The 60,948-nt window shown below is 37.4% G+C and overlaps 4 protein-coding genes and 2 long non-coding RNA genes across 7 annotated transcripts; 3 read left to right on the forward strand and 3 right to left on the reverse strand.

The window, feature by feature from the left end:
* Positions 1-583: 583 nt before the first annotated feature.
* On the reverse strand, positions 584-3,881 carry LOC133735173 (uncharacterized). The gene is made up of 2 exons (XR_009858800.1): positions 3,682-3,881; positions 584-883 (listed from the first exon to the last, which is right to left on the reverse strand). It is a non-coding gene; the product is annotated as an uncharacterized LOC133735173 (long non-coding RNA).
* An 86-nt stretch (positions 3,882-3,967) lies between these two features.
* LOC133740493 (uncharacterized) lies at positions 3,968-7,364 on the reverse strand. Of its 2 annotated transcripts, XR_009861264.1 has the most exons (5): positions 6,665-7,364; positions 5,327-5,497; positions 4,976-5,084; positions 4,407-4,479; positions 3,975-4,251 (listed from the first exon to the last, which is right to left on the reverse strand). XR_009861264.1 is itself a non-coding variant. In XM_062168443.1 (4 exons), the coding sequence occupies exons 1-3, from the start codon at positions 5,554-5,556 to the stop codon at positions 4,453-4,455; spliced, it is 366 nt and encodes a 121-aa protein (XP_062024427.1). In that variant the 5' UTR covers positions 5,557-6,658; the 3' UTR covers positions 3,968-4,251; positions 4,407-4,452. The 2 variants fall into 2 exon arrangements, 1 of the variants encoding a protein (XP_062024427.1); XM_062168443.1 differs by lacking the exon at positions 6,665-7,364 and having other exon boundaries at positions 3,968-4,251; positions 5,327-6,658.
* Positions 7,365-16,264: 8,900 nt separating this feature from the next.
* Positions 16,265-17,051, forward strand: LOC133737454 (uncharacterized). The gene is made up of 4 exons (XM_062164998.1): positions 16,265-16,359; positions 16,457-16,576; positions 16,816-16,918; positions 16,998-17,051. The coding sequence occupies exons 1-4, from the start codon at positions 16,265-16,267 to the stop codon at positions 17,049-17,051; spliced, it is 372 nt and encodes a 123-aa protein (XP_062020982.1).
* A 6,525-nt stretch (positions 17,052-23,576) lies between these two features.
* On the forward strand, positions 23,577-26,149 carry LOC133736311 (uncharacterized). The gene is made up of 3 exons (XR_009859502.1): positions 23,577-23,862; positions 23,987-24,052; positions 25,808-26,149. It is a non-coding gene; the product is annotated as an uncharacterized LOC133736311 (long non-coding RNA).
* A 17,862-nt stretch (positions 26,150-44,011) lies between these two features.
* On the reverse strand, positions 44,012-48,512 carry LOC133740038 (guanosine nucleotide diphosphate dissociation inhibitor At5g09550). Its single transcript, XM_062167868.1, has 13 exons — positions 48,342-48,512; positions 47,991-48,053; positions 47,773-47,856; positions 47,429-47,536; positions 47,140-47,312; positions 46,820-46,931; positions 46,638-46,718; positions 46,494-46,556; positions 45,849-45,950; positions 45,598-45,722; positions 44,838-45,048; positions 44,526-44,600; positions 44,012-44,251 (listed from the first exon to the last, which is right to left on the reverse strand). Exons 1-13 carry the CDS (start codon positions 48,426-48,428, stop codon positions 44,198-44,200), a joined length of 1,338 nt encoding a protein of 445 aa, XP_062023852.1. The 5' UTR covers positions 48,429-48,512; the 3' UTR covers positions 44,012-44,197.
* Positions 48,513-53,584: 5,072 nt separating this feature from the next.
* Positions 53,585-55,561, forward strand: LOC133739201 (uncharacterized). The gene has a single exon (XM_062166937.1). The coding sequence runs from the start codon at positions 53,679-53,681 to the stop codon at positions 55,365-55,367; it is 1,689 nt and encodes a 562-aa protein (XP_062022921.1). The 5' UTR covers positions 53,585-53,678; the 3' UTR covers positions 55,368-55,561.
* Positions 55,562-60,948: the final 5,387 nt, after the last annotated feature.

The raw sequence follows: 60,948 nt of genomic DNA on the forward strand, positions 1-60,948 counted from the left end.
GGTCCGGAAAATCCAGACGTCAGTTTTTAGCCGATGTCTAGTATCATTATACACATCGGTTCCTCATTATAAATCGATGTAATTACGTTTAAATGATAACAAATTTGTATGTTTATATATTGTTAAACCTCATTTTATTGTCTTTAATGCTTAAAGAAATATAGATCCTATAGCACAACTATGCATTTTAACATCGTTATTCATTTAAAAATGATGACTGATACTGTTTCACACATCGGTTTTCTAGTCTTCATCGATGACAATACTTATACTGGACATCGATTTCTATCTAAAACACGATGTGCACTAGTTTGTGGCACATCGGTTCCACCATAATAATTCGATCTCCTGTGGTTAATGAGACATCGATTTTCATTTTGAGACTGATGTATTTCTCTCGATGGACATCAGTCTTTATGGTAATAACTGATTTAAACTTTATGTACAAACATCATGTTCTTTAGATGAGGATGATGTCAACAAAATATGTATCTGCTGCTGCTATAAAATGCAATCCACATTTGACAAGAGTAATTTGAATATTGAGGAATTCTGTCCAAAATCATTATCCTTGACAGTTCACAAAATAGGCAAAATAAAACCCCAATTAACCTACTACAAGCTAGGCTAGCCTAGCAATTACTATTGCGGTTTTGTTCACAATTGCTGCAGTCACTTCATCTACTACAAAAAGGTAAACAATCACAAGCCTTACTCAAAATCAAGAAACTAGTCGGAATCTACTGCAAAGTCTGTAAGTAGTCGACCACTTCAATAATAGTTTGTTCATTGTCTTCCCATCAGAGTTGATAAAGTCAACATCGTCTACTGGTAATCCACAGTAATGAAGCAGCCTCATCATTTGGTCCATATCAAGGCTTACCTACAAACGAATATGAGCGGTTAAATTTCACAGAGAGATTGCAAAGAATATATTTACCTCTAGACCACTATTTACCTACAAACTTGAAGCCAGCTTCAATTCAAACCGACTGACATCTTGGTAAGATTGAATGACTAGACATTTCAATATTCACTAAAATAATCATGCCCACCAAAACTTGGGTACTAGACTACTCCTTTACCATCTTTCACTACATTATCCACTGAACAGAAACTCTAACAGTATGGCTAATTTGAAAAATAACTGCAAATGTTTACCACAGAAACAACTGCATAAAGAAATGAGCATTTAATTACCAAATTAATTAACTAAATGATACGCTAAAAGCAAGCGCATAATTTAACCCTGAAAAGATCGTTAGTAGTATAAGCAAATAGGGATCGTTCTATTCCGGGGATTGAGGGTACACCTGTCATTGTCAAACAATTAAACAATTAAAATTAAAACAAAGTATAATATTCACAAAGATATTCACAAGTATAAACAATTATTTACGAAAAAGGGGGAATTTAGGTTTTGGTTTTTTCGAAAATAAAACTAAGTTAATAAAACAATTAAAATGCAAAAACATAAAAATACAAATGGAATGAGAGAACAAAGATCAAAAACCGAAACATATGATTAAAATTGATTCAAACCCTAATATTGTTCATCTAAGTCATGAGAAAGGAGTTGATCATGTGAAACGTTAGAAAGCAAACAATTTCCCATATTTTACTTTTCAATGCTAATTAATCTAAGTGAAAGCACAAAGACTAATCCTATCAAACATGCATTCAAGCCCTAGAAAGCTAGTCAATCATGACATGTTCAACGCATAAAGCACATAGAAAGGCTATCAACTCAAGTGTACAACTTAGTATGGAAAAGTCCACCTAATTGCAATTCTCTTTAATTAAATTCGATCTTTGTACAAAACCTTTACTACTTTGATTCAAGTTTACACAAAACAAAAAGTTGATTTTATGTTCTTGAACCTAGCATCAATTATATCGAAACCCTAAGTGTTTGCAACCACATAAGATTAAAATACAAAAGTTATCTATAACGCAAATTTAATTAAACAAACTCACATAAGCAACTTTCGAAGAACAATAATATGAATCTGAAAATTTCATTCAATCATATAAAAATTCCAGAAATTAATATTCATTCAAACATATATGTCAACTAGAACAAACCCAACGAAATTCAAAGCAAAGGTTACAAAGTAGAGGTCGAATTACACCGTGGATGGAAGATGATGATGGGTGAATAAAGATGAATTCTTTGAACTCGAAAGCAAGCTTCAAAGGTGGATGGTGGAGGAATAGGTCACGGCTTCTTCTTCTCTTCCTTGGCCTTGCTTGAACTCGTGGCTTGCTCTAGAGGATGGAAGAACTCACGGCTATGCTAAAGGGATTTTCTGATTTTTCTAAATTGTAAATTGTATGGAGAGCAACCCAAAACGTCACAATGGAGAGGGAATATATAGGGGACGGCAAACTTGGTCTCCAAGCCGTGTATTTCTCCTTTTATTTCCCAAGAAATTAATTTAATCATGCCACACGGCTCCAACCAATCATGTAGCGCCAAATAAGCCCTAGTGTGTCATCCAACCAATCATAAAGCTCCAAAATAATTCCCTAATATATAGTTGCCGAATTCCCATAGATATATTCTGATTTTATACTTTAAATTCGGCCAAAACTCCTCTAGGGAATTTAGGGATGAACCTAGACGCATTTTGAGCTTTTTCTTGTTGTCCACACTTCTTCTTTCCTTAAAACTCTCCCTATTTCTTCTCCCAACGTTTTCTTCTTGATTTTTCTTGATTCTCACGTTGTTCTCTCTCTCTTTGCACGGCAAAGACTCTTAAGTCTCCCAAAAATATTTTCTTTCCATAAAAATTTGCCCTAGAAAATCTCAACCGAAATCTTCTTTTATTTTTCTGATTTTTCACGCCATTCCTTGTTTCTCTCTTGATACTTCACGGAAAAAGACTTCTAGGGTTTAATCCATTGCGTCACAACCCTAATTCCATGGGCTTTGTGGGCTTTTATCCAATTTGCCGAAAATCCAATAAGTCTTGAGAGTTCTTGGGCCTTGTTGCTTCTCATTCAAGCCTTGTCACCTTCCAACGCCATAACACTTTATTTTTCCATTTCTTTTTCATAGTAACGTTGGAAACTTCATTGGTAAGCTTTCCTCCTTTTCGCAGGGTTTCCTGGTTGAAGCAGGAAAACTTCTTTTCTTCATTTCTGCTCATTTTTGTGGCTCATTGTTCCTCATTTTTGCTCCCCTTGGTGTTCGCAAGCTCCTCTTTCCATTTGTGAGTTCATTTCCACTTTTTAGCTCGGAGGTCCTGAAAATAGAAACTAGTAAGAAAAATAGAAACTTTCCTAAAATGAAAAATGGCAACTTTCCTAAACTGAAAATGGGAAACTTTCTAAAAATGAAAAATAGAAACTACCGAAAATGGAAACTTACTAAAAATGAAAAATAGAAACTACAAAAATAGAAACTTTCTACAAATAGGAACTTTCCCATTCAAAGAATGGAAACTTTCCTAAACAGAGTTTTAATAAGGAAATAACGCAAGAAATGTAGGGAAAAGCAAGTAAAACGTCGCATTAAAATGCTCCTATCACTAAACAAAGTATATGTCTTTTGTTTTCCTTTTTCAAGTAGATAAAGCCAAAAAAGTAAAATAGGAGTCCACATAAGAAACAGCAGTAGGAAAATACTGCAAACGACAGGACCGCAATTGTTGCTTTAAAGGATTTGGCAAATCTTACTATTTGTCGAGCAAGCGGATACAAGCAGAAACACAGAGACTTAAAGGGATCAAGACATGCTTGTGAAAAACCAGATCACCATGCCATGCCTTCCCAATCATATGTTGGCACCTCCAACTACAATGAGGCCAAAGAAAACCAGAAAGTGAAGACATGATGACCAATACAACTGTGAATACAACTGCATCTGCAAATAATGCTGTGAATTAAAGCCCCTGCAAATAAAATTTAATAAAGAAAATCAAGCATTAGCAAGCAACAAATAGCTCCATATTTCTGCTTTAAATGACCAAAATGTTCAAGCTCATAACATTTTAGAAAGACAGCTATACAGGTTCAAGCTCATAACATTTTCAAAACATTTACATGTATTACTTACTTTACAGTCTTGTCCAAGCTTCCAGTGACTAAGAGGTTCAACTTGGGGATCCCAGCCATGTCTTTAATGGGGGCATCATGCAGAGCAACAGTCATTATTTGGTTAGTAGCCAAGGACCACATCTTAGCTTGCTTGTCACAGCCTCAAGAGAAGACAGTCGCCCCATCATCCTTCCAAGTTGAGCACAAAGCCTACATATTAGTACAGAATGACAACAGTTGATAAGTAACCTTAAACATATTAAAGACCAATATTCTGAATACCACTAATGTTTATACATGATTTCAAATTCTTGTTTCTACTCCAAGTTTAATTGCAATATGTATGCCAATATATATGTATAAACCTCATCATTAGACACTTCCTCATTCAGCACTGCATCAAAAACAAATTCATGTTTCTCCACATATGTTGTCAACCTGCAGAACATAGAGAATGAACTCAGAAACACAAAAATCTTCTTAACCAAATATGAATTATGAGTACAATCATGAGCTAAGCATCAGACTAAACAGGAGAAAAGAGGGGAAAGGGAAACAAAAATGATCTAGGGTTGCAAAAAATAAAAAATAAAAATAAAAAGAGAAATGAATTAAGGATACCAAATAGAGCTAGCTCCATCATTATCAGACTATCAGCAAGTACGGGTATGTAATGACATTTATTTTATCAGTCTTATGTCTAGTGTACCTAGGTTGTATGAAAGTTTTTTAATATACCTCTGATTTTGCATATACAAACTGTTATTTACTTTTTACATCCCAATGGCAGGAAGAAGTAAAAGAAGGAGGCATCATCTGTATACAGCCGGCTCTAGTTGCAACAAATATACTTGTCTATTTATTTCATCAAGTCGTTGGCAAAGATAAGACATCTTTTTCTCTAGTAAGTTGTTTACCATCAAGTGGCAGTTACCTTGAGCTTAGTCTCATGAACTGTTACAGAGTTGGAAAGTGTGTCTATTATGTCTTCCTCATTCATTGGCCATTGCCAATTCCTTTTTGTTAAGTGGTCTCTTGCGCACCTGCATTCACACCATTACAAGACTGATTAAAAAATGAAAACAGATTCTGAAAGGCCTGGCAGATATGGAAGTGCAACCATTTTCTCTTTAACCAAATCAAGCCCCTTCATAACTTGAACCAGCAAATGTCTGGTAGTCTCACTGGCATTGCAAATTGTTTCAAGTAAATACCAAAATCATAAGTATCATTGGGATGGCAGGATAGGAACCTAAGAGTTTATTAAGGAATAGATAGAACATACCACAAACTGGCTTTCTCTTTGTCTGCTGCAAAAATTTTCAGGAGGTTGTTTTCTGGTAACCGAGCCCTTTCTTCTTTGCTTGTTGTTAATATAAGGTTCAGAATCATTAAAGCTTCTGCCCCGAGAAGGATAATATTAAGGAGAAACATCATGCATTCCAGAGACTGGCATCTACAGATGTGATACAGAATAATTTTAGCAATACAAATAGACAATGCATGCGGATTCATCTCTGTCTATTTCTACTGTAAAAGCAACTCTTGATAGTACATGATGAACTCCCAGACTAACATATTTAAAACATAAAGAGAAAATAATAACTATATACATGATATAAAGAAACGCAGTACTGTATTTACACTTCCTGCAAAATCCCATGACTCAGGTAGTGAAGAAGTTTGAATTATTGAGACACAACATTCATAGAAGAATACCGATGCAATTGCACAGTAAGTACTGAATTACACAGATAATCACATAGTTGATAAAGAAAAGATTTCGCCACCAGAATTACAACATCGAACTATAATGATATAACCATAGGCACACAGACACATTTACATGTATCTCTCTTAAAAGTTTCTCAAAGTTTGATCTATGTACTGCATATATACATATAACAATTTAACTGAGATAGTTGAGCATAGATTCTTAAGAAGGGTCTGTGCATATTTGATTTGGTGCTAAACTTATATCCTTGAATCTCTTCCTTTTACAAGTACAAACTTTCAAATCAAAAGCCAAATTTAACAGGGATGGTTTGTTCTTCATCCCTTGCCATGTGTGCATGATTACCCATAAATCAATGACGGTGTCAATTCATGATAGAGTCAATGATTGAAAAAACACTGTAAAAAACAAGTGTCTTGCATGACAAATTCTAAAGGTTTGGTACTTGCATTGGGAAAAACATGGTATTACATAACCAATAACACCATAGGCCAAAACCAGTCATGTATCCTGCACCAATCCATCTCCAACCTTAGACTCGTGCAATTTCTAACCTTTGATACTGTTTTAAGTTCTAACAACTTAATCCCAATTACTGATTCATCCGTTCGCGACACAAATCACACCCTCATGCATCAAATTAAGTACCTTAACTCAATTCCACCATACAAACCATAACATCAAACTTTCAAACACTAGCATACTTAAAAATAAGCAGTATTGAACAAAAAGAACAATCCTTTTATTCTTTGGAAAGAGCAAAATCCCAAATGAAAACTGCATATAATAACTTGTCAAAAATTCAAAATCAACATCCAAAATAACTCAAATTCCCATAGGCCACACAATAGGCAGATAAACAGAAAGAGAAAGAGGAAGAGGCGAAACCATAGCCAAAGATAGAGTCCATGAATGCACCGCCGGAGTCCCCAGCGAACCTGAGAAGGCAGACAGCAAAGCCATTTGGGGAAACAGGGAACAATGCGTTTGAAGGATTAGGGTTAGGGTTTGGCTCCGTGTCGACGGCTTCGGAGTCGGTCTTCGAAGAATCCAAGGGCGACGCGGTGGCCATGGTTGCTGCAATTATGCGATTTTATCTTTAAGCAGAAAAGAGATGGGTAGAGACAGAGAGGAAGCATGAAGAACCCATAATTTGCAAACCCGGAAACATAGAACAGAGTACCTGATGCCGGTTGCGCCGTCGTCATCGCAATTGTGTACGGTTCCTCCGTCCCGGGCATTTGGTGCTCGAAGTCGCACCAATCGAGGACGATAGACTCCTTGGAGGCCGGTTGGACCAGTTGGGGTTCAGATCTCGGAGCAAGGACGTGGTGGCGTTGGACGAGAAGCGCCGTCAGAGGCGATGGCGCCGGTGAGCAGACAGAGGCGGTTAACGAGGGAGAGGCAGTAGCCGTGGAAAGAGAGCAGGAGAGGAAGGAGGAGAGCGCTCGGGTTTCAGGGAAGAGTGAGAAACAAAGAGCTGAACCCGGAGAACAAGCTCAGGCCAGAGAACGAGCTCGAGGCGTCTGTGCTGGTGTCAATCGTAGTCAAGTGAGAGTTGGGGTTCGAAAGTTTCAGACAAGTGAAAAAAAATAAAGTGTTGGGGGGAATTAAAATTTTGAACCCCGCGTTTCTCAAACTTTTTAACTTAGTCCCTCCGCGTTTTTTCAAAATTTTTGAACGAGACTTTACACATCAGTTAATTTAACGACCGATGTTTATAATCACAATAGAAATCGATATTTCATAACCCGATGTTAGGATGTATTTTTTACATCACATGCAATTCCGACCGATTTAATAGTGGTGATGTCTGATGGCATAATTCTAGTAGTGGAGATTATATAATGTAATTTTCTATTAGAAGGTGATATAATATTGTTGTTCAGGAAAACAATTTTTTGTTTTGCCTGCACAAGTTGTTGGATGGTATTAGTTTGTATAAGAATATAAACCAAAAACTAACGGCAGTCCTTCGAGGAATTTAATTTACTGAAGATGAATTTCTTGCTGATTGACTATCTCGATGCTTTGTTCTCACAATGTCAAATAAAATATATAATGTTAGTTGTGCAATGTTGCACCCTCTTCCTTTTCTTGCATACCTGTTATCTGCTAGTTTGTTCAATTTGAAAGAATTAAGGTTTGGGTGTGTGTAGTCACCATTTAATTTGTTAGTCCTTACAAGTTTTTTTTTTTTTTTCCCTTTTCTTTTTCATTATTGTATTGTTATTGAGATGCAATATTTACATTGAAATGTCAATCGAAAATCCAAATGCTCTACTCAACCTAATAAAGGTTGTACTGAGTTCGTCTGCTACTTTCTAGTTTCTAGGTGAAAGGAAGTCATTGCTTGGAGTATCTCAGGGGAAGCATGATGAGGACATCATAGCCAAACCTTTTAAGGTTTATGAGCGAAAGAAATGGAAAAAGAGAGCAGCTAGTCATTCCCTTTCCATATGGTTTGAATAATTGCTTTCAGTCTAGAAGTCTCTAGGCAGGTGTCTTTCAGTTTCAGTTTGGGTCAGTTTCAGTTTGGGATTTTTAAGGTTTCTTTATTATTTCAGTTTCAGTTAGGAGTTTAAATTCCTTTGTTAGGTCTTTTATGCTTCAGTTTTGTGAAGTGTAACAGCCCTAGCTATGAAAGAGTCTTTAATGCTAGTTAATATGAGCTATCTGCTCAAATATAAATAAGTGTAAGTGCCAAGTGGCCAGATATGTCGTGATGAATAAAAATTTCAGAGTGTTTCTGAGTTTTCCAGAGATTGGAGTGTTGGTGTGAAGCCTTGTGTGTGAGTGAGAAACCTGGGAGGGAATCCTAGTTCTTAGTTTTCACTTTCTACCCTACAAAACCTGTGTGTTAAAGCCCTATACCTTAGAGTTTGTTGATCCTGGTGTCTAAGCAGTGATTATACTGCATCAGTTTTGGTATCAGAGCTGGACAAGCTCTGGTGTCTCCTAGCTCCAGCCAATAGAAACTTCATTTAGCCATGGACCTTGAAACTTTGGCTAAAGCGATAGAAGGTTTAGCCACCCAAATTGGTCATCTTGAGACCAGAATACAAGATCAGGCCGTTGATAGGAGCATTTTAATGCGACGTTTTAACTGCATTTCCTTACATTTCTTGCGCCATTTCTTAGTAAAATCCCTGTTTGGGAAAGTTTCCATTCTTTGATTGGGAAAGTTCCTATTTGTGTAAAGTTTCTATTTTCGTAGTTTTCATTTCTCATTTCTGGCAAGTTTCCATTTTCAGTTTAGGAAAGTTTCTATTTTTCATTTTTAGTAACTTTCTATTTTTCATTTTTAGTAACTTTCTATTTTTCATTTTTAGTAAGTTTCTATTTTTCAAATTAGGAAAGTTTCTATTTTTCTTACTAGTTTCTATTTTCAGGACCTCCGAGCTAAAAAGTGGAAATGAACACACGAATGGAAAGAGGAGCTTGCGAACGTCAAGCGGAACAAAAATGAAGAACATTGGACCACACAATTGAGCAGAAATGAAGAAACAAGCTTTCCTAGTGCAACCAGGAAACCCTGCGAACTGGAGGAGAGCTTACCAATGAAGTTTCCAACGCAACCATGAAAAAGAAATGGAAAAATAATATGTTTTGCGTTGGAAAATGAGAAGACTTGAAGATGAAGCAACGTGGCCCAAGAACTCTCAAGAATGAAGTGGATTTTCGGCAAAATGGACCAAGGCCCATCAAAGCCCATGACATTAGGGTTTGTGACGCATGGAATAAACCTTAGAGATGTTTGCCGTCCAAAGCAAGAGAGAAATAAGGAAGTTGGCGTGAAAAATCAGAAAATATATGAAGATTTCGATGGAGATTTTCTAGGGCTATTTTTATGGAAAGAAATATACTTGGAGACTTACCCTAGAAGAGTTTGCCGTGAAGAATGAAGAGGAAAAGAAGGGATTGCCGTCCAAGTCAAGTGAAACCCTAGAGGATGACGCCAAGAGAGATTCTAGGGGAGAGTTTTAAGGAAAGCCAAAGTGTGGAGACCAAGAAACGGCCAAAAAGGAGTCTAGGTTCGTTCCCTATATTCTCTAAGGAAGTTTGGCCGAAATTGAACTACAAAATCAGAATATATCTCTATATATTTCGGCCAACATATTAGGGAATTAAAATGGAGTTTTGTGATTGGTTGAACCATGTCATAGGGCTTATTTGGCAAGATATTATTGGAGGAAATTATGTGGCATTTTCAGATTAATTCCATGGGATATTAAGAAGAATATTACGGCTTGGAGACCAAGTTTGCCGTGCTCCTATATATACTCCTTTATTCACAACGTCAAGCGGTTCTCTCTTCCATACAATTTACACTTTAGAAAAAAATCAGAAAAGTTCTCTAGAATAGCCGTGAGTAACCATCCTCTAGTCATCTCCACGGAATTCAAGCAAGGCCAAGGGAGAAGAAGAATTGCCGTGAGCATCATCATCCACCACCATCCTTGAAGCTTGCTTTCGAGATTCAAGAGACCACCACATCATTCGTTCATCACCATCTTCATCTCACGTTGTAATTCGACCTCTTCTTTGTAACCTTTGCTTTGAATTTCGTTGGTTATGAACTAGTTGACATATGTGTTTGAACAATTATTAATTTCTGGAATTTTATGATTAATTGAGAATTTTCAGATTCATAATATTGTTCTTCGAAAGTTGCTTATGTGAGTTTGGTTAATTAAATTTGCGTTATAGATATCTTTTGTATTTTAATCTTATGTGGTTGCAAACACTTAGGGTTTTGATATGAATGTTGCTAGGTTTAAGAACATAAAATCGACTTTTCATTTTGTGTAAACTTGAATCAAAGTAGTAAAGGTTTTGTACAAAGATCGAATTTAATTAACGAGGATTGCAATTAGGTGGACTTTTCCATACTAAGTTGTACACTTGAGTTGATAGCCTTTCCATGTGTTTCTTGCGTTGAATATGGATGATTGACTAGCTTTCTAGGGCTTGAATGCATGTTTGATAGGATTAGTCTATGTGCTTTCACTTAGATTAATTAGCACTGAAAGTAAAATATGGGGAATTGTTTGCTTTTAACGTTTCACATGATCAACTCCTCTTGCATGACTATGATGAACAATGATGAACTTGAATCAATTTTAATCATGAGTTTCGACTTTGATCTTTGTTCTTGCATTCCATTTGTATTTTTATGTTTTTGCATTTTAATTATTTTGTTAACTTAGTTTTATTTTCGGAAAAACCAAAACAAAAATTCCCCCTTTTTCGTGTAAAATGTTTATATTTGTAAATATCTTTGTGAATATTATACTTTGTTTTAATTTTAATTGTTTAATTGTTTGACAATGACAGGTGTACCCTCAATCCCCGGAATAGAACGATCCATATTTGCTTATACTACTAACGATATTTCAGGGTTAAATTATGCGCTTGCTCAGAGCGTATCAGCCGTTGCTTCTGACCGTCATTTGGCAGAGATTGAAGCTTCCATCTACAATGAAGAAGAGAGTGTACGTGGGGGACCAAGGATGCAACCTAGAAGGAATGTTCGCAGACAAAATGTTCCACATAACAATGGGCAAAATGGACATGATCCTGAAGAAAAGGCAATGAAGTCTATGAGGATTGAAGCTCCTAGTTTTGATGGCCAGCTGAATGCAAAGGTTTTCTTGGATTGGTTATCAGACATGGATCATTATTTTGAATGGTATGAGTTGTCTGAAGATCGCAGGATAAGGTTTGCAAAGATGAAGTTGGTGGGCAAGGCTCGAGATTGGTGGTCTAATGTGGAAAGACGAATTGCGAGAGATGGTGAAGATCCTATTGCTTATTGGGATGCGATGAAAGAAAGGCTGAAGGAGAAGTATGTTCCTTTGTCTTACAAGGAACGCTTGCTTGACCAATGGCAATCTCTTCGTTAAGGAAGCATGACAGCTGCTGATTTTATTGATAAGTTTGAAGAATTTATGGTGAGATGTAACATCACCGAAGACCCATCAGTAACTCTTGCTCGTTTCAGAACAGGTCTTCGTCCAGAACTTCAAAGAGAGCTGATTCCTCATGATGTACATTCATTAGAGCGAGCTTATCAATTAGTGCTGGAATTGGAGCGCTACTTGAAGACCCCCACAACCCCTCTGTACAAGCGGGTTGATCAGCGGAACTCTGACTTTCGTCCTAGCACCTCTGGAACAAAACCGTCTCCATTCTCTAATGGCTCTAGTACTGCCAATTCCATGGTGAAAGCTGATAGAGGAAAGGGACTGCAATCTGGTATGCGAGGAGGGGGATCTATAAGGTGCTATAGATGTCAAGGTTATGGTCACTATGCTGGTCAATGCCCAACAAAAGAGCAAACTCGAAGTTTGTTTGCAGCAAGCACAGAAGAAGAGGCTGATGCTCAAGGAGAATTGGAGGAAGAAGTTTATGAGCCTGAAATTCCAGCTACTGATGATGATTTGGAGGGTGAACCTATAGACATTGTTCAACCAAGAATGGCTGTGGTTAGATGCACTTTGACTCAACCTAAGAGTACTGAAGATTGGCGGAGAACAAACATTTTTCACACTTATGTCAAGTGTGGGGACAAAAGTTATAAGGTCATCATTGACAACGGAAGCTGCATTAATGTTGTCTCCCCTCAAACCATATCTAAACTGGGTTTGACCGCTGCTGATCATCCTCAACCTTATCGTGTGGCATGGATTGACAAGTCTTCCATTCCCGTGACACAGCGATGTCAAGTTCCTATTCAGTTTTCATCTTACAAGGATACTGTTTGGTGTGATGTGGTGCCGATGGACGTGGGACACATTCTTTTGGGCAGACCATGGTTGTATGATCTGGATGTAACCATTTCGGGCCGTGCCAACTCATGCTCTTTTATTCATGAAGGAAAGCACATCAAGTTGAACCCGATCCAGCCCAGACCAGTACCTCAACCAACACTTAGCAAAGGAGGACAGCAACCAAAATCCCTTAATATCATCAGTCCAAGACACTTTGCAAGGGAGACAACAGGTGATTCTGTTATTTTTATATTGATTGCAAAGGAATCTCACCCTTTGACTAGTTTGGAGTTGCCCCCGGATGTGAAATCAATCCTTGAACAGTTTACTGATGTATTTGCCGAGGACCTTCCAAATGAACTTCCTCCTCTCCGGGATATTCAACATGCGATTGATCTGGTCCCTGGAGCAACATTACCGAATTTACCACATTATCGGATGAATCCAACCATGCATGCAGAATTGAAAAGGCAGGTTGATGAGCTTCTTGCAAAAGGGTTCATTCGGGAGAGCCTTAGCCCATGTGCTGTTCCTGCCCTTCTCACACCAAAAAAGGATGGGTCTTGGAGAATGTGTGTGGATAGCAGAGCCATCAACAAAATCACAGTCAAATATCGGTTTCCAATACCGAGACTTGAAGACATGCTGGACATGATGGCCGGAGCTACTATCTTTTCTAAGATTGATTTGAAGAGTGGCTATCACCATATCCGCATCAGACCTGAAGATGAATGGAAAATAGCCTTCAAGACAAGGGATGGTTTGTATGAATGGTTAGTCATGCCATTTGGACTAACTAACGCATCCAGTACTTTCATGAGAGTTATGACACAAGTTTTGAGGCCGTTCATGGGTAAGTTCTTGGTTATCTATTTTGACGATATTTTAATTTATAGCACATCCAAAGAGCAGCACCTTAATCACTTGAAGCAAGTCTGCATAGCTCTTAGAAGAGAGAAGTTGATTGCAAACCTTAAAAAGTGCTCATTCATGTCCAATGAAGTTATCTTTTTGGGATTTGTTGTGTCGTCAAAGGGAATGCAAGCAGATCCAGAGAAAGTCAAGGCTATTGCTGAATGGACAGAACCAAAAAACATACATGAGGTGCGTAGTTTTCATGGATTGGCTACCTTTTATCATCGATTCATTGCTGGGTTCAGTTCTATCATGGTTCCAATTACTAATTGCATAAAGAAAGGGGAGTTTCGGTGGACAAATGCAGCTGCAAAGGCATTTCAGGAGATCAAAACCAGAATGATTAATGCTCCTGTTATGCGCCTTCCTGATTTTACAAAACCTTTTGAAGTTACATGTGATGCTTCAGGTGTTGGAATTGGTGGAGTTCTAAGTCAAGAGGGGCATCCTATTGCATATTTCAGCGAGAAGTTGAATGAAGCCAAGCAAAAGTACTCTACCTATGACAAAGAATTTTATGCAGTGGTTCAATCCTTGCGGTATTGGAGACATTACTTGCTGCCACAAGAATTTGTCTTGTATTCTTATCATGAGGCTCTGCGATATCTCAATTCGCAGAAGAGATTAAACCCATGACATGCAAAATGGGTTGAATTTATTCAAGAGTATACTTTTGTGCTGAAGCATAAATCTGGAGTGGAGAATAAAGTAGCAGATGCTCTTAGACGCAGGAACTCACTTTTACACACTATGAGTGTGGAAGTGGCTGGATTCGATAATATGAAAGAAGAGTATTTGAGTTGTCCAGACTTTGGAAGAATATATTCAGCTCTCTTGGAAAAGCAATCCAAAAGCACTGAGTTTGTTCTACAAGATGGGTTTCTTTTCAAAGGAACCAAACTTTGTATTCCTTGCACATCGGTGAGAGACTTCCTAATTTTAGAGCTACATGCTGGTGGGATCGCTGGACATTTTGGGAGAGACAAAACCATTGCTCTTGTGGAGGATCGCTTCTATTGGCCTAGTCTCAAACGTGATGTTGCTAAAGTTGTTGAACGATGCCGTACTTGTCAGTTGGCAAAGCACAAAAGGCAAAACACAAGGTTATACACCCCGCTGCCTGTCCCACATACTCCTTGGCAAGATATTAGCATGGATTTTGTGCTTGGGTTGCCTAAGACTACACAGCGACATTTTTGTGGTTGTGGATCGTTTTTCCAAAATGGCTCATTTCCTTCCTTGTTCTACGACATTTGATGCTTCTGAAGTGGCCAAGCTTTTCATGGATGAGGTTGTTCGGTTGCATGGTTTGCCTATAGTGTGTGATCGTGATGTTCGATTCATGAGTTATTTTTGGAAGACTTTGTGGCACATGTTGGGCACCAAACTCAAGTTTTCATCTGCTTACCATCCGCAAACAGATGGGCAAACTGAAGTGGTGAATAGAAGTTTGGGAAATCTGCTGCGAAGTTTGGTTGGTGAACATGTCTTGGGATTCAATTTTACCTATTGCTGAGTTTGCATATAATAATTCAGTTAACCGGACTATAGACATGAGTCCCTTTGAAGCTGTTTATGGTCACAAGCCCAAAGCTCCAAGAGATCTCATTCCCATGATGGTTTCACATAGGCCGTCACAGTCAGCTAATGAATTTGCAAGTCATATTCATGAGCTGCATGCTGAGATTAATCGTCGGAGTAACAAGAGCAATGAGCAATATAAAAAGGCTGCTGATGTACATCGAGCATTCAAGGAATTTTCAGTGGGAGACTTTGTCATGGTTCGAGTTAGACCTGAACGTTTCTCTAAAGGGAAGGCAAAGAAGTTACAAGCTCGCAGCATTGGACCTTTTAAAGTATTGCAGAAGGTTGGAACCAATGCATATGTGTTAGAACTCCCTCCAGAAATGGGAATCAGTTCTACTTTTAATGTGGAGGACTTACTGCCCTATAGAGAACCTATGGTGCCTGTGTTGCCATTTTCTTCTGAATTTTCACCAATCACCCCACCTTTGCCTCGTTCTAAAGTTCCTAAGAGAAATGTAGTGGAAAACATTGTGGATGAGCAGGTTGTTTCGACAAGACAAGGTGGCTACCAGAAGTACCTAATTAAATGGAAGGACAGACCAGATTCTGACAACACTTGGGTAACTAAGGAGGAGCTGCAGCGCATCGATCCAGATATTCTGGAAAGATACTACAGCTTTATCTCACCGGAGGCGAGTTCTTCCCAGCCAGGGAGAATTGATGAGGACATCATAGCCAAACCTTTTAAGGTTTATGAGCGAAAGAAATGGAAAAAGAGAGCAGCTAGTCATTCCCTTTCCATATGGTTTGATTAATTGCTTTCAGTCTAGAAGTCTCTAGGCAGGTGTCTTTCAGTTTCAGTTTGGGTCAGTTTCAGTTTGGGATTTTTAAGGCTTCTTTATTATTTCAGTTTCAGTTAGGAGTTTAAATTCCTTTGTTAGGTGTTTTATGCTTCAATTTTGTGAAGTGTAACAGCCCTAGCTATGAAAGAGTCTTTAATGCTAGTTAATATGAGCTATCTGCTCAAATATAAATAAGTGTAAGTGCCAAGTGGCCAGATATGTCGTGATGAATAAAAATTTCAGAGTGTTTCTGAGTTTTCCAGAGATTGGAGTGTTGGTGTGAAGCCTTGTGTGTGAGTGAGAAACCTGGGAGGGAATCCTAGTTCTTAGTTTTCACTTTCTACCCTACAAAACCTGTGTGTTAAAGCCCTATACCTTAGAGTTTGTTGATCCTGGTGTCTAAGCAGTGATTATACTGCATCAAAGCAATTATGTCGTTCATGAAAGGAGATTTACTTACTAAAACCAGAAAGCTGGTCAAAGGCTTGGCCAAGGCTGAGCCTGTTTGGTACAAAGCCATGGAACAGTTTGTCCCTCTCTCTTTCTTTCTTTCTTTCACTATTTTGTGATTCTTGAAACTCTTGCGCTTTGTGTATTTAATTTTGATGTTTTGGAATTTTCAGAGCACCACCTCCAACATTTCCTCGTGATGATGCAATTCAGAGGATCACTCTCCTAGAGGATGTTTACATAAAAAAGTTTTTTAAGAAGCATCCAGATTCCAAACATGAAGACGCAATCAAGTATAGCATATCCTTAATTTTTTTGTTAACAAATTTTCCTTGTGTCTTCCTCTCTTCTTTTCATGTACTATCACCCTATCAGTGTGCAGTATGTGTGCTCATATGAGTTGTGTCCTCATAAATTACAATTAGGTGCTGTCGTACTAACGCTGTCGTACTAACATCTGTGAATGATTGGTGTGTGGTAATTCAGAAATCGATGCTCACATTAACCTAACTCTGGAATTATATTTGAATAGTTTTTTTGCTTTTGATCCTGCTCCAGTCTGTATATTTGGTCATCGGGTGCTTGAGTTGAAGGAGCAGGGGGTTTCTGAACAGGAAGCAATGGCGGTAGCTGATGTATGTATATGGATTTCCTTTGTTTGAATATATGCTCCTCTTTAGTTGCTTCTGACTGTTATTTCCTGGTCTCTTCTAGATGGAATACCGGGCAGAGATAAAGGCAAAGAAGAAGGTGATAGAAGCATTTTAATGCGACGTTTTACTTGCTTTTCCCTAAATTTCTTGCGTTATTTCCTTATTAAAACCCTGTTTAGGAAAGTTTTCATTCTTTGATTGGGAAAGTTCCTATTTGTAGAAAGTTTCTATTTTTGTAGTTTCTATTTACCATTTTTAGTAAGTTTCCATTTTCGGTAGTTTCTATTTTTCATTTTTAGAAAGTTTCCCATTTTCAGTTTAGGAAAGTTGCTATTTTTCATTTTAGGAAAGTTTCTATTTTTCTTACTAGTTTCTATTTTCAGGACCTCGGAGCTAAAAAGTGGAAATGAACTCACAAATGGAAAGAGGAGCTTGCGAAAGTCAAGGGGAGCAAAAATGAGGAACAATGAGCCACAGAAATGAGCAGAAATGAAGAAAAGAAGTTTTCCTGCCTCAACCAGGAAACCCTGCGAAAAGGAGGAAAGCTTACCAATGAAGTTTCCAACGTTACTATGAAAAAGAAATGGAAAAATAAAGTGTTATGACGTTGGAAGGTGACAAGGCTTGAATAAGAAGCAACAAGGCCCAAGAACTCTCAAGACTTGGTGGATTTTCGGCAAATTGGATAAAAGCCCACAAGAGCCCATGGAACTAGGGTTGTGACGCAAGAGTAAACCCTAGAGATGTTGTTGCCGTCCAAAGCTAAGAGAGAAACAAGGAGTTTGCCGTGGAAAATCAGAAATATAAAAGAAGATTTCGGTGGAGATTTTCTAGGGAGATTTTCTTGGAATGAAATATTCTTGGAGAATTATTTTGTGTTGTTGCCGTGAAGAATTAAGAGAGAAAAGAGGAGGATTAAGGTGAAACCCTAGAGGATGACGCCAAGAGAGATTCTAGGGGAGAGTTTTAAGGAAAGCCAAAGTGTGGAGACCAAGAAACGGCCAAAAAGGAGTCTAGGTTCGTTCCCTATATTCTCTAAGGAAGTTTGGCCGAAATTGAACTACAAAATCAGAATATATCTCTATATATTTCGGCCAACATATTAGGGAATTAAAATGGAGTTTTGTGATTGGTTGAACCATGTCATAGGGCTTATTTGGCAAGATATTATTGGAGGAAATTATGTGGCATTTTCAGATTAATTCCATGGGATATTAAGAAGAATATTACGGCTTGGAGACCAAGTTTGCCGTCCCCTATATATTCCCTCTCCATTGTGACGTTTTGTGCTCTCCTCTCCATATAATTTACAACTTAGAAAAAATCAGAAAATCCCTTTAGCATAGCCGTGAGTTTCTCCATCCTCTAGAGCAAGCCACGAGTTCAAGCAAGGCCAAGGAAGAGAAGAAGAAGCCGTGACCTATTCCTCCACCATCCACCTTTGAAGCTTGCTTTCGAGTTCAAAGAATTCATCTTTATTCACCCATCATCATCTTCCATCCACGGTGTAATTCGACCTCTACTTTGTAACCTTTGCTTTGATTTCGTTGGTTTTGTTCTAGTTGACATATGTGTTTGAATGATTATTAATTTCTGGAATTTTTATATGATTGAATGAAATTTTCAGATTCATATTATTGTTCTTCGAAAGTTGCTTATGTGGGTTTGTTTAATTAAATTTGCGTTATAGATGACTTTTGTATTTTAATCTTATGTGGTTGCAAACACTTAGGGTTTCGATATAATTGATGCTAGGTTCAAGAACATAAAATCAACTTTTTGTTTTGTGTAAACTTGAATCAAAGTAGTAAAGGTTTTGTACAAAGATCGAATTTAATTAAAGAGAATTGCAATTAGGTGGACTTTTCCATACTAAGTTGTACACTTGAGTTGATAGCCTTTCTATGTGCTTTATGCGTTGAACATGTCATGATTGACTAGCTTTCTAGGGCTTGAATGCATGTTTGATAGGATTAGTCTTTGTGCTTTCACTTAGATTAATTAGCATTGAAAAGTAAAATATGGGAAATTGTTTGCTTTCTAACGTTTCACATGATCAACTCCTTTCTCATGACTTAGATGAACAATATTAGGGTTTGAATCGATTTTAATCATAAGTTTCGGTTTTTGATCTTTGTTCTCTCATTCCATTTGTATTTTTATGTTTTTGCATTTTAATTGTTTTGTTAACTTAGTTTTATTTTCGAAAAAAAAAAACCAAAACAAAATCCCCCCTTTTTTCGTAAATAATTGTTTATACATGTGAATATCTTTGTGAATATTATACTTTGTTTTAATTTTAATTGTTTAATTGTTTGACAATGACAGGTGTACCCTCAATCCCCGGAATAGAACGATCCCTACTTACTTATACTACTAATGACATTTCAGGGTTAAATTATGCGCTTGCTGAGAGCGTATCAGAAGGCATATGTTGCGTTGAAGAAAATTGCACGTCAACAAGGAAAGAGGCCTCCTCCCAACCCATATCCCAGTGTTGTCAATGAGATACAAGCTGAGGAGAAGAAGTATGTCTATGACCGTTTTCACAATCCAAGAATTCGCCAGATTTTAAGGAAACTGCAAGAGGAAAAGGCAGTTGAGGATCAGGACAGAATGAGAGGGGGTTGGGGTGGCGGTGGCAATGGCAGTGGCAGTGTTGGTGACGGTGGCGGCTGGGGAAGCAGTGGCAGTGGTGGTGGTTGGGGAAGCAGTGGCGGTGGCGGCATGGGAGGTGGTGGTGGTTGGGGCAGTGGCGGTGGCGGCATGGGTGGTGGTGCGGTGGCGGTGGCAGTGGTGGTTGGGGTGGCCGGTAACATTTTAAGCTTCATCAGTTGAGATTGGTTAGTTAGCCTCCTGAGATTTCTTCCAAATAATTTTTTTTTCAAGTATTTGTCCTTGCATATTTTAAGGTTGTAAAATGCTGGACTCTTGTGAATGAATCTTTTCACATGGTATTGCGTTGTTGGTCCACATGCCTTGCGTGCTTTGAAGTAAGAAAAAAGAAATGTGGATCTCATAGATTGCTGGTTGCAGCAAGCTTTCAGAAGATCATGGGATTTTTCTGCAAGAAAAAATGGATTACTATTAGATTCGAGGCCAGTGTTCAAATTTCCTTTCGGTTTACTCTATTGTAAGAAATAATTATACTAAACGATCAATTTAGAATAAAATTTTGAGATTTGATTTGTTTGACTGCTGTACTTGTTCATCTTCATTTCCTCTCTCTCTTTTACTTTGTCAGATGGGTGCTAGTTCTAAGCAGCTATTGACTCCCATCTATCCAATCAACCATTTAATGTGTCTAATGAATGTAAGGATTCCATGAAAAGCTGCTCTTCAACAAATTTTTTGACAGTGTTTGAAAGTTGTTGAATTTGAAGACGTGCACATGCATAGATCAGAGAGTATTTTGTTTCTTAGATTGAATCCCGGACACCAACTTGTATTTTGACTTTCATGAATCAAAGGAACAAGGTTGTGTTCAACCCCAAAATTTTCACCATATTTCCTATATTTCTATGGATAGGGAATTGTATAAATTAGCCCAAGCAACTACGTTGAGGGGTTGTCAAGCATGATACGTACTTTTTTTTTTTTTTTCAATTCTTCAAAGAGGATCAAAGAATTTCACTCCTACCTCCATAGTGATTCGAACCCATGACTTGGATCTTAGGTAGTTGGTGCTCTAACCACTTATCTAACACCACTTCGTCCGATACGTGTGTCAATTAGTTTTTCTTTTCTTTATATTATAATTTAATCTGATTTTTGTTCGGTCTTTTTAGGATTAATTATAAGATATTTCCAAAACTATGAATATATTTTCATGTTTACACCTAATTATCAAATCTTTGCATTTGCATACCTTAAATTTTATTTTGAGAGCATTTTGATACCCTCACCACCACGACACTGTTAAAATCTGCTAGTAGTCAAGGGCATTTTTGTCATTCATCAACATTTCTCAAACCCGAAAACCCTTGTTCGCCAATGCACACTATCTTTTGGTTAACATATATGCTTTAAAAAATATAGTGTATTGTAATTTTGGTGTTTTGTTGAATATTTTTGAACCTACTAATATTTGATAATTTTGAAAAAAAAAATTTATTAAAGTAAAGGGTTTTTATCATAGGACAGGGTCCTGTCTGAACTTTTTCGAACCGGACAGAATCGTATCTGGACTTTCAAAGTGATCAAATAGGTGTCTGGACTTCTAAAACCACATCACTAAGGTGCTTCCGTCTATATTCCGTTATTCCTCAGTTAAGTGCAGGGGTAAATCAGACATTTCACTCAAATTGACCACTAAAATCAGAACTGCAATTAATTTTCATCCTTATGCTTCGTTTTCCAAGAATACTTTGTTGTAAAATCACTTTTTTTTTTGTTTCTTAATTTTACTTTGTAAAAATTAATTGCAATTCTAGGCTAATGTTTAAAGAATAATAAAAATTATTCAAGGAAACATGATATTGGAATGTTGGATATTGTTATTATTTATCGGGAGACAATAATTAGAGGTAAAATTTGATGGAAACATGAATAGCATTGGGGGGGGGGGGGGGGGGGGGGAAGAGTTTGGAGGGAAAGTAAGATAGAAAGGAAGGAAATGTGTTTGTCCATGTCAGATGAGGTTATGACAGTCATTTAGTGACCAATTTGAGTGAAATGTTTTATTTACCCCTACACTTAACGAAGGAATAACTGAATATAGACAGAAGCACCTTAATGATGTGGTTTTGGAAGTGCAGGTACCTATTTGATCATTTTGCAAGTCCAGATACCATTCTGTCCGGTCCGAGAAAGTTTAGACCCCATCTAGTAGTTAAAAGCATTTTTACTTTGCATTAATTTGTTATTGAAGTAGGTTGGTTACTATTGTTCTTGCGAGAGCATTTCAACTTGACTATGTTTACAAAATGGCCATAGTTTTAAACCCTCCAAACAAAGTAACAGACTCAGATGGACGGCACCGAGACACGGTGTGGTTCTAACGGCGACAAACTCTTGCATTCTAAAAAAAGATTACACGAGGACCAAAAAAATAAAAATTAAAAACAGTCACCACAGGATTTGTAAGAACTTGTTTTATGTGTTAGTGATTGACAATTGCTTAATTTACTAGAAAGTAGAAACAAGCTGAAGACAATTGCTTAACCTGTAACATCCCTAATTAATTTTGCTCCAGTGAGTACTGAGTATCTTTATTCCAAAAGAAGCATAAAAAAACTAAATAAATAAAGAGAGGATTATGTTGATGAATTTGGAGCAAGAAACTGTCTTCTATTGATGTGATCAAAAGGGGGTATTCAAGTTAGTGATATAACTTTAACCTTTACCGAGAATTAGACAAAGCTGATTGAGCTACTCAGGTTTCAGCTGTACACAAGCTTGTCTCCAGCATCTGAACACCACCTCAGAGACCTTCTCATCATCTGGCAATGAAACAATTTTTCTGGTATGTCAATATTTGCCCAGGGATTTGATCTACTTCAAGTTCCTGATTAACTATTTCTCAATCATTCTCAAGCATGTGATGATTAGTATAACTATATTGCATACCTTCCAAAAGTGAATATACATCCGACGCGATGAAACTTGATGAAGCTCCATATATTCCATTTATCTTTTGGTGGCCAGATTTGTAAAGTTCCCAAATGATTCTCTCTTTAACATTAGCACTTTTTCCATTCGAAGGACCTCTTGCTATCCAAATTGCGGGAGTATAAGTTTCCATTTTCCATCACCTGCCGTTTCTCACATATACTTATTAGTGTAACGTAATTTTTAGTGTAATAAAAATTTCAAGTTAAAATGTAATTTTTAGTGTTTAGACAAATATACTTTCAACTTTAACAGCTTCTAACTGTGGATTTAATGACAATGAGTTAAGTGTACGATAATGTTGAATGTGAGTGAGTTAAATAATATTTTTGAAACGTCAGTGAGTTAAGTGTCGAACACGTCAAAACTCAGTGACCAAAAGTGATTTTTTGGCATTTATTCCTAGTCAAAAATTTCAACATATTTTCATCCATCAATTAGAATCTGAATTTTTATATAGTTCTAGTTAGATGAGCAACTGAAAAACAGGTATGTATTTTAAATGTTCCAAGTTGAATCACATATTAATCAATTATTTTTTTGGTGTTCTTTAAGTCCACATGTGAGAAATGAAAAGCAAACAAACAAATATATATATATATATATATATATATATATAGAGAGAGAGAGAGAGAGAGAGTCCGGTTCTGAAGAGGACTTCCGCACTTCGCTAAAGTGTGGACGTCGACGCAGCTGAGGCATTTCAGGCTGCGACGGCGGCGCGCGGCTTGCAGGAGGGAGGCCAGAGGCATCCCGGACGGTTCTGGGCAGCGTTCGAGGTTGGAGGAGGTCGGGGTTGCAGGTTCTAGGCAGCAACCTGACCTGCAACTGCAGGTTTTCTGCAGCGAGCTGCAACCTCGTCGCCGGCGACTCCACCAACTGCAGACCGTTCCGTCCGACCCCTGCCTTCCGTCTGCCAAGCCCCGCCGCTCCGTCGAACCCCGAGCCGAGCTACAGCGGCGACGTCCGCACTTTAGCAACCATGTGCGGCGACCTCCACTATATATATAGTCAAACGTTTTGCCATACATTAACTTTTTTGAATATTTTAGACCGTCGGATATAATTAAACTGAGAATATATCTAACGGTTCAGAATATTCAATGATGGTGACCTGCTCACCTGGTAGCCTTTTTTTTTTTTTTTTTTTTTTTTGCAAAATTCTGAATTACATGATAAATCAATTTCATAAATTATAACTATAATCCACGACATAAACCCTAATTCCTAAAGACCAGAAACTATCTCGGCCACCCCATCGTTCATTCAACAGCTACTCATTCAACCTAGCAGAGTTGCGAAGGCTTCGTATCCAGGTAAACGGCATAATTGAATTTGGTTGACCCCATATATATTTCATTCAACAGCTACCATCATTGGAATCATTCAACCTATAACAATTTGGTCAGCACGTACATTTATGTTGATTTTTGATTGCAGTGAGTACATGATCATTTTGCTCAAGGACGAGGACAAGGAGGCGAAAGAGAAGATGTTGTAACCCAGGTACATGGTCATTTTGATCATTCTGTTCAGTATAATATTGAACCAAGAAATCCGAAGGTTATCAACCCAGGTATGAGGCTTCATTTTTCTTTGCAGCAATTTTTATCTTTTGTAGTGTGAGAAACTAGTCTTTACTCTTTCGAAACTAGTCTTTATCTTTCATAAATTTTATGTTTGAGCACCGATTCCAGTTGAAGATTAGACTATAGAGTTTAAAGACCTTCGTTTTGGTCTCACTGGTCTTAGGGCTAATAGCAAAATAGAAACAAGTAGGGAGGAGGGCAGCCTCCGAAGCATAACTTCATTAAGTTCAATTTTGATGCGGCTTGTGATGGGAGGAGGGGCTATACTGGGTTGGGAGCAGTGTTAATTAAAATAACCACATTGGACACCGATCTTCCTAATTACTTTGATTACTTTGCTATTTTTATCCACTGGCATGCATGGACATCACTGTTAAGGCAATAAATTTGCTGTTCATGTTGGTTTTAAGTCCCTTGAAATTGAAGGGGATGCCCTTACGGTGATTAACACGCTCCATGAGCAGGGAGAAGATCTTAGTGAGGAAGGAAATATATTGGATGAAGCAAAAGATGTGATAAGGCAATTACATCATTGCAGCTGGGGGTATGTTCGTCGGAACTGTAATATGGTTGCTGACAAGATTGCAAGAGAAGCTCTTTCTTTTACTAATCCTATGCTTTGTTTACAGTTTGGGCCTTCATGGCTTCATAGTTGTATTGAGAGGGATTCTTCTCATAACTAGTTAGTTCTTGGGTGTGGTGCTCTTTCCGCGTCCCAGTTGGGAAAGATTTTAGTGAGGCCACTGGATACCCAAAATCGCTGTACCTGTGTTTGGTTAATGAATTGCTGTTTCGATCAAAAAAAAAAATGGTCTCACTGGTCTTGCATGTACCGTACAATCCATTAGTTTTATGCAGTTTATTACTTAGGTGGATTCTATTATCCTTCCATGGATCAAAGACGGTTTTGATTCACATTCGATCATGGTGTCTAATTTGATTCCTACATTTTCCCTCAAGTACAGAGAGTCACAAACACCTCTACAAGATTTGTACTTTCTATATCTGTACATGTATTTCCAAGTCTAAATTTAATTGTCTCATTGAATTAAAGTTGTTTGTATGTGTTTTCTTGTCCTTTTTTTTTTAATGTTTTTATTTTATTTTAGTAGTCTTTTGTTTCTCACTTTTTGTATAGTTCTACGTTAAGTTCATATGATTTTAAGAATATGTTCTAATATATATGAAGCTTTTACTAGTTTTACATTGCTTTCATCTCATTAATTGGTCCTCTGTTTTACTCTATTAATTACTAGTTGGATTTATATTGTTCTCTATGTTTTAAAATGAGATGATTTCAGCATGTGTCAAGTGAGTTTCCGTGTTGTTCTTCTGGTCTTGTTCTTTTTGTTTGTTTGGGCATTTTGCTGTTTGTTTCTTTGGTCTTTTGGCTTTGTGTTTTTGTTATGTTTTTTTATGCCAGACGTCTTCCACCTTCTATGTAAGGTTTGGAGTGTTTTTGGTTTTCTTTGTACTGTTCGTGGTTCAATAGATTGCTTTTTATCCAAGGAAAAAATGTTTTTGATGGTTTCAGCATTGTCAAGCTGAGTCAGTTAGAAAATGTGCAACTTCTATTTACGACGAATGTTGAGTGGATTAGTCAAAAAGGGAAAAGCTGATGAGCAATTGATTATGGTTTGTTAATACTTGGGTAATATTTTCTTTGTTTCAGGCATGGATGGATCGTATGAACCTTCAATATCTGATATTGGTTTGGTGTCCCAAAGTTCGATAAATGGAAGTGACTGTAATGAAATGCAATATAAGGGAGTTAGGTATGATAAGTTGTCTACAGAAGATCTTAAAGGGCAAGAGTTTAAGACTGTGGAGGAAGCTGAGTCCTTTTACAATGCCTATGCAAAGGCCATGGGTTTTGATGTTAGAAACGATTACAAGAGATTAAGTATACGCACAACAGGGAGAGTCACTTCATTGCGGTTGGTTTGTTCTGCTCAAGGGAAAAGAAAAGAAGAGTACATGAGTAACAAGAAAAGAGTTCGCAGGCCAAAGAAAGAAACAAGATTCAGTTGTCCATGCTTGTTCAAAGTAAGGTACCGTTCGAATATTAATGCCTATATTGTTGATGATTTCATAACGAACCACTCACATCAGCTTGCACAAGCACATGAGTCGCATCTTCTTCGATCACACAGATCAGTTGAAGATCATCATTTAGCACTGGCCACATCTATGCAGAGAGTGTCTGTTAAGCCTTGTCATACATATGAATACATTGTTGATAGATCAGGAGGTTTTAAGAATGTCGGGTTTATTATGAAGGACTTGTACAACAAGTTAGATTCAAGACGCTGAGAAATTTTACTTGAGGGTGATGCAGAAGCTGCACTTGCATATATGAGAGGCAAAGTTGCCACAGACTCGCATTTCTACTGTAAGTTTAGCATAGATGAAGATAATAGGTTGGCGAATATGTTTTGGAGAGACTCTAATTCTCTGGTGGATTATACTTGTTTTGGAGATGTCTTGGTGTTTGATAGTACCTACAAAACCAATCCTTATGAGAAGCCGTTAGTGTTGTTTGTTGGTTCAAACAATCATTTATCGACCACAGTTTTTGGTTTTGCATTACTCATGGATGAAACGATTGAGACTTACACGGGTTTTGGAGACCTTTATATCGTCTATGAATAACAAAAGGCCTGTAGCTGTTTTGACTGATGGGGATGAAGCAATGCGAAGGGCTATTGAAGTGGTACTCCCTGGTTGTGCTCATCGTCTGTGTACGTGGCACATAGCAAAGAATGCCCGGAGGCACCTGCGTAAGAACAGTGTATTTTCTGAATTTAGACGTTGTATGTGGGATGAAGTCACTCCAGATGGTTTTGAAAAACGCTGGAATGCTATGGTTAACACACATGGTCTCCACAATAAGGATTGGGTTAAGATGATGTATGAAAAGAGGCAAATATGGGCAGAGGCATTTATTAGTGGCCATTTTTTTGCCCGTATGAGAAGCACGCAGAGATGTGAGGGTATGAACAGCTATATGAAGGGTTATCTGAAAAACGGTGTGAAATTATTTGAACTTATTCCGGCACTTGATAGGGCATTGTTACGGCTTAGGAACAAGGTTGTGGAAGAGGAATTTAAGTCCAATAACTCTAGTCATGTCCTTACTTCTTCACTTCGAAAATTGGAACATCATGCAGGTATTATTTTCACTGATAGCGTGTTTGAGCATCTACTTAAAGATTTTAGGACACATAACTTTATTCATGTCCTTTTTTTTTTTTTAACATGGAACATCATGCAGGTACTATGTTCACTGATAGTGTGTTTGAGCATGTACGTAACGAGATTGATGGGGTCGGCGATTTAATAACATCTCGAACTGTGGTGTTTGGTTCAAGCCGTGTATACTTTACATCTAGTTACAATAACAACAAGCAAGAGATTGAGTACACGACGGTTTACTATCCTGATGAAAACAATCCTCGTATGGAGTGTTCATGTAAGTTGTTTGAATGTGAAGGCATTCCATGTTGTCATATATTTAACGTTATGAAACATGAGCGTATGAATGAGATTCCTTCATCCTTATTAATGAAGAGGTGCCCATGCCCTGGCCCATTGTTATATCCCTATACCTCCTAGTAGGGTTTAGGGACGTATCAGAGTTGCCTTGCAGGTCTTCTTGTTTTAATATATTTCAACCATTCTGCAGATGATGGCGGAATCGAAAGTAATAACAAGCAACAGTAAATTAAAGAATAAAACAGACGATAAAAAGGAACAGAAAGTAATTGTTGGGCAATTTGCTTTCAACCAATACCTGTAAGTATATGTACCTATATCATATCCATTGAATATTAATTGTAGCTAACTTTGTTAACGTTCTCATTTTCGTCAGAAAAATCCACGCAGATGAGTTGATTGCTTGCGGGAAGAATGTGAAGAAAGATAATGAGGTAACTAGTTAATTTTCTAAGAGATTGATTTACGTTATTTATTTCTATTTGCAACTTTTAATATGCAAATATGTGGTTCCAATCTATTACAGTTTAAGAAACTGATGGCTTCTAAGTGGCATAAACTCACGCCTACTGAAAAAGCCAAGTACAATATTCCAGGCCCTGATGTTTCATCTGGAATTAGGAAGAAAAGTAGGAATACATCCAAACCCTCAGCTACCATATCCACTCGATGTAGTCCACACCAGTTTCAACAAGTTGTTTCTAAATTTTCTGGGGAACAGATTGCAGCAATAACTGAATTGGGCTTTGGTACATTAGTGCAATTTTCATGCACACGAGTACGCCGAGATTTATGTCGATTTTTGATTGATAAGTTTGACACTGAGGAGTGTTTGATTGAGCTGCATGGTAAGAGTATGAAAGTGAGTTCTTCAGATTTTAAACAGATTATGAGTGTGCCTGAAGGAGGAACAGATGTAGACTTCAACGGCTCAATTGAAGACCCTGACATGAAACCATTGGTTGATTATTATGTCGGAAACTATGGGTATATAGAAATTTCTGACATAATTACAAAGTTAGATGGTGCAAACGTTGCAGATGATCACTTTGGAGTCAGCTTCATTCTGTTGGCATTGGGAACCTTGCTTTGCCCAAATACATCAACACATCTCAATCCAAAGTATCTTCTTGCATTGAAGAATCTGAAGAATATAAGAAGTATGAACTGGGCAAGTTTCTCATTTGAATTTCTATTAGAAAGTGTGCGGTTGTTCAAGCAGAATAAAGCAAAGTACATATCTGGATGTGTGTTGTTCTTCCAACTATATTATTATAATGTCATCGGATATGGAAGGGCACTTGTTGATTGTGAAAAGCCTTCAATTGCAGCTTGGGGAGAGGAGCAATCAGCAAAATTAATTAAATGGATATTGCAGAAAGGGGGTCATGAAAGTCCAAACATTTTGGTTTCCAAAGTTTATAATTCAAGTGAACAGAAACATGAGGCAGAAAATGTGGTTGCCCTTCGAGCTGATGTTGAATCTGTGAAGAGTACCATCATGCGTGTGGAGTCAAAGATTGATGAATTGGGAGGTCTTCTTAAAGGGATACAAGAAGGATTGTTCAAAGTAGTGAGACAAGATGGTGATCAAGATGTCAGTATAAAAAGGGATGAGGCTAATCATGAAAGGAAGACTGTGGAACTGTCATCAACTAACACTATTGGGCAAAACCATTAGGAAAGTGATGATTTCGATACTGAAAGTTCAAAAGAAGTTGAGGTTAATGATGAGTCATCATGTCAAATACATAGTGAAGACAACTCTGAGGCAGCACATCCTAAGGTATGTTTCTAAAACCATAACTAACGAGAATATATATTATGATGCAAACAAACAAGTAATTTTTTTTGTTCTTTACAGATTAAGGAAGAACATATCATAGGTAAAACAATTGGGAGGGACACTACATCAACTAAATTCAGTCCAATCAATACGAGGCGCACCGCTGAAAGGAAGACAAGTCAAGCAATATCATCTCCATTTGTGAAGCTTGGGATCCAATTAGATGATGAGCTAAATGACCAATTTTTGCATGGGAGAACCCTCAATTTAAAGAGAATTGGTGAATTCAGGGGTCCTTTTGATTTTGACGATGATGATTGCGATTTGTTGAGTTTTATATATGAAAAATATAAAAAGGAGTAAGTCTTCATACATTTCGTACATTGTTCTACAAGAATCTGATACATACATGTACAAAATTAAATTTTGAAATTTGTTCTGCAGTTTTATTGTTTTCCAAACAGATGATAACTTCCTAAACCGTTCTGATATAAGATGCTTACAGCCTGGTCAATATGTCAGCGACAAGGTATGAATTTCAAGTACAGTACAATAGATTACATATTTTGTTTAGTCATCATGTTTACATGTTTATTATGATTATAACTCTTATCATATTTTTTTTGGAAACCAGTTGGTAAGTGTTGTAGTTGGAATTCTTCGGAGACCTGGGGTTGCTTCACAATGGTTTTTTAGTGAATATTTTTCGGTAAGGTTGTATATACTTGGATTGTCTGTGCAAGATTTCAGTGTAGGAGACTAAATTCAGTATTTTGATGTAGACCAAAGCACTTTCTAAAAAAGAAGGTGAAGACCTGTCAACATTTGCTGCCAAAGCAAAAAAGGAAAGCAAGGCTGAGTTCCGGTATTTTGTATTTGAGAAATGCGAAAAGGTATCATACACACTTTTAATTTGTTTCATTGAGTTTGTCAAACAGATATTTCATATTGTAACTATCTACAATGTGCAGATTTTTATTCCCATCCTAGATAAAATTGGAAAAGTGAACCACTGGTCCCTGATGGTAGTGAAAATAAGAAGCAAGGAGGTTGAGATATGGGATAGTTTACCTAGTCGCACATGCAAAAAAACACGAGAGAATCTAGTTTATCATTTGGTAATAAATTATTTTTGCATTATTGTTATTATCTTAGATTATATGTACACATTTTCAAAATTCACACATTATTGTTCTTAATGATGCAGCTGAATACACTGGATATGATATTTGATAATGAGATTATGATTCATTTCGATGAAGGATGCACATTCTCTTCATTTAAAATTTGTCATCCTGATTGTGTTCCAATACAACAAAATGGATTCGACTGTGGCATTTATATGCTAAAATTCATGGAGGATTATGAGAATGCATCCAAAGCAGGGGACAAGGTAGTTATTTTATCTAAAATTCAACATGTAATTTTTCAAGTTATTGGTTTATAAAAATTCTAATAAACTCGTGCATGCAGTATCATTCTGTGAATAAGCGTCTGCGCATAGCTCTCTCCTTGTTGAAGCATCCGGACAACCAAGCACGCAAAAATATTGCTGAAGCTAGACAAAGGTCACTACAAAAAGTTCTATGCAAGAAACGTGGACCACAGACGATGAAGACAAATGAGGACAGAGTAGCACATAGCGACACCGATGAAGGTTTGCAAAGGTCTCCAAAGAAAAAGAAGACAATCCAAGAAATAGATGCAACCAATGTGAACAAAAAAAGAGGTCGTGGTCGGCCTCGTGGCTTAAAGAATAAACTTAAGAAATAACCAATAGCGCACAACAAGTTACTACTAGTTACATTTTATCATACATTTTATCAACAAGTTACAATTGCACAACTGTGATAAAAGTCTGGTTGGTTAGCTAATCATTTTGCTTGTTTCAATGACATACTAATGTGGTGAGAGTTAGTTGCATAGATGTGGTGAAATATTTAAAAACTCGATGAGAGAGTTTAACCCAATTTTAATGAAGGAGATCCTGGAGAATACAGTACTACATCCTATTTACTAGGTTAAGCTGTGATAAAAGTCTGGTTGGTTAGCTAATCATTTTGTTTCCCTTCACACAATACAGTACTACATCTTATTTACTAGGTTAAGCTGTTTGTTCTTGATCATATTTATAGTGTAGCATTGCTTATTACACTTTGATTACTTAACTTGTTGAAGAATTTTGCTTCAGGTATAGAGCATATTGCAGGAGATATGTTTGTAAGTATTCCGAAAGGAGATGCCATTTTCATGAAGGTCAGTGACTAGCGTACTATTGAAGAAGATAAATTCTGAAGTAACAAAATTGTCAAGGAGTTTAAGAGATAGTTACATGTTCATTAGTGCTAATGTACTATTATCTTCTTGGCCGTGCTTTCAACTAACACAGGGTTTTATAAACAGTGGGTACTACACCTTTTCGATGACAAATATTGCTTGATGATACTAAAGAACTGCTATGAGGCCTTGCCAGACCATGGGAAAATGATGGTAGTAAATTTGGTTATACCAGAAGCCCCTGAAACTAGTCTTTCTGCTAAAAGCTTGTTTCAGTTTGATATGTAACATTGAAAGAAAGGAAATTGATCAGATTCAGGATATATGGAACTACCAACGAATCCTTGGGAATAAATCTGTCATTCATTAATAAGATTAGTTTCATCAAAAGATTGAGGTCACAAACACAATGAGCATTTCAATCAGAAAAAATGAAAAATACAAAACTCCCAAAATGACAATAGAATTACAAAGTCTGAGTCAGTGAGTTGTGTATCTCCAAAACTCACCCTCCTTCTCCTTGTTGATGAGAGACCAAATATGATAATCGCAAACCCCTGCATCATTGAAAACATACAAATCCAGCCCTGTCCATATAGTATTGATCTGTAAAAACCAAAAGCATCATTAAGGCTGAGTAGTTTGTAAGCTTCACTTCATCCAAATACAGACTGCAAAATTGATATCTAAATTAGATAGACATTGATCTCTAAATCAGACAATCAGTAATAACACATGAATATGTTAGGCTTCCAAATATTGAATAATCACCAAACTTATGTATTGCAGGTTCTTCTCTAAGTCAATTCTTCTACATAAATCAGTTGCCAAAAAAAGAGTTTTTAGCACAGAAGTAATTAGTTCATGATTACTATTTGCTACCAGTTAATAATCACTATCATAATAATATTCAAAGAGTGGAAATACTATACAAATTGATTCCAAAGTCAAAAACTATACATGAGTATGTAACTTTCTGCAAGAAATTACAAATCTTTACAACAATATCAATGAAAAAGTGCAGCTGCCTTGAAGAATTGATATGTACCATACCAATTTACACATCTGCTTTCAAGTAACCAAATAGATTTATGAACTTTAGAAAGAGGTAACTAAAATTGCTCTAAAGTTCCGAAAATGAAGGCAACCAAAACAATAACTGCCCATCATCTTTGAAAACAAAAATACAAACATGCAGGTATGCTTTCATGCAGAGTCGAGAATTATCATATGATAAACTAAAATGTCCTTTTATCTTCAATGTAAGAACAATTCATGGTATCACTACTGCTCATGAATTACAGTAAAACTAAAGGATGCAAAACAGAAACATTAAGACACCCAGAATATTCACAAAAACCAAAGCAAACAAAATAAGCATATGTTCTCAACTCTACTTCAATTAAATTTCATGCCATCAGGAAACAACTAATAATGCCAAACAGAAAGAAAACTAATCCAATCCATATCTAGAAGACAAACAAAAAAATATGCTACTCACTCAACTGCAGAAGTTTCTCTATGGAACTGTTGCAGCCCGTCCAAAGTGTCTTTTCGAGCATTCTTGATTTACCTATATATGTATCAAAAAATGGGTACTGAAAATCATATTTCAATTGAAGCACATGCCCAATACTATGATTATATTGCACTAATGATGTCGTTGATTCCAAACCCCAAAACCATTTGCCTTGAGAAAGAAAGAAATTCACTTTTTGAATTGTTGTACATAAAATCATATAAAAAAACCAACCTTCACACTCAGAGTCTTCGGTTAAGGGCGGTGCTAAAGCCGTCTTGAATTCCTCTGATTCTTTCGTACCCGGCCCCTCAGTCTTTGGAAATTCGATCACTCTCTTTCGTTGTGAATTCCTCTCCCGTTTCCTCCAGAATCGCCTTCCCTCTCCTCACCCAAATCAATCACGTACCCAGGAAGTCAGACATACACCCAACAATCTTTCACAAAAACCCTAAACCAAATAAGTGCTAAATCGAACAGAAACGACAACATGCAGAGATAGACAATCCAATATGAAACAGAATTTCAACAATTCACACTTTAGAAAATAGAAAATCTCCATCCCTCCCAACAGATTGGACATTACTAGAATTGGAGTTCGAATTAGTCGGCTTCTGGCTCCGACGATGACTAAGAGAGATCGAAAATTTTAGGGTTTGGGAATTCTGATTTGGGATTTTGGGGCTTCTTCGATTAGATTTCTGTAAATTCAAAAAGAAGAGAAACTAAGGATGGAGAGAATTGCAGCGGAGAAGTGAATCAAGTGATAGCGGAGCGATGTTCAGGCAGCCATGGATCTGACACGCTAGAATTTCAACTATGAACCAAGGAGGAAGAAGGAAGAAGGACGCTGGAAGAGAGACAAATAGAGAACCCCAAATCCTCAGTTCAAAAAAAAAAAGGGAAAAAAAAAAACACAACACAATCTCTTGATAGAACGAATTATTGTAAAAAGTGGTAGTCAAGTTGTAATTAGTGTTAATATTTCACTATAACAAGTTTGAGAACAGTTTTACCAATAAAACAACGAATTGTGGTAAAAAGTGGTAATTTAGTTATAATGAAGTATTAACACTTATTAGTACAAGTTTTCAGAACCACTTTACTAATAAAACAACGAATGTGTTGCTATAATAGTAAAACTTCATATATTTAAGTAAATTTACGGTGAGTCCTTTATGGTGTAATAAGGTTGTCTAACTTGTAATTACTGTCCTTTATGAGTTATTTACATATTTAACGATGTTTTTTCCTGATTTTACGACAATTGAGGTCCAAAGTAGTAACTAAGGTTGTATTTATGGTAATTCTTTAATATTACAAGTTTGAGAACCATTTAACCGATAAAACAACGAATTGTTGTAGAAGTAGTAATCAAGCTCTTATTTGTAGTAATTTTTTATATTACAAGTCTGAGACCCATTTTACTAATGTGACAACGAATTGCTGTTAACGTGGTAAAACTTTATGTATTTATTATAAATGAGGTGCGAGTCCTTAATTGTGTATTAAAGTTCTATATTTTGTAATTTAATACTTTTCTTGTGTAAATCTCATCATCCATGAGATAATTACTCGTTTGACAATGCATTTTACTATAAATTACAACAATTGAGGTATAACGTTGTAATTATGGTTGTTTTTATGATAATTACATGAAATGTGATCCATTTACAAAAAAAAATGATCCCTTTACCAATGCTACAACAAATGTTTTGTTTATATGGTAAATAATCATATTAGACCTAAAACTTTTCAAGTCCTTATTCTTGTAATCCAGTTGTTCTTTTTGTAATTAGAGTCCTTTCTTTTGTAAATTATATCATCGATGAGGCATTTTACAACAAAAGACCACATTGGACGTATTTAGTGATAATTATAGTTGTAATAAAAGTAATTACAACATTTACGATCTTCATTACAAGTTTTTGAACGATTTACGTATAAAAGAATAAATGAGTACTTAGTATGGTAATTTTTTTTTTTTAAGTACACATGTCAAATTATAAGTGGATAACCTGTTGACCTGTACATCAGGTTTCACTAACTAATTTAATTTAATATATATTAATTAAAAAGTTGATGTATGACAAACATCAACACACCTTAGACTTCCCCCTGGGCAGCGTTCGAGGTTGGAGGAGGTCGGGGTTGCAGGTTCTAGGCAGCAACCTGACCTGCAACTGCAGGTTTTCTGCAGCGAGCTGCAACCCCGTCGCCGGCGACTCCACCAACTGCAGACCGTTCCGTCCGACCCCTGCCTTCCGTCTGCCAAGCCCCGCCGCTCCGTCGAACCCCGAGCCGAGCTACAGCGGCGACGTCCGCACTTTAGCAACCATGTGCGGCGACCTCCACTATATATATAGTCAAACGTTTTGCTATTGTATAGAATTAAGATTATTGAAATTAACCCAGCTGGTCCATGATACAAATGAATCATATTGACAGCTAACACAGCATCCAAGGGTGCTGTAACCAACAATAATATTCCTGCAAATGATGAGGAGTTTATTTTCCTTTTGGTTATGGTCTTTCTATTTGAATGGTTTCCTTTTCCAGATAATAAAGTATTGAGCACCAAACACAAAAAACTGATGTGCAATGACATTTTAGGAAAAATGGTTACAGTTCCACCAAAGTTAAGAACCAGACAATTATGTTTGCAAATAGAAGGAAAACTTTAAGGACCTTTATACTAAGTTTTCCTGATGATTGTATCGTGTGATACCTCTCAACCTCAACATGAAAGTCAGCTCATAAAGGGTTCTGGGAGCTAGATGCACAGTTCAAATTGGTGATTCATAAACTGACATTATCCATTAGCCACGGGAAGATTTTCTTAAAAATTTGTAGATGTAATTTGCAGTACACATATTGAGTCCCCTCTCAGTTCATTTATATGTTTTGTTAGAGTTAGAAAGAAATTTCTTAACCTATTGATTGTGGCGATACTTATGTCAGTTTTATATTGTCATGTCAGTTTGTGAGCTTAACAAACTTCTTCATAAATTTATGCTCAAATCCATACACAAAATGTTATTCTTAGTATAAAAACTTTTACTATGTCACACTTAAATCTGACTGGCAAAGCAAGTACCTGTGCTTCAGTGAACTTGATCCCAGGTCTTGATGCAATCCCTGCAAGATCATGCTCCATATATTCAAATACAAGGTATAAGCTGCATGAAACCCTTGATGTAATCAGACCTTCAAGCTTCATGATATTAGGGTGATCAAGCCTGTTCAAAATAATAATTTCTCTCGACATAAAACGTACACTTTCTGGATCCATATTGGCAAATCCATTAATTGTGGCGATACTTATGTCAGTTTTAAGGGTCTGAAGTTTGAAGGTTACAGTGGTAACCTGGATTTCTATTCTGAGGACCGAAGGGTCTGAAGTTTGGTCGTAAGGTTGAACCTCGGCAGAGGTGACAGGTTACGATTCAGTTGAGCTCGAGTCTGTCGTAGTTTAGAGAAGGTTTTTGGGGTTTTTCGTTTGTGTTTACGTGAGATTGGGATTTCTATGAATTCTATTGTTTTATTTAAATGTAATCTCCAGAACTAAGTTATATGCTGGGATTACTACCTTTTGAATTGTTTGTTTTTATGTAATCTCCTGAACTAAGTTATATGCAGGGATTACTGTCTTTTGAATTGTTTTTTTAATGTAATCTCCTGAACTAAGTTATATGCAGGGATTACCGCTTTTTGTATTGTTTGTTTTAATGTAAATTCCTGAACTAAACTCTATGCAGGGATTTATATGATTTCTTTTGTTTGTTTTCATGTGATCTCCTTAACTAAGTTTCTATGCAGGGATTACTGATTTTGCTTAATTCTTATTGTGGGTACAGTTGTGGGTTGTGATCTGTAGTGATTGGGGAATGAGTTGTGAGGTCATCGTTTTGACAAATGCTTTATGTTGAGGGGAAGTGAGTGTGATTTGTCGTTGAGATGATATGATATGATATGAACTTGATGTTTGGTTGTGTTTTATGGAATTAAATATTGTTGCTTTACTTATCTCACGAGTTGAGAAATTATAAGCATGAGTGACGTGAGTCACTTTAATTGAGTTTACTCATACGGGCTGAAAAGCTTACCGGGTTTGTTTTGTTCATTCCCGGTGCACTATTCTATGGTGTAGGGGTTTTTGTGCAGGTTTGATTATTGAGTGATCATTATCAAAGCTGAGGTGTACGTTCGATGGCGTGGACGTGGAAGGGTGCTCTTAGTTTTAAGTCTTCTGCTGTGTAGTGAGTTGTGGTGGGTGTGTTTACTTATTGAATTGTCATTCAGTTTGATTTGTAAACTATCTGTAATGTAATATGTGACTCTAAAGAACGAGTCGGTATTGACATTGTGAGTTCAGTTTGTTTGTTACTTAGTTTAAATGAAAAAATTTCTATATGTGTTTTCTTGTGTTTGTTCTCGCGTTTCGGATTTGAATTTCTTTATTCAAAATTCGGGGCGTGACAACTTCACTTACTTATACCTCTAATTATATTTAGATTGCCATGCCCATGTTACATTGTGCAATGACTTGATACACATTTACGCAAGCGTACATATCATTGTCAAGATAGAGAAATATCATGCCCAAAGTTATGGTACCACGGGGATTAGTGGTTAACCCACGTACAATCCGTAGGTAATCAAAAATAAAGATACTTAGCAAACAAAAGAAAAAAGAAAAAAAAAATGCTTCTCTAAGGCACCAAGCCTTAGCAATACTCGGCTTTGGTTTGTATCGAAGCCTAATCAAAGCTATGAGCCTAGTGATGGTGATTTACAATGAAGTAGAAAGTGTCACCGAATATTATACTTTGCATTTCTAATAACTAAGGTGCAAGAATTTAAATGAAAACTTTAACTAACAACTAAATTAAATAAAGGAAAGAAAAGTAAGAAATGAATATAAATAGGGGATTGGTAAGTTAGAGATGAATCCTAACCTAATTCAATGCTCTAGATGCTAATTTGATTTAAATGCAATTTAGTTAGGCCTCGTCAATTGGCCGGGTTCATAGCGGGCTTGGACCGGGCCTTACTACATTTTTAAATAATAACGGGCCGGGCTTTTTTGTAAATAGCAAGATCCAAGCCCATCCATATAAAGTGGGCCTTGCAGGCTTTTTTGGGCTAGGCCGGGTAGTCCTCATTTTTTTCGGGCCGGGTCAGGCTTTATTTACAAAAAAAATCTTTAAAGATATTATTAGAGATTACAATTAAAACAAGAAAAAAAAAAGATGTATACAGAATCATCAGTTCATCATTAACTTTATTGTGAATGAAACTATGAGAACCCACAATCACCATTAGTTGAAGTAAAGCACGATTCTAATACAAAATTCACCATTATAAGAAACATGAGTTGGTTTCAGTTTCTGGTGCGTGGAAGACTTAGCTTCCATGGTAGTGTACATGCAGTATTGAATCTTAGTATATAACGTATGAAAACACTGGAGGATGAGAAGTGAGAAGTGATCAGTGGGTGCTGCTTTTTGTTGATGGTTTGTGCTTTCGTTTTGTGGTATGGATGTACTTGTTGAGGGGTGTGGATGTAGTTTTCTTCTCACTGCCGACACCCTCAACTATTAGCTTGCTACACTTGGTTAGAGTACTCTCTTCTCCACCAACTCTCTCCAAGTTAATGGTGAAGTTGTAAACGCTATGTGAAATAGGGTAGGGCAAATGCCACTGATCGATCTTTTCAGAAGTGTACGTAGGCCAATATATTGGTTACTATAAATGTCTTGACGAAGACGTATGAGCAATTATTGAAAACCAACAATAGATGACAAGTTTCCATAGACGACCTCTGCTAGTTGGGAAGGACTTTATTTACAGCGAAGTAGCAAACGAACAACAGAGGTCCCCAACTTGGTTTTTATTACAAATTGCAGCAAACGATGCCTAAAGCCTCAAAGTTGCAAACTTGCCATAGTTTACGGGCTTTTACGGGCCGAGCCTAGCAGGCTTTTATAGGCTGGGCTGTTGGCGGGCCAAGCCTATGGGCCGGGCCGAGTTTCAAACCCCTAAATCAAGCCCGACCCTCTACCCACTGGGCCAGGCCTATTGCGAGCTTTTACCCTGCGGTCCTGTGTAACGTCCCATATCTCAATTTACCCGTTTACTAGTCATTTGGACGGTAAACGACACATACTTTCACTTTTTACTTTGTTTCGATACTTTTAGTGGCTCTAAAAATTGACTTTTGTTCGGGTCAAAATTTGAGAAAATGTTTTTCATGATAGTCGTAGAGGACGTTAAACCGAGCATGTGCATATGTGGTACGTAAAATCGGAGTTCATATGCGAAAGTTATAAGCGAAAAACGGAAGTTACTGTTCATAGTAATTAGTATATATATAGGAATTTACTGTGGGTAGATCAGATTTCTACCCAACCTCTTTCTCTCTCCCCGATTCTCTCTTCCTCTCCGACCTCTTCACCTTCTTCCGACCATAACTCCTCCATCCGGCGACGGATTTTGACGCATAAGGTGTCGTTGGAAAGCTCTCTTCCTTCTCTTCATTTCTGGGTTCGTTTGGTAGCTTAATTTGAACTGTGGAAGGTGCAGCAACGAGAAGAAGAGGAAGGTCACTGTAGCAGATTGAGGTCAACGCCGGTTTCTCCAGATTCCGGCCACCTCCGGCCAAATTTCTTGATTCTCTGGAAGCGCATGAAGATGTAGATGATGCTCCCCTAGTATTCTGCAGCGATTTGACGCGAGAAGGAAGAATCGAAGGTCTGAAATTCTGGGTCACTATTCACGAATCGGGTTCAACCTTCTCCTTAATTGTTGAGGTACTTCTACTCATTTTCTGACTTTGTCGCAGTTGAGAAAGTTGTTGGGTCTGTTGAGTAGGTGCTGCTACCAAAGTTTGGTGGCCATCGGAGATAGTGGCGGTGGCGGCGGCTGGAGCGTGTAGGGCAGTGTTTTGATTCTAGTTTTTAGCCCATTAAATCCTATAAATGTTGTAGAGCTTTGTATGTGAAGTTTGGTGAATTTTGGAGTTTGGAATTATTTGTGATTTTCCGAAGTTCGGAGTTTTGTGATTGAATTGTGGGAAATCCGGCCGTCGGATTTCCCTCGTTTTCGTTGTGGAATATGTAAATCGAGGAATTGGTGTTATAGGTGTGATTTGGGTTGAATCCGAGAAGTAATGGAGATAGGGATTTTCGGGTTTCGTTTAGGTTCATAATTATTTATTCGAATTGTCGTTTATGGAAGTGTACTTGTGTACATGACGATATATCGAGCTACCGCTTGACGAATGAACTCGTTTGCGTGGTCGCCAACCAGTACTGTGAGTGGACGTTTGATTTTGAATATTGATGCATGCATTTATTTCTCTAAAGTAATGCTTTATTTAATTATCAACTTTTATATTTTGAGTATATGATGATTTGCTATCGGTAGTGATTTTGGTTTTCGGATTATGAAGTGATTTCGGATTTGATTGGCTTTTGAGATTTATGAAATATTATAAAGTGATTTCGGGAACGAATTGTTTTCGGATTTTAAATGGGATTTATGAATTTTGACGATTTTTCGACGAATCATTTTTTTTTCCAAGGTGATTTCCGGATTTAAATATTGTATTTTTATTCGTTGATTTGAGAATTTTGAAGGGTTTTCGAAAATGAAATTTTTATCGAGGAAAAGATTGATCTAATTATTCTTTTAGCGTGTGGGACACGCTGTTGATTTATGTGACTTTTTACGAGAATTTCCGGGTACGGTTGGGAATCATACTCGTGTTTTTTATTTGCGGGACTTATGGGGAAGCCTTATAGATTTACTGGATTTGAATGGTTTTTACCCACCATACTTGGGTCGTCATTTAGTTCTCCTCCTCACGTGGGTGTAGTGGAGCCTTATTAGTACTCCTCCCCGCTTACTATGTGTTTGCGGGTGAGTTGAGCAGAGCATGGGATGCTCCAGAGTGTGGGACACTCCGACCCGAGCCTGGGAGGCTCCCTTCTTTCGTATGGTGATACTTCTTCCCCATATCTTATCATTGCTTGACTAGCGGGGCTAGTCCGATTTTCACTGTAGCCAGTGGGGCTGGTCTTATCTTCTTGAGAAACGAGATTTCAGTTTTACGATATATTTTTCAAATGTTGTTATTTTTCAAATGTTTTGAAATTCTTGGATTTAAAGCTAAATGTGTTTTCTTATTGTTGCATGCATCAGATTTTTAAGAGAATAAATGTGGGAAAGTATGAAATTCTTTTTCTTTTAATTTGTTTATTTTTGTCCACTCACGCTAACGTTTTTCGTCTACTTTTCCCTGGGCCTTTCGGTTTCTAATGCCCAATTTGCAGGCGTTATTAGTTGAGGTCGGGCGTACATGGTTCGAGGCATAGTTGACGAATAAATTCCGCACTTCTTCGTTTGGCTCTGATCTATTGTGGGTTAATGTTTTGGGTAGTCCACTTTAGGGGTGACTCGGCCAATTCTCGGTAGAGTTATCTCTAAGGTGGACCCCGCATGACCACCTTAGATTTTAGGGTGAAATCCGGGGCGGGTCCTGTCACCCTGCCTCCATCAGCCCACTTGATCCGCGGGCCAAATGATAAGGCCTAAATTTAGTAAAAATAGTAGAAGCCGTACTCACGGCTTTTCAAGGCTTAAGGGCCAAAATTCCCTTTTATGGTATTTCTACTCCGGTTCAAGGGCCGTAAGAACTCATTTGACATAAATTAGAGCCGGTTAAAGGGTCACTGATTTACATCAAGAGGCTTAGAGATCAAGGAATTAGGCAACTAAGCTCACCATAACCGCAATCAAACTAATTATGTAGTGAACCATGCTTGTACTTCTCACGAATATTAAATCAGGGTTCTAGCTCTAAAATCGAAAGATGTCATCCCCTAAATTTTAATCTAGAATTATTAAAACACATGCCCAAGATTTGACAATTCCTAAGCATGCATTCTAACCAATTATCACAAAATACAAGCATCCAATAATTAAAAAAAAATTCATACATAAATTTAATTAAGCATCCATTATATCAAATTTGAGTTAGGGCACACAATCCTAAACCCCAACAAAGAAGTTACTCACAACCCATAATCATAAAAATCAAAATTACAAAATTCAAATAGAAAAGAGTAGATAAGTGCATGAGAAAATAAGAATAGTCACAAATAGCTAAAAAGCTAGCATGACTAATGTTGAATTACAACTCCTACAATTACCCAAATCTTGAATCTTATAGAGATTGAAGTCTCTTGATGAATCCTTGAAACTTTGTGTAGCAGCCCTCCCCTTGGTTGCGCAATGGTAGTGAGAAAGAGGAAAGGATGATTAATTGAGGTGCTTGGCTTGTGTGTGGTCTCGACAAAGAAGAGAAGGAGGAGATGATGAGGTGTCACTTGGTGAGTGACTAGTCCATGTAGAAAGAGAAAAAGTAGGCCACCTGGTGGTCCACGTATGGGAAAAGAAGAGCATGCTTAATTAAGATGCTGCACGTGCTTGGCTACCACATAGCTTGATTAATTAACTTAATTAATTAAGCTGTATTATTTATTTATTTTTCTTTCTTTTTCTTTTTTCATTTCTTTTCTCTTCTTCTTGCAATTCCGCACATACTATCGGATACAATTAGATTTCACTCCTTCAATGACATTGACCATGCTTGACCCGCATCAACTATTTTATCCTTTTGTCGGGACTCCATTTTGCTTCAATCTCACACTATTTATTCTCTATTCTGCAATTCTGATTATTTTTTACAATTTAAATAAAAGTAGATTAATTACATAATAATTGATTTGGAGATTAGCTTAATTCTAGTGTTTCGAATGCAATTATGTGCATAGAAATGCGTGTAATCACAACCCCCCACTTAAAAACTTTGCTTGTCCCCAAGCAAACTAAATGAAACAAAATCCAAAAATAATGTAAACACAATGAAAATGCAGTATTGGCCCTTCCGACCGTAAATCTCTGAGAACTAATTATGTACATGATCATGAAGTCGACAAAGCATAACATAGGAATTACAAATTTGTAAGAGCAACTCCAACAGATTCCCCATTTCCTCATTTTTCTCTATTTTAGGAAAAATTGGGTCTTTTTTAACCCCAACAACTTCTCTAAACCTTTCCTTGAAATAGGGATAGAGATGAAAGAGAAGACTACATTCCCTAAATCTACAGCAAACGGTAAAAATATAGCGATAGCAAAAGTCATTAAATTTTCACGTGCTCCGATCCCCACTCTCCCACAAATGAAAATGACTTTCGCTGACCATAACTTCTTCATACAATCTCTGATTCTCAAGTGCTACATTTCCACGAACTCGTATCGATACACTCTACAACTTTTGTGAAAGAAGTTTTTGGAGAAACCCAATGAATAAAAAGTCAAGCCTTGACCCCTCGAAAATAAAATATTTCGAGTAATTATTCGTCTTAAACACTTTCACTCCACCCCCAAACCACGTAATCATACTAGCAACCAACTTAATAATTTCTTAAAAAATCATAAAAAAATTAATAATTGAAATTCGTGATATTACATGTATAATGTCCATAATTAACAAAGTTGCATCAAGTTATTGAACTTCTCACTTTCCTAGTTTTTCCATTATGGTTGAAAATTTAATGTTGTCTTAAGTATATTTGTAACTACTAATTCGAGATTTCAGCTCTTGCCCTTTTCGACATATGAATTCTGATTGATTAGACTGAAATCTGTGCTCAGAAGGAAAAAAAAAAACTCAATTGTCTTGAGAGTTGAGAATTTTTCATTTTCTTCTTTCTTGACGCCATACGCAATGTCTTTGCTCAAATGACTAGTATATATAGATTTAGTCTAATCAATTCCACCCAAAATTTTCTTATCAGTAAATCAAATTTCAAATACTTAAATCTTTGCACACGTAGAATCATAGAAATAACAATCTAAAAAAAAAGTATCATCCTTGTCAAATTGCAGCTTGTGAAGAATACAATTGAAGTATCTTATTCTTTAGTAGCAGCACTTGCAGCACTTAGATCCACAGAAAGATCAAGAGCCTGAATCATTCAAACAACAGATAAACCAAAAAAAAAAAAAAAAAAAATTAGGTCAACTAACCAATTCTACATAAATGCTATAGTAATTCTCCTACATTAAATAAACTTTCATTAATTCATAAGAACCAATAATGGAAGAATATCACGAGTAAACACCACAAGATGGTTGATAACATCCATATGCATTTGCTAAATCAAGAAGTTTTAGGAATTTTTTTTGTTGGCCAATTGATTAAAGATATTTAACTGATTGCAATAAGCAACAAATGATTACCTTTCCAGTAATCTTACTATACATGGCTAGAACATCATTTACTGTGGACTCAAAGTGCGTAGTTGGATCATAACTCTGCAAGAAATTATATGCTTAAAATCAATAACAACTATATTTTCCATTGAAGGAAGTATAATTCAGAATGAAGTAAAGAAACCAAGCACTAAGGTAGATAGCTATTATTGTAAGGATAATGGATAGTGCACTTTTCAAGCTTGATTTAAAAGAGGAAATTTGACACATTTGCCTCTAAGGAAAAAGCAAAAGTTTTAATGATAATGTGACAAATGAGGCATAATTAAATCTACTTACGGTAGATATGTAGCAATTGTCGCTTTCATGGTCATTATTGGGTATGTATCTGTCATAAGAGTCATAGAAGATTTCATCTATAGGACCAAGTAGATCAATGCCAGGCTTTAATTCAACTTCAGGATTATCGGTCTCTGCTATCGTTGAAACAAAGGCGATGAATTTTCCTTTTGGAGCTACATTATGAGCATAAGAGCAACAAAACAGGTACCTGCAATATCATAGCAGTGAAATATCTACTTATGAATTCATTGCATTAAAGTTCTAACTAAACTTGTGAAATTAAGGAAATATATATATAACAAAAACGTATAAATTAAGGTGGTGGGAGAAGTAGGCTAGAATTAGAATCTCAATAAACTGATTAATATTTTTCTTCATTTCTAGAGATAAGTATTATCATCTTTTTCATTTTAATTTATAACAGTAAAGAGGTAAAAATAATTCCTCAGCAAAGTCAAGACTTAAGACCACGAGCTTTTTGTATACTATCATTTTTTCTTAAAGACCTTAAATACACTTCGGAACACCTCATGTAATGATTTTGAGGAACCAGCACCTTTTGTATGTTACGTTAAGACCATTGATGATGCCCTAGGATAGGGAGGAAAAGTTAGGTGAGAGCTATAAACACCGAAGTGTTGCTCTGACTCTTTACAACACATAAGTAGTATCCTTATTCCAGAAGTAAAGAATGCTTAAGTAATTTCAAATTTTTGACTAAACAGTTACGTTAATAATGTGTATATTAGCCACATACATATCTGATTTACGACCAAGTTGCTTCTGTGGCAAAATAACCTGGACCGAGTGAGAATCATCGGTCTCCGGAATAGGATGACTCATTATACATATAGCACGAGCAACTTTTCCAATTTTCTGTACCTGTTGACAATAGTGGCAAGTAAAAGTGACATGTTAAAAAAAAAAAAACTCATAATGTAATTAGGTAGACAGACTTAATAGATGTTGCATAAAAGCAATTTATTTTGTAAGGTTTTAAAAGCATACCTTATCAGGCAAATACGAGGGATCACAAACCACTTTCTTGCATTTAGCGGTTTCTCCTTCCGAGGTCACACCAACAGCCTTTCCATTATCATCAAATTTCACCTTAATACAAAACATATTTATATTATACAAAAAAGAAATTGTCACTGTAACTTATTTTGTATAATATAAATATGTTTTGTATAAAGGAATGAACTTAAGTTACAGTGACAAGTTTGAAAAAGAAATTGGGTCTATATGTTTCTAGTTTTTTGTTAAACAAAAACAATAATGAATATGGAGGAAATATAGAAAACAATGTCATATTTCAGATTTAAAAGTCAATCACATTAAAAAATATTATAACTTAATCCCATAAGAAAGTATCTTAACTAATATATTGGCACCATAATAAAAGTTTCGGGCTAGCATATTAAAAGATAAATCTCTCCCTATGTTTATTAGAATGATATCTCAAACATTGGTTGGTTTAACCGGCAGTTTTCATTTAAGGTTTCCAAGGAACGAGTATGAATGCATTTTGCTAGAGCATGAACCTAGAGGAAGTCACAAGGATCTAGGTGCAAGCATCAAAATGTGGCACACTATACAAACCACATGGATGTAATTCTATATACACAAAAACAATTTATGTGACAAATTTACCTTACAATCCGGTTTGTTGAGCATGTAAGTTCCACCATAAACTGCACTTAAACGTGCAAAAGCCTGAAATATAATATAAGATTAGCAATAACAATAGTTTTGTTGCCTACATGCGTACATATATATTTACAAATGGACCCAAACCTGAGGCAACTCCCCCAATCCATACAATGGATAGATATAAGGCGATCCTCCTTGAAAACGTGCCAGAGACTCTGCATAGAGCTTTACAAGACATATGATAATTTAGTTATAATAATTATATATGATTACCTCCTAGACCTTAAACATGCCATAATGAAACAAATAGCATAACAAAGTTGAACCTTCATTTTCTTCACAAACTCCATGGCTGGCTCATCTAGGTAAGAATCATCAATATGAAGTGCCAAAGCATGACCAATAAAATCAATAGTATCATCCTCTAGCTCATATTTCCTACAATGTATAAGATAATTAATGGAAGAATAACATTAGTCATCTAAGTGTGTGTGTGTGTAATCAAGTAAAGTAAAATTACACCATGGGCTTTCTTTAATTACAAATTATTATGAGTGCATGTTTTTTACTTATGATCTCGACTTTCTAGTAAATTGAATGTAATAGAAGGGGAAAAAAAAGGTGAAAAGAAAAAAAAAAAGTATACGAGATAAGCTCTCTTGCTGTAACTTTATGCAAATCTAGTCCTTCATGAGATTTGGGATCACTCTCTTCAAAGTCTTGGACATAAATGAAGAACTTTCGTGCACGACGCTTTTCAAAGAGCCCCATCAATGGTGATTTTAGTGCTTCAACATCAGTTGCTGGAACTTTATAGATCTAAAAGCAACAATATTAAAAGCTTACACTAGTTAGAGATGTAAGAAGATTTGCTCCAATTTGATTGCAACAACTTACTCTATTATCCATATAAATATTATAATATATACATGTACCTTTTTCTTGTTATACACAAAACTACCATCAACAGCCTTAAAATTAAGATACTTGGTGACATTTGTGTGGATTAGGACACGGACCAAACCGCCATTGGCCATCATGAACTATAAGAGGAAATCAAGAAACCAGATAATGTTGTTAGAGCATATATGGAAAGAAAGAAAAAAATTCAAGAAAAGAGTTATTTTAAAAGACAAAAATTTGATTTAAATACAAAGGCCAAAATCCATCATGACTAATTAAGATACCGACACCACCGATCTACAATGATATACCGTGAGAATTAAAAACTGATCAAATAATGCTTAATTGTATGTAATGATAAATAAAGTATAGATACCTTTGGTATCATGTCAACGTTGTACTCCTTACTAGACCCCAATTGCTCTGGAGGTTTGTCGTCTCCTCTAAAACGCTTCCAAAGCTATTGATGGAGCAGCAAATTAAAATTTAAAAGACAATCGACAATAATTTGAACAATTTCTTATGAATTCTTATATCAAATGACACAAAGTTATCCCTGTTTCTAAATTATATGTAAGTGGAGTAAGTGTGTACTTGTGTAAGATTAAGAGAGGTCGATGCTCCTCCATAGTAGTCATTTCTATCCATATGCAAAACCTGTTTCATAAATAAAACATAAGAAGAATAAGAAATGTCAAATGTCAAATGTAAATAACTGTATGAACAACAAAGTATTACTTTGATACTACTGTACTCCATTTTTGTCTGTAAATGGTTTCATTCATGACGACTCAATTTTAAAATTACTGATGAAGTTGAGATAAATTAGAATTGTGGGAAATCTTAGCAGAAAAAATCTCTAATTAGCTATGAAATTAAGAAAAAGAAAGAGAATGACTATATGATTCTTAATTAGTACAGAAAAAAAGAGAGTAGAATAGTTACTTTGAGGCCATCAACAGAGAGAAGGCCACTGAGAATGCATTCCTTGAGACCCGTCCCTAAAACAATCACGTCGTACTCTTCATCCATGGTCACCAAAGAGCATTCGAATGACTAATGATAGGGAGAAAGAGATACTAAGATTTGATTTGTGTTTTTGGGTGTGTGATTTTATTTTTGTAACAAGGAACAAGTAAACGGGAAGTAACGAGACTGACGCATCTAAATAGAACTATTTTTCTTCTTATTTTTTTGGTCTAAAATAAGCAGTTCGCTCTATTCACGTTGCTTTATCCACGTAGCATATAATTAGTTAGTTCTTTTTTTTCTTTTTTTCCATTTTTTGGTATCACAAGGAAAACATAATTCAAAGCTATTTTCTAATGATCCAAATGGTATAGTTGTTCCATATTTGTTCAAGGATTAAATCGGCAAACAATCAAATCAATTCTATGACATTCAACGACCGATAACATCAAAGGATGGCAAACCCTAGCCCTCCCCTAACGGCGATCTCTATAGCGCTGATCCTAGCGCTGCTCCTATGCGGCGATGAACACAGCGGCTCCGGCCAATCTCTCTCAAGACCTCTCGGTCTACCCTTACCTTTCGATGGTATCTTTAATTCAGCAAGGGTTGGACCACCCCCCTGGGTTGGTTGCTTTCGATCTCAACGCCTCTGGTTGCATGCGGCTGGCTTCCGTCTTTCCCGAATCTTGGCGGCGGCTGAAGAACCATGGCATGCTGAACTGGTGCCTCGAACCCGATCTCGAAGGAGGACTGGACGACGGTGATTTTGATATCGGGGCACCGAGTTTTGACTGGTTCGCATCGGAGACTATGATGAGGGCCGGTCGGGATGTGCTACCAATGTTTGACAGCGGGGTTGCGGTTGTCGGCTACTGGTTTCTAAGGGCTCGAAGGCACAATTGGATCTGGGTGTCCAGATCAGTGCAAGTCAGGTGGATGTGCAGTGTCTGGGCTCAAATCCGAGGTTCATTATCGGTAATTGCGACGAAGACGGCGGCGCGGCAGCCTTGGACTGTAGGGGTCGACTGCTGGATGGGTGACCAGTCGACGTCCACTCCGATGATGGCTTGGTGGCTGCTCGGTTTTGTCCTTGGTGGACTTGGTGGGCCGTTGTTTGGGCCTAGTGCTTTGCAAATGGATTTTGGGCCGGGATTTTGTGGGTCCAAAGTAACCAAGGGGTTTCTATACCCATTATTTAGTTAGTTTGTTAGCTAGCCTATTACTATGCATGACTAGTTCATAGTTGAATAGGCTTACTCAAATAAGTGAGCAAGACATGTCGAATGAGTAGACCTATCCTATGTACCACCGTGTTATCTTCACAACTCTCTATCTGTCTATAGATGGCAGCGGGAGGGTATGTAATGGCTGCTCTGGTCTGACCTTCTTTATTAATGAAATCTCTATGATGATGTTTATTCAAAAATTCAATGACATTCAACTAATTAAATGGATCACAATTAACAAACTCTAATTAAAAAAAAAAAAACTTACCACCAAAACATATTTTTTGTAATACCCCGAATTTCCATTATTAATTAATGATGATTTTTCGGAAATTATTAAGTGGTTGTTAGGACGATTTCATTATTCGAGGGTGGAGTGCAAGTGTTTCGGACGAATAATTACTCAAAACGTTTTATTTTCGAGGGGTCAAAGGGTTGACTTTTTATTTGTTGGGTTTTTCTGAAAACTTCTTCATGAAAGTTGTAGAGTACGTCGATATGAGTTCGTAGGCATGCAGAACGCGAAAATCGGAGTTGGTATGAAGAAGTTATGGCCAACTAAAAAAGTTTCCAATTTTGGATAAATAGGAAAAAATCAGAAAAATATGGGAAAACCCTAGGTTTCCATTTTCGGAAACCCCTAGTTCTCTCTTTCTCCCAGTCGCCGAAATCGGTTTTCCAGCCATAACTTCGCCGTCCAGTGATGGATTTGGGCCTCGCAGGTGTCGTTGGAAAGCTCTCTTACCCCTCTTCAAGTCTGTGGTGGTTTGGTGGCTCGATTTAAGCTGCAGAAGGTGCAACAAGGCGGAGAAGGCGGTGGTGGCGCGACTTTGAACCCATCGTGATTTCTCACGTTTCCGGCCACCTCCGGTGCTAATTCTTGGGGGCTTTTGAAGCTTGTGAGACGTACATTAATCCTTCCAAGTGGCTCGAAGCAATTTGAAGTGTGGAGGTCGAATCGAAGAGTTGGAATTCTAGGATTTCAATCAGCCCCTTTTCTTTCAAGGTAAATTCTGGCGAATCCTTTAGTTTCTAGACTTTGTGAAAGTTGAAGAAGTTGTTAGACTTGTTGTTGCGAACATTTTGGCATAGGTGTCATGACCCAATTTGGGGGTTGCCGGCGGCACGTGGTGGCACATCCGGCCAATTTTTGTGCTTTTGTTTCATTTGTTGTGTCATACTCGTCGATACGAGCACGTGGATATATTATGGGGTCATGTTGTAATCATTTGAAGCATGCTATGTTTCGGTTTCTCGGTTTGCGATCCGTGAGGATCCGACCTTTAGATCGTCGTATAATTTTGTGAAATTGATCCCAGAAGTGTTCCGGAGACCTTGGGAGGTCTTGGAGGAAGTTTTGTCTCGATTGACAAAATCTTCAGTTTTTGATTTAAGTGCTTGGTTCAAATCGTAACCGTTTTCGTTTTTGGTTGTGTACTAAGTTGAGGCTTGAATTTACTTAGGTGATTGACGGAGAGTGTTCTGTACGTTATCTAGGCTGTGAGAGAAGACGCAACAGGATTTTGAGGTGAGTAAATCTCACGGTGTTTCCGTGTTTGATTTAGCTGGATCAAACCCTTCCCGAGATAGCTGAAACATGGTATACCCGTCTAAGTGACTACTTGATTAGGAAGGGATATAAGAACGATGAATTATGCCCCTGCGTATTAATAAAGAAAACAAGTTCCGTATTTGCAATTGTAGCTGTATATGTCGATGATATGAACATAATAGGTACTCTTGATGAAATAAGAGAAACCGCGAGCTACTTGAAATCCGAATTTGAGATAAAGGATCTTGAGAAAACTAGATTCTGTCTAGGCCTTGAACTAGAACACCGAGTTTGTGGAATACTAATCCACCAGTCTGTGTATGTCCAAAAGATGCTCAGGTGATTTAACATGGACAAAGCGCATCTGGCTAGCACTCCCATGATCGGTCGAAGTTTGGATGCAAAGAAAGATCCATTTCGTCCAAAGGAAGATGACGAAGAGGTGCTGGGAGCTAAAATTCCCTATCTAAGTGCAATAGGCGCATTATTATACTTAGCCCAATGTACTCGACTAGACATTGCATTCTCAGTGAACTTGTTAGCTAGATTTAGCTCAGCGTCACTGGAATGGTATCAAGAACATTTTCCTATACCGAAAAGGAACCATTGACTTGAGACTGTTGTTTCCCTACAGAGAGACAAGAGGGACCGCAGATGGAACTGCAATCCCTAAAGGAAATGTTGATGGCGAAAGAGCCACTCACTACACCAGAACCCCAAATGATGTTTTGGTTGGTTTTGCTGATGCTGGGTACCTCTCTGACCACATAAATGTTGTTCCTAAACTGGTTAAGTATTTACCATTGGGAACACGACAATATCTTGGAGATCAACCAAGCAAACCATTGTGGCTACCTCCTCGAACCACTCAGAGATCATTGCTCTACATGAGGCAGTTCGGGAGTGTATATGGTTAAGAGCTATCATTACACATATTCGAGGGACTAGTGGTTTGAGTTCTACCATTGAAGATCCTACTTGTATTTATGAAGATAATGCAGCTTGCATCGAATAGATGAAGCTAGGTTATATCAAGGGTGATAATACAAAACACATATCGCCAAAATTTTTCTACAATTAGCAACAACAGGCTCCTCAAGATTCAAGTTAATCAAGTAAGGTCTAAGGAGAATGTGGCAGATTTGTTCACCAAATCATTGCCTAAGGCCATATTTGAGAAACCTGTGAAAAACATAGGAATGCGAAGACTTTCCAAGCTCCCTTGATTAATGTAAAGATCAGGGGGAGATGTAGACGTCAGGGGGAGTTTAACACACACATGTCATCCTCAAATGTAAGAGGTGCGTTGTGCTCTTTTCCTTTGACCAAGGTGTATTTTTTTGTTCCACAGGGTTTTTATTGTCACTTGGCAAGGTTTTTAGTGAGGCAACAACTCATGCACCATTTCGTCTTTGACTTAGCACAAAGGGAAGTGTTAAAGGAAAAACACATTATGTGCATTCGTTAAAGAAACTGACCTCAATTGCAATCACATCACAATCAGCATTTACTATCATTATAGTAATTGATGTTAATTGATGTTTCCATTGTAATTCTACCCCTATATAAAGGGGCTATGAAATGAAATGAGTAGACTAATTTCAATTCCATTTTACTTTTACACTCTTATAATTAAGTAAGCATAAAACAGCACAAACCAAAAACAAACAACCACAAAAAAAAGTACAAGAAAAAAAATATAAAAATACCGCTACTGAAGAGAATTGAACCTTGAATCTCTTTAGAAGTATAAGGTAGCCCAACCACTACACCAAGCTTGCAATCAATGATCTAAAGTAACTAAATTGTATTTGTAATTAAAAAGTCAGTGGGTCACGGGACCCATTGTGCCCCTATGTGGCTCCGCCACTGATGAAACGTTAGGAACACTTGTTACGCGCCACTAATTATGCTCAAGTTAATTTATAATTCCTAAGATCCTTTACTATGTCGCGAGAAGATTTCAATCGGCAAACTAGGTTAAAAGCAAACAAAGTTCACACATGCCTCCAAATCCTACCGTCGTTGCTTCGTCAGGGTCTGACCCGAATCCAACGCACTGTCGATCGTCACCGACCACCAAGAGCCTTGTATCTCACCTAGCCAGAAACGGCTCTGGGCACGGCCGGACAAAAGCCGCCGCTAGAAGAAACCCTAGGCTTAGAGTTTCTCTTCGGAAGACATTACCTTTCCATTTCAAGTTTATTAATGCAAGGTAATAGAGGTATAATATTTCGTCTCACGAGCTCACTTGACAAACCCAGTTGGATAAAACCGTGCCAAATACCTCAGATCAGACTTACTGACATTCCAAAAATACCCAAAAACAGTTCCCAAGTCCCACACTGAACCAGCAGACAAAGCCCGTGATTTCAGAGAAAGACAGGTCCTGTTTGGTCAACCCGAAAAGCTCGAAACCTTTCAACTCTGTCCAAACTGAACTCCACCCAAACACACGCGACTGAAAAGGCAAAGCGAGTGTTGGAGAGAGTGAGTGAGTGAGAGAGAGAGAGAGAGAGAGAGAGAGGTGAAATGGACTTCCATAACCATTTCAACACCACCAACAGAGCGGAAGCGGAGCGGTGGCTGAGCACCGCCGTGAAGCTACTGACGACACGTGACCTGCACGGGACCAAGAGCTTCGCGATCCGTGCCCGAGAGTCCGACCCGAGGCTGGGCGCCACCGACCAACTAATCGCCGTGGCCGACACGCTCCTCGCCGGAGAGTCACGGATCAACAACCAGCCCGACTGGTACGCGATTCTTCAACTGGCCCACCGCACTCACAGCCTTGAGCTCGTGGCGACTCAGTACCGTCGCCTCGCCCTTCTCCTCAACCCTCAGGCCAATCGGTTTCCTTACGCCGATCAGGCCTTCCGTCTCGTCTCCGACGCCTGGACCGTGCTCTCAAACCCCTCCAAGAAGGCCCTCTACGACCACGACTTGAATATCTACTCCCGGTTCGACTCGCCTCCGCCCTCCTCCGGGTCAACTCAGTTGTTTGAAAGGCAGTTCTTGCAAATGCATGCACCACCGCCACCGCAACAACCATTTCAACAGCGGCTGCAGCCACTTCAGCGGCCGCAGCAGCTGCAGGCTCAACCGTTTCCGCACCAATTACAACCGCAACCACTTCAGCAGAGACCACAACCGCCACCTCAGGCACAAGAAAAGAGACAGCCACCACCGCCGCCGCCGCCGCAAAATCAACAATCACCACAGAAGCAGCAGCAGCAGCAGAATAAGCCAGTGAGAAAAAGCCCAAGGAAGAAGGACGGAAGAGTGGCCGGTGAGGAAGAAACGCCGAATCCTAACAATGTGGCTAACAATGTGACTGAGTTTGAGCCAGAGTCAGCTGCCCCTCTCCCATCTGAGTCGCTTAGTACAACTCAGGTGCAAGCGGAGTCTGATTCCGGGAATTTCTGGACGGCATGCCCCTACTGTTATCACCTCTTTGAGTACTCGAGAGTTTATGAGGAGTGTATGCTTCGGTGTCAAAACTGTAAGAGGGCTTTCCATGCTGTGGTGATATCGACACCGCCTGTGATGGACAATGGGGAAGCAAATTTCTGCTGCTGGGCCTATTTCCCAATGGGGTTATCAGGGAGTGTTAAAGATACAGGAGGGTCATCTAACTGGACTCCCTTTTCAACTATGTTTGCTTGCCCTTTACCGGGTACTACGAAGAAAGTTGGGAGACCTAAGAACGCTGCTATGGGGTCAAGGGTTTACTACGACGATGATGACGCCTTTCTTGACATTTCCGATCCCAGTGAGGAATCCGATGATGAGTGGCAGAAGGATAAGAGGAGGAAGAAGAGAGCAGGAAGACCAAAAGGAAAAGCTTCCACTTCTAGAACCCCTGCAAGAGCTTCAGAGAGATTAAGGAAGGTGACTCAAAATGTTGGTGGGCAGGGCATGGTGAGTAATGGTGGGACACTGGGTGCTGTGTCTGCATCCAATGGGGAATCCAGTAAGAAGACAAGTGCTAGTGCAAGAAAGCGAGGTGCTGCTACGTTGGGAAAATTGGATTTGAATGTGGAGTTTAGTAATAATGAGGTAGAGGAGCATGCTGCTCAGACAATGAGTGATGGGAACGGGACAGCAAATGGGGAGGAGGATAATATTGAAGGGATTGAGTTCTTCGAAGGTCTTGATGAGTTCTTGAGCAGTCTGCCCATACTCAATGTTGTTGGCAATGACAAGGTAAAGGCTAATTAGTGAAGGGCAAGACTTTACTTTTTCTCATTGCTGCTTTAGCTGTTGTAGTTGCTTTTCGGATGCATGATGTATTGAAAGGTGAAGAAGAGCTTCTAAGTGTTTTGTTTAATGGCTCTGTTATTTTGATGTGTAATCTGCGGCTATGTAAACTTAAATCTAGCTCTAGCTCTTGAAATGTTAGTTCAATTTCTGTACGTAGATATCTTCTGGTGCAAGGATGGATCTAAAATTTGGAGTTTAGCACCATATTAGACAAACATAGGGAATCAATTGTGGTGATAAAGTATGCAGATGCTTTAGTCATGAATATTTCTGTTTTAGTTGTCTGCAGATCTTATAATCCCATTGTTCCTTATATCATATTTATGATCTTACATCTAGGATTTTGTTTGTGAGACAACTAACATTTCTTCATTTTAGGGTGTCATAATTATATAGTTCTTGAGCAAACCGTAGGATATTTTGGTCTGATGGAAAGCACGAGATGAGGTGAAAAAGATTCAATACTTCATGGGATCCATAAATTGGTTCCCTACAGCATCCTTTGTTGCTAGTGTACACTATATACAGAAAGGTCACCCTTTTTAAACTCTTGAAATCATAAAGCAAATGCTCGCTGTTAACCATTACAGTGCAACAAGGCAAACTGATGTCTATTCTTTGTCATAGATAAGTAAATCTGTGCTTTTGGCACAGAATCAGTCAAACTGGAGTTTGCTGTGTACGTCTTTCTATTCTAGGAAACATGCAAACTTACTCCATTTACTATTTTGCAGCCTGGTTTCTCTCTTTGCTAGACTATATAGAAAGGTTGGATGGAGTGATAACAGTTCTTTCCTTTTGTCCAAAATATGTGCAAAGTGAACAATCTCTGGTCTCTCAAGTCCTTTTTCTTCTTTTGTGGGAAGTGAGTTGTGCCATTTATATATCTTATTTTCCACACACTATGTTTCTTCATTTTCATGATCCTGTCATATGTGAAGCTCTTCTCTTTTTTCCCCTAGCAATTGTGCTTCTGTACAGGATACAATATATGAGTATTACAGTTTCATACATACGCAGAGCTGTGCTAGAGGACTCAAAAGAGTGCATTATTGGTGTAGTACATCTCAAGAGATGACTTGTGCAGTCTTTTAATTCCGCTAGTGTTGTTATGCTGCGTTTGGCTGAATTCTCCTATTTCGTATCATCTCTTAGGTTTCATTGACTATATTGGACCAATTAGTTCTGCTCAGTTGAGAAACTACAATGAAGTATATGGGGATATATGCTTTTGTGATACTCATCTTTGCCCGTAGTAAATGAGAATTGTAGTGCAATAAGAGGTATGGAAAAAATATATTTGTTCTTTGCTTTTTCGCGAGGGTGGGGGGGGGGTTGAATGTATAGATTGCATACTTTGTCAGTTTTATGTTGCTGTTTGCACTATAATTAAGGTAGATTTACATAGATTAGAAGGTTTAGTATTACGAACTGGTTATGAGTGCTGGAGTGTTTTTTTTTTCCCTTTTGCCAATACTAATGCTGAAGTGCTTTTATATGACACAAATGATCACTGAATCAATATTGCTTTGTACTCTGCGCATGCAAATTTTTTAAATCTTTGATATAATTGAACGAGTGGAAGCTGGTATACCAAATATAGAGTTAGATATTGCTCCTTTTAGGCAGGTTCATATTTTCATTTTCTATTTCTGATTGTGATAGTAAAGCCTTAGTTTCTCTATTGAATAGCCTTTTTGGGCAGTGCTGTAAGATTGCATGATTAATGAGAATAGAAGTTTACATTTTAGAGAGGTTAGGCGCCTGTAAATGAGCTTCATCCGTTTTGTTTTGTTTGTTTGTTTACTATAAATCTTCTCATGTGTAGTTATGATTGTAATATATAAATCTTCTCCGTATGCTATAAATTGTCAATGGGACATCACAGCAAATTTGTGTATCTAGGCTCCTGAACAAGGAACCTTTAAGAGATTAGCAGACGAGTACCGGCCAGGCAATTTGGGATTTTTCTTGTGTTAAAAGATTTCTTTTTTCCACACATCATGGGCCAATCATAGTTCTTTATTAATTTTGTTTTTCTTCTTTTGGCCAAGATTTCATAAGTTTCCACTTGCACTTGGGTTACAATATGGTTTGGGAAAACAGAAAGTACATTTAACTACTTTTTCTGATCCATCGAGTTTGTTCAGTGGTATATCTTACCCAGTGGTGAGAGATAACAGGTTCAGTGTTCAAGAAAAAAATCACTTATTGATCTTTATTCCTTATTCCAAACTGTCAATTTTGCGCCTAATTCAAACAACCAGTTTAGCAAGTTCATTTTCCTAATTTTGCATCTGCTTCCATCTTACTGAATTGGAGAGTTGGTTTTTTATTTTTTTAATTTATTTTATTTTTTTAATTTTTATTTTGGGCAAGAACTAAAGAGATGGACTTGTATCGTTGTGAGAGAGACCAAATTGGACCTAATTTTAAATTGGTTCGATAGATCATAGATGTACCTAATACTTTCAAATTGTCTCGCCAAAGTTTTGCTGATGCATGCAGAAGGTGAGAATTAATCATGGAAAAATGCTTTGGAATCTACAACCTTGCCATCAATGATGAATCCAATCCCTTCAATGTGTTTTAAGCTTTTTAAAGAGAAAGACAGCTGTGAGTACTCGTTGCATTAATGCCGGTAATTGGGAGGTGACTTATGGGGATGCAGAGTAGCTAGATAGGCCCGGGAGAGGAGACTTCGTTGCCCTTGGTGGTGGGGTGGGAATGTTAGTAAAAATAAAAATAAAAATAAAAATAAAAATAAAAACAAAAAAGTCAAAGAGTGGACGGTGTGGCACACTCGGATTATGAAAGATGCTTAGGCTTTCTGTATATTTATTTATTTTTTCGGTAGCATTTGATCATCAGTTTCTTTATGAATCTAGAGTTTGGCGCGGGTTGGGCACCCGAAACCTAAGTCCTGGTACCGCCTCAAAACCGACCCGAATTTGGCGAGAAGGGATGGTTTTGAAATTCATAAATCACTGTTTGGACCATTTTCATACCATTATGAGGAAATGGGTCCGGGGCCGGTCTGTCCCGTTTATTTTATATAAATTAAACTTTTAATTAATTGTATTATGTGGCTAAACTGGATTGGTGTTTTGGGTCAATTCTATGGGTACACATAGGATCACCCACACTTGATCACGAGATTTTTTAACCTAAACGACTAACCTTACCTTGAGTCCTCGATCCCCAATTCTAAACTCTCTTCTCCAGTTCTTCCCCAAATTTCTAAATCCCCAATTTCTTTCCAATTTCCCCAAATTTCCAATCCCTGAATCTCATCGTTGCCTTGTTGGTCCAGCTTAGTTCAATTTCTTTCCAATTTCATCCATCTCAGTTATTTGATTCGATGGCTAGAGGGAAGAAGCTAGTTGCTCAGCCTCATCCAACTGCTTCAGGGCTTGAAGATTCTTCAACTCTAACTTCACCTTCTAAGCTCCAGCAAATTCAAGCCATCAAGCTCCTGCAAGTGATTCTGCTAATCCAGTTAGTTTTGGTACTAAACGTAGTTTTGTTTGGGAACACTTTAAGGAATATGACAAGATTGAGAAGGGTAAAGATGTTGAAGGGAATGAGATAGACATTGTTAAAAAACGTGCTTACTATGTTTACTGTCTTAGAGAAAAAAATTGGAGACTTTGCCATGGCTAAGTATGGTACTTCGGGGATGCTTAGGCATGTTAATCAATTTTGTAGGTACTATCCACCAAATATTAGTAAAACTCAGAGGGTTATTGTAGGTGATAAGTCTCAGTGAAACAAGCTAACTATTGTAGCTTACGATAGAAGCTTGTGTAAAAATGGTTGTCATAGATGAGTTGCCATTTACCTTTTGATAGGAGCATTTTTATGCGACGTTTTAATAATTATTTCCTCATATTTTTCTTAATTATTTCCTGTACTTAATCATTTTAATTTAGTTTCTATTTTTTAGGTACATTGGAATAAATGACAAGGAAATGAGCTTAAAGACACATGAAGGATGTGAGACATTGGAGATGACAAAGGCAAGGCACAAGGGATGCAGAAATGAGCTGAAATGAAGAAATAGAGTTTTCCTGGTCCGACTAGGTGATACGCTCAAAGCAAGCGCATAATTTAACCCTAGAAATATCATTAGTAGTATAAGCAAGTAGGGATCGTTCTATTCCGGGGATTGAGGGTACACCTGTCAATGTAAGACAATTTAAACAATTAAAATAAAACAAAGTATAATATTTACACATATAAACACTATTCACGAATTTAGGGGGGTTTTTAGGTTTTTGGGTTGTTTTTCGAAAATTAAAAATAAGAATTAAAACTAAGTATAAACAAAAACACAAATACAAAAATGAAATGTAAGAAACAAAGATTAAAACCAAGTTCATGATTAAATTCGAATTAACCCTACATTGTTCTTCCAAGTCATGTGAAAGGAGTTGATCATGTGAAACATTCGAAAGCAAACGATTTCCCATATTTTACTTTTCATTGCTAATTAATCTAAGTGAAAGCACCAAGACTAATCCTATCAAACATGTAATCAAGCTCTAGAAAGCTAGTCAATCATACATATTCAACGCAAGAAACACATAGAAAGGCTATCAACTCAAGTGTACAACTTAGTATGAATAAGTTCATCTAATTGCAATCCTTTTTCAATTGAATTCGATTTTTGTTCAAAACCTTTACTACTTTTGATTTAAGTTCATAACACAAAAAGTTGAATCATGTTCTTAAATCTAGCACCACTCATACATAAACCCTAAAAGTTTCGAACCAATTAAGATTAACATACAAGAGATATCTATAAAGCAAATTCAATCGAACAATCACACATAAGCAACTTTGGAATCACAACATAGAATTCGAAATCCTTTATTCAATCATAAAATTTCAGATTATAAACCTTGTTCAAACATCAATGTTAACTATAACAACAACCAACGAAATCAAACAAGGAGAATCAAAAGTGATTACAAGAAAGAAGGTTGAATTACACCGTGAATGGAGAGATGGATGAATGATTCGAATGATGAACTAATGAAGCTTGAAAGCAAGCTTCAAAGTGCACGGCTTCAAGGTGGAATGGTGGAGATGCTCACGGCCTAGTCCTTGCTTCTTCCTTCCTTGCTTGAAAACTCCAAAAGTTGAACTAGAGAATGGAGAGAGCTTCCGCGCGTATATAGAATTTTCTGAATTGTAAAGTGGTGTCAGACGTCTAGGGATGTAGAGTATATATAGGGGACGGCAAGTCTTGGCCTCCAAGCCATGAATTTCTGATTTATTTTCCAAGGAATTAAATTAATAATTCCACATGCCTTCCACCAATGAGAAATTGCCAAGTAAGCCCTAGTGTGTCATCCAACCAATCATAAAACTCCAAGAAGATACCCTAATATATTCTTGCCGAATTTCCTTGATTATTTTCTGATTTTCTTCTTGATATTTCGGCCAAAAGATGCTTAGGGTTTCTAGGAATGAATTCTTTCCATAAACTTCACCCTAGAAAATCTCTTGTGTAATCTTTTGTTCTTCTCTTGAT

This window comes from Rosa rugosa, chromosome 3, assembly GCF_958449725.1.
Source record: "Rosa rugosa chromosome 3, drRosRugo1.1, whole genome shotgun sequence".
In the NCBI taxonomy this organism is placed as follows: Eukaryota; Viridiplantae; Streptophyta; class Magnoliopsida; order Rosales; family Rosaceae; genus Rosa; species Rosa rugosa.

Excerpts from the sequence above, each read along its gene's own strand:
- LOC133739201 (XM_062166937.1), top strand. The coding sequence starts at position 53,679 with ATGGACTTCCATAACCATTTCAACACCACCAACAGAGCGGAAGCGGAG.
- LOC133737454 (XM_062164998.1), top strand. The coding sequence starts at position 16,265 with ATGTCGTTCATGAAAGGAGATTTACTTACTAAAACCAGAAAGCTGGTC. Across the intron at positions 16,360-16,456 it reads TGGTACAAAGCCATGGAACA|AGCACCACCTCCAACATTTC; the intron begins GTTTGTCCCTCT and ends TGGAATTTTCAG. Across the intron at positions 16,919-16,997 it reads AAGCAATGGCGGTAGCTGAT|ATGGAATACCGGGCAGAGAT; the intron begins GTATGTATATGG and ends GGTCTCTTCTAG.
- LOC133740493 (XM_062168443.1), bottom strand. The coding sequence starts at position 5,556 with ATGAATCCGCATGCATTGTCTATTTGTATTGCTAAAATTATTCTGTAT. Across the intron at positions 5,085-5,326 it reads AAAGAGAAAGCCAGTTTGTG|GTGCGCAAGAGACCACTTAA; the intron begins GTATGTTCTATC and ends GTGTGAATGCAG. Across the intron at positions 4,480-4,975 it reads TTCATGAGACTAAGCTCAAG|GTTGACAACATATGTGGAGA; the intron begins GTAACTGCCACT and ends TATGTTCTGCAG.
- LOC133740038 (XM_062167868.1), bottom strand. The coding sequence starts at position 48,428 with ATGGATGAAGAGTACGACGTGATTGTTTTAGGGACGGGTCTCAAGGAA. Across the intron at positions 46,719-46,819 it reads AGTTTGTGAAGAAAATGAAG|CTCTATGCAGAGTCTCTGGC; the intron begins GTTCAACTTTGT and ends TGTCTTGTAAAG. Across the intron at positions 44,252-44,525 it reads ATAGTAAGATTACTGGAAAG|GCTCTTGATCTTTCTGTGGA; the intron begins GTAATCATTTGT and ends TGAATGATTCAG.